At 34.5% G+C, this 72089-nt stretch overlaps 4 protein-coding genes across 4 annotated transcripts; all 4 read right to left on the bottom strand.

Annotated features, from left to right (window-relative positions):
• Positions 1–41598: 41598 nt before the first annotated feature.
• On the bottom strand, positions 41599–42341 carry LOC149140836 (disease resistance RPP13-like protein 4). The gene is made up of 2 exons (XM_089451079.1): positions 42223–42341; positions 41599–42130 (listed from the first exon to the last, which is right to left on the bottom strand). Exons 1-2 carry the CDS (start codon positions 42339–42341, stop codon positions 41599–41601), a joined length of 651 nt encoding a protein of 216 aa, XP_089307205.1.
• A 1375-nt stretch (positions 42342–43716) lies between these two features.
• On the bottom strand, positions 43717–44685 carry LOC149140835 (putative disease resistance protein At5g43730). The gene has a single exon (XM_089451078.1). It carries the CDS (start codon positions 44683–44685, stop codon positions 43717–43719), a length of 969 nt encoding a protein of 322 aa, XP_089307204.1.
• A 7739-nt stretch (positions 44686–52424) lies between these two features.
• LOC149140834 (putative disease resistance protein At5g43730) lies at positions 52425–53405 on the bottom strand. The gene has a single exon (XM_089451077.1). It carries the CDS (start codon positions 53403–53405, stop codon positions 52425–52427), a length of 981 nt encoding a protein of 326 aa, XP_089307203.1.
• Positions 53406–54858: 1453 nt separating this feature from the next.
• Positions 54859–56001, bottom strand: LOC149140833 (putative disease resistance protein At5g63020). The gene is made up of 2 exons (XM_089451076.1): positions 55368–56001; positions 54859–55232 (listed from the first exon to the last, which is right to left on the bottom strand). Exons 1-2 carry the CDS (start codon positions 55999–56001, stop codon positions 54859–54861), a joined length of 1008 nt encoding a protein of 335 aa, XP_089307202.1.
• Between the last annotated feature and the right edge of the window lie 16088 nt (positions 56002–72089).

Here is a 72089-nt window from a genome sequence, read left to right as displayed (position 1 = left end):
ATCACTAGTATTATAGGGACCCAACATGCCCCTCTATTTCAAAAAAGTGTTGTCCTCAATGCTTGAGTAGTTCTGGATACTTCTGCATAAAATTCTCACCCTCCCATGTGGAATCTTCAGCGGATAAGTTCTTCCACTTGATAAGATACTCTGAAATTGATCGATTTCATAGCTGTTGAGTTCTTGTTTCTGTGATTGCTTCCGGTTCCAATATAATTTTTCCTTCCTGGTCAAGTTCTGGCAATATTGTTTGAATTGGGAGCTTGTCGCCTATAACCTTCTTTAAACATGAAACATGGAAAACTGGTTGTAATCGAGAAGCGGCAGGAAGCTCCAATTTGTATTCCATAGTACCAATCTTTTGTAACACCTTGTACGGACCATAATACTTTGGTGATAATTTATTATCTTCTTAGCTTGCTTTAGGGACATTTTCTTATACGGTCGTAGCCGTAGGAATACCCAATCACCTACATCAAAACTTCTTTCACTGCGATGTTGATCTGCCTGTTGTTTCATTCTATTTTAGGCCAACACGAGGTTATCCTTTAAGAGTTGGAGGACTTGTTGCTGATGTTCGATGTGATGTTCCACTACCTGAACCTTAGAATTTTCTCTTAAATATGATGTGATGGATTGTGGTTGATACCCATAAAGTGCCATAAATGGGGTCATTTTTGTTGCTGTATGGAAGGAAGTGTTATACCACCATTCAACCAGAGGCAACCATTTGACCCATTGTGTATGTTTATCAGATACAAAGCAACGAAAATATCCTTCCAAACATTTGTTTACTATCTTAGTTTGCCCATCAGATTGAGGATGATAAGATGAGCTAGGAGCTAATTGAGTACCAAGACTAGAAAATAATTATATCCAAAAATTTCCAGTGAAAATGGGATCTCTGTCACTTACAATAATCTTGGAGTTTCCATGTAGCTTTTGAACTATTTCCATAAATGTAGTAGAAATTTTACTTGCTTTAAATGGATGTGATAATGCACAAAAGTGTGCATACTTGGTAAGTCTATCAACTACCACCATGATGACACTCTTTCCCTTAGACTTGGGTAAACCTATGATAAAATCCACTGAAACCTCCTCCCAATGTTGGCTTGGAATGGATAAAGGTTGTAAAAGACCCGGTGTCTTAATTGTTTCAACTTTTTTTTGTTCGCAAACCAAACATTCCGCCACAAACTTTTGAATATCTAATTTAAGGCCATCCCAAAAAAATTCCTTCTTAACCCTGTGGTAAGTTTTTAAAAATCCTGAGTGCCCTCCTAAGGGAGAAGTGTGCAATTCCATAAGAATCTTTATTTTTAGCTGGGAATTCTTACAGAGGTATAAGAGATCTTTGTACCATAATGAATCATTTTGCCAACTAAATGTATTAGAAGTACTGGAATCTTGTTGTAGCTTTCGAATAAGTGCCCACACTTCTTCGTCATTCTTCCATTCGTCCCTTGCTTTGTTTATCCAATATGGTTGGATAATAGAAATGGCACACAACAATGCTTCCACATCCTCATCCTTTCTTGAGAGTGCATCTGCCACCACATTTTGCTTCCCCTTTTTGTAGATGATTTCAAAGTCATAACCCAACATCTTTGTGACCCACTTTTGTTGCTCTTCAGAGGATAATCTTTGTTCTAAAAAGCATTTAAGGCTATCATGATCCGTTTTTACCTTGAAGTGTCTTCCCATTAGGTAGGGTCGCCATTTCTTAAGTGCATGGAGTATTGCCAACATTTCCTTCTCATAAATAGCTTTGCTTAAAAACTTTCCCTTGATTGGACGACTTTCAAAAGCAATGGGTCTTCCATCTTGTATTAGAACAGCACCAATTCCATTTTCTGAACCATCACATTCCACAATAAAGGTTTTTGTGAAGTCCGGTGTAGCTAAGACCGGTGCTTGGCACATTTCCTCTTTAAGATGTTCAAAGGCCTTTGTTGCTTCCGGAGTCCATGAAAATGAATCTTTCTTCAATAATATTGTTAGAGGTGCTGCTATTCTCCCATAATTCTTAACAAACTTGTGATAATACCATGTCAACCCAAGAAATCCTCGCAGATGCTTTATGGATGTCGGGATTTTCCATTCCTTAATGGCTTTAATTTTGCTAGGGTCTACCTTAACTCCTTCATGAGATACAATATGACCCAAATATTCCACCTCCTGGACTCCAAAGAAACATTTGGATCTTTTTTCATATAATTTTTTCTCCTCCAATAGTTGTAGCACCCTGTCAACATGTTCAACATGATCCTTCCAAGACTTTCTGTAGATTAGTATATCATCATAAAATACTAACACAAATTTTCTAAGGAATGCTTTGAAAATTGAATTCATCAAACCTTGAAATGTTGAAGGTGCATTGGTAAGGCCAAAAGGCATGACCAAAAATTCATAATGACCCTCATGAGTTCTAAATGCCATTTTTGGAATGTCTTCAATCTTCATTCTGATTTGATGATATCCCGAACGAAGATCCAACTTGGTGAAGTAAATTGATCCATGCAATTCATCCAGTAATTCATCAATGATAGGAATGGGGAACTTATCTTTAATAGTGAGCTTGTTGAGCTCCCTATAATCTGGACACATGCGCCATGATCCATCCTTCTTGTGCACCAATACTACTGGAGCTGAGAAAGAACTTTGACTCGGTTTAATTATACCAGCCTGTAGCATTTATGCAACCATACGTTCAATTTCACTTTTTTGGACATATGGATATCTGTACGGCCTGATGTTTGGAGGAACACTTCCTGGAATCAGATGAATAGCATGATCGTGATCACGCATAGATGGGAGACCTTTGGGAGTCTCAAATACCTTGGAATGATTGTCCAGGAATTTTTGGAGATCTGGGGAAATAGATGATTCCAATGTGGAAACATCTAGCGAACATAATTGTGCAATTACACCTCTTTGCTCCTTTTCTAGAAGCTTTGTCATGCCATTAGAGCTCATTATCTTTCTTGGTTTCCCTGCAATACCCCTTAATTCAACTTCCTTTCCTTCCATAGAAAATTTGATGAAAAGTTCTTGAAAATTAAAAGCTATTGTACCCAAGGATTGTAGCCATTGGACTCCTAGTACAACATTAGCACCTGCCATTGGAATGGAAAGCATTGGGCTAGTCAATACATATTCTCCCATGGATAGCTTGATATTATGACACTTTCCAGAGAAATTTATTGTTCCTCCATTTGCAATCATCACTTGACACTCTGGTGCTAGATATAGGAAGCATTTCAATTCTTTTGCTACCCTACAATGAATAAAATTGTGGGTGCTTCCTGAATCAATCAACACTATTACCTTTTTCTTCTTGATTTGTCCTTCTATCTTGATGGTTTGAGGAGTGGTAATTCCCGCCAATGCATTACAAGATATGGTTGGATTTATTTGTTCTTCATCTAGGCTTTGTTCCTGGAGTATATCCTCTTCTTTTGACCTTTCTTGCTCCTTTTCTTCTTCCTCTTCACAATCTATGTAGAATAATTTCTTCTCAGCACACTTATGACCTTTTGTGTATTTGCTATCACAACTGTAACAAAGCCCTTTTGCTCTTTTTTCTTCCAATTTTTGTGGTGTCAACCTTGTAGGATGTGGAAGACTAGGGGCAACAACACTTTCGTCTTTATAGTTGTGAGTGGTATGCTTTCTAGTTGCCATAATTTTGCTTTCCATTTTTCTTGCTAACCTGAATGCATTCTCTAATGAATCAGGTTCCCAAAGGCGAACATCATGTTGGATATTATCCTTTAAAGACCCTATGAACACATCAATCCTATGCTCCTCTGGAATATCTTTTACCCTTATGCTCAATTTTTGGAACTCCTCAATGTGCTCCATTATTGAACCCTTTTGTTTGAGACTTATCAATTGGCTAAAAAAAGTGTTGCTTTTTGTATCCTCATAATGTGCTATCAATTCTTCTGTAAAAATTTCCCAAGTGATAAATTGTTTACGAGAACAAAGCCATTGATACCATACAAACTCATTTTGTTCCAAATATACAGTTGCCATACGTACCTTTTGTGCATTTTGCACATTATTGAGATCGAAGAATTGCTCCATCTGTAATATCCATGTGGTGGGATCCTTGCCATCAAACTTCCTCATATTGATTTTTGGAATATTGTGATTCTTCGATCCAACATTAACATCTATGGAATCATGATTAACATTTCTTTTGTTCTCATCTTGAGTTTCCTTTACTACCTTTTCACCATTAGTAAGTATTTCTTGTAGAAAATTTGTAAAATCTGTCTTCAAATTTGTGTTCAAATCTATCTTAAAATTATCCATATTAGCTTCGATGCCATTCATCTTAGCTTCCACGCCATTTATCTTAGCTTCTGTTAACTTTTGTGAGCGTGACATTTGTTGCACTTGTTCTTGTAATTTTGATATATCATGTAGCATTTCTTCCTCTTCTTCATGAGTCATGCTAGAGCTTTCAGGTTCCTTTCTAGGTGTTTGCATTTTCTTTCCTCAGGGCATCAGTTACTGATAATAATGCTCTACTATGCCCTTTGAATTCCTTCAAAATAAATTTTCAAACCAAGCTTAAGCCAAAATTTAAAAAAATATACACACCTTTTTTCACTTTGTAGGAGCTCGATATTGCCTCTGATGTATCTCTGTACTTTCCAATCATCTAGTTTTGAATTTGTGACCTGTAGTAGCTCTCTGTATTGTCTTTCCAATGCCACCAGTCTGATCCAAATTGGATTCTCCAAGAAAGAGTTACGCACAATCTCCCAAGATGACCTGATTATAGACCTTTTCAAAAGAGCGAAATTGTATGAAGTGCCACCTGTACAATTTTCTATCTCTGGTTCTAAAAAAGATATAGAAGAAACTGCAGTATGTTCTCTTTCTATACCTTCTTACGAAATTTCAATCTGATATCCAGAGAGAAGGTTATGACGATTTTTGCCAGGTCACCTGTTTTGAATGTAATTCAGGAGTCTGCAAAAAGACCAACTTCCTCAGATCATATCTCTGCAAATATCATGTGAAAAGCTCTGAAATTTGGACCCAAGGTTCAACGCAATTTCTTCTCAAATGGGTTTTTTTAGTGACTTCTGAAACGTCAGAGAAAAAAAAGTTATAGCAAAAATGCCACGATGACCTGTTTGGAGCAGCGAAACCCTAGAATCCAAAGCTCTGATACCAAATGTTATGAAACCAGCTCAAGAAAAGATAGAAGAGATAGATCAACGCCTTAGAATTCAGCCTCTTCAAGGGGGCAACCTCCATTTACATTACATAAATGAACAATTATTGGATGATTCAAATGACAAAACCTACTTTCTATATATAGGAGTCTAAGGAGTCACAATATAATCTAGCCGACCTAACAATAGTAATATAAAGCCACAAAAATAACAATAGAGGGATTCTATGGGGCACAGAAATAACAATATGGGAGTAATAGGGGCACAACAATATAAATAAGGGGTATAACTACAATAGTAATGGGGTAATCACTAGTATTATAGGGACCCAACAGATAATAAAGAATGAAATTCCTTAATGTATTGATGGACTTATTTGGTCTTCTGGATGTTTTCCACTATTTATTGTATGATAGTGCTTATTTGATAGGTAGAGATTGTTTTAAGAAGATTATTTATTGTGTGCTTAAAACATACTCTCTTTGAAGGGCGTGGAAAGTGGAAGAGTAAATATAAAGCTAGCTATCCTTTAGAAAATAAAAAATTGTGCACGTTTAAAGCCTACTAACACTAGCTTTATTTCAAGTCATAAAATATAATTAATGTTTTTTCTTTTCCATGTGCTCATCCCTACCAGTGAGGAATAAAATTATTTTCACATTTTAAACTTTTTTATTTCAAATATAAAGCTAGATATCCTTTAGAAAATAAAAAAATTATGCATTTTTAAAGTCTACTAACAGTAGCTTTATTTTAAGTTAAAATATAGTCAAATGTTTTTTCTTTTCCATGTTTCCATGTGCTCACCCTCCATCTATAGGAGAATGAGATTGCAGTACCTTGGGAGCCCCAATCAAAAATTGACTCACAAACAGTGAACAAGAACAAGTGAGATTAGAACCTCTTCAACCAATGATTGGCTCACCAATAGTGAACAAGAACAAGTGGGATTAGAACCTCTTGAACTACACATCATTGACAAAATTCAATGTTTTTTTGGTCTAAATCTAATTTTTGTAGGGTTATTTAAAATCTTTTCAATATTTTTCCTATAGAATTACTATGCTCGAGACCCATTATTAATTGAGTAATATGTGGCTACTGAAAATAGAGTTTGCAATAACTCATGTCAAAACTAGTTCTAATGGCTTTTAGCCTTTGACAGTAATGCATAGTGAGTGATTGGTTGCTTCCCGTATTATTCTTCATGACCACTGTCCAACTTTTGGCAAGGAATCTATTATAGAATTATTGTTCTTGAGACCTGTTATCAATTGAGCAATATGTGACTACTGAAAATAGAGTTTGCAATAACTCATGTCCAAACTAGTTCTAATGGCTTTTAGCTTTTGACAGTAATGCATAGTGAGTGATTGGTTTCTTCATCTTTTCTTCATCATGACCACTACCCATCATGTCCAAACTAGTTGTAATGGATTTTAGCCTTTGATAGTAATGCATAGCGAGTGATTGGTTTCTTCCTCTATTCTTCGTCATGACCACTACCCAACTTTTGGCAGGGAATCTATTTGCACAAGATTAGCTTCTATTCTTTTTCATGACCACCACCCAACTTCTGGTAGGGAATTTGTCTGCACAATATTCAGATGAACATATGCATGGCCCTTGGGGGTCATTAGTAGGGTTTAGTTTCATCTCTCACTGAAGGTATATTGGTTTCATCAATAGGCTCTATTTTACCCTTTTAGTGAAGGCACCTCTTGGCATGAATGGTCCCAAGGGCCTATGCATATCAGTTATTGAAACACGATATTTTTTTGGTTTTCAGTGTGTTAGTTTGAATATAAATTCACACAGGAGCCACTATCAACCAGTGCTTTGGATTGTCGACACTTGTAGAAGTGGTTTCTTGTTGTTTGGAGTGACTCTCTTATGCATTAGTAGTTCAAGCACCATAATTCATCACTTTTTTATCTTTAATCAAGGAACTCAGCCCCTCTACTGGTAGGGAATACTACTATGACAGTAACTGTTTGTTACAGTGTGGGTTCTATTTATATTTTAGAAATTTATTTTATTTGTGAGCTAACATTATTTTTTCCTTACAATCCTTATGTATTCCCGACATTGCTTCTTTTGTGTCAAATTAAAACACAAGCATCCAACTCATAATGTTTAGATTTTATTCTACAAACAACTAGCAAAAAAGATCTCACTCAAGGTATATTGATTAAACCTATAATAGAGAATAATTATTCAACTTATAATTTATAATAGTGAGCAATGAAACTAAAATTAAAATTCTTTTTGAAATTTAATAAAAAAAATATTTACAAATACATAAAGAAGATCATGATCTGATGTAGGTTTCTTACGCTAACCAAACTTCACAATGACATAAGGAGCTCATGACCTGATATATGTTTCTTACTTCAACCAAACTCCTTTGTATCCACCAATAAATATTTAAACAATTTTAAGAATGGTGGTGTTGCAGTGGCTTTGTGAGGAGGAGAAGGATCACAATCAAGAAATGGGGCATTTTCCTTCACCTCATTATTGATATGTCAATTTCCCTAACACCTACATAATCAATGATATGCCAATTTCCCTAACACCTGCATAATCAATGATATGCCAATTTCCCTAACACCTACATAATATATATCTTGAGGACACCACGACCATTGGTACTACTTCATGTTGTGGTTATGTGCACTTACGAGTTTTGGTTAGTTGAGCAGATCATGCATAGATTTTGTTCACAATGAAATAATTTATTATCTCAACTTATTCCCCCACATAAAAAAGCAAAAATCACTTTATACCATGTTAACTAAATATTTTTATACCATGTTAACTAGATATAAGATTTTTATACTATGTTCACTAAATATAATAATGTAACATGTGCAATTTAGGATATATAGGACTATTTAAAATACATAATGAGAGTTTTATGCTATGTTAACTAAATATAATAATGTAACATGTGAAATTTAGGATATATAGAACTATTTTAAATACATAATGAGTGTTTTATATGATGTTAACTACATATAATAATGTAACATGTAAAATTTAGGATATATAGGACTAGTGTATTGTATTGTCTAATTGGATCATTAAACAACGCAAGAAAACAAGAGAACCCTTTAAGAAAAAAAAGGTGAAGTCCCTCACTCAGAAAGTCAGTCCCTTTAAGAAAGAAAATGTGGAATTGGGAATGAAGAATTGAAAAGTATTTGTTGTTGTCAAAATATAGTAAGATAATGATTTGCTAGTAAATTGAATTATGTTATGTTTTCTTATATGAAACAATAAGATTTTTTAAAATAAATTGTAAATAAATAAAATAAATTGTTAAATTTATAGTGTAAAATTTATGGATTTCAAATATTGGTGTACAAACCCTTCTTCCAAATTCCTTATAACAACCAAATAACTCAATTAACTTAGTACATAAATTTATATTAAACAACAAAATAGCTCAAGAAAACTTAGTACATGAAAAAATATACTTTTTAATATACAAAATATTGAATTGCAAGTGTAAAATAATATCTTGAATGTGCGATACACAAGATGCACAAATTGTACATCATTATTTGTACAAGATAACATTTGCATGATCTAGGGTTGAACACAAGATGCATAAATTGTACATCAAATAAATAAATAAAGGAAATTGTTAAATCTATTTAATTATAACAAAAAAACAGTAAATAGTGTAAATTTTATATTAAAATTTTTATGGATTTCAAATATTTGTTAAATATATTTCATTAAAACAAAAAAAATAGTAAATAGCATAAAATTTATATTATAGATTTTATGGATTTCAGGTATTGGTGTAGAGACTTTTGTTTCAAAATTTCTTATGACAACCAAATTACTCAATTAACTGAGTACAAAAATTTATATTAAACAACCAAATAAATAAATTAACTTTGTACATGAGCACATATATTTTGCAATGTGAAAAATATTGAACTGCACGTGTAAAAAAATTTCAAAATGTCTTGAACATGAGATACACACAATACAAAAATTGTACATCATTCTTTGTACAAGATAACATTTGCATGACCTAGTGTGGATGTGTCTTGTATATGGAAGTCACATAGATTATAATGTTGATATAATGTGGAAGTGTCTTGTATATGGAAGTCACATACATTATAAAGTTTTTAGAATCTCTTGAACATGAGATATACATGATGCACAAATTGTACATCATTCTTTGTACAAGATAGTATTTGCATGATCTAGTGTGAAAGTGTCTTTTATATGGAATTCATGGATATTATAGATAACACCAAATCTGTCTTCCAAATACTTTTCATATGTTATTCGATAAGGATGGATAGAGTTGCAGTAATAAATTTTCCTTTAGAATACATTCATTTTGAAAATTTGTTGTTGTTTGAATGATGCATTGTCTTTTAAGGGAACACTAATATTTTTTCAATTGTTGACATGTATAATAATGAAGTTTATCACTATTACTTATGCCAAATGTCTCTTTTGGAAAATTACAAATGTTACTAATTGCAACAAATGAATTGGCAGGTATGTTTTTTATGGTTAACATTCCCTCAACCTCATTAATATTTCAATATAATTAAATTGTTAGATATTACAATATAATATGCTACAAGAACATGAAATAATTAAATAGAATCTATATTCTATATTTTGTGAAACCACCTTTGTTGTTAAAGCAATCAATTTGTTGAGTCTTATGAATGTTTATTTATAGGTGCACAATAATTTGTTTTATTTTTCTCTTCATTTAACAAGATTTCAAATAGCACTAATGGTGTATGTTTTTTCTATTGAAATGAAACATGAAATAAATCTAGAGAAAAAGTAAACTTGTAGTTGAAAAATGCATTATTATGAATAGTATGTGGTCTAAAATTTGTTTTTGTAAATGCACAAAAGTATGTATCACTGAGTTTTTACGTATTGTTGCTTTCCTTTCTTCTAATTTCCCATATTCGATCTCTAATGCATATTTCACACCTGTCTACTTTACAAATGTTACAAGTGCAACAATTGTTCCAATTGCAAAGATAGATCTGGTGGTTAGTTTCCTAATTGTTGTGGTTGGAAGGAATTTATATTCTTTACAAACAACTAGTATTGTTTCCAATGTACTTGTAAAATGAAAGACCAATATGAAATTGTAATCTCCATGATCATACTCTATTTTTGGGGAGATTTTAAAATTTGTGATGCAAACTCCTTCACCAACAAGTTTGGTTTAAATATGTGTGATTAGGTTGTGGGGCATATTTACTATGATTGTCATCTCTTCTTTTGTGTCAACTAAGTCGACATGCAATAGGTTCACTCCATGTGCTCCACGTGCTCAATCACTTGTTTTTTTATATGTGACGAACACAACTCCATGAAAAAAATCTTCCTACTTTTAAGATTTTGAGCTCTTGTATTGTTATTTGATTAAATTCCCTATGTTTTTCCTATATTTGAAGATCTTCTTTGTGTTTGTGTATACAACAATATTTAGTGGGTGCAAGTAAGCATAATTTCTTCTTAATCAAGTTTGTAAGAGTAGACATAGAGAACATTTACCTCTTTTTAGGTTTCCATAGTATATATTTTGTCTAAATGTCCTCATGTTGCCTTTTCATATTGTTTGTCTATATAAAAACTGCTAAAACCTCTTACGTTTGCAAGAGAAATGTATTGCAATCAATAGTAAATATCAATTAAAGATGAAAATATATAGTAACAAAAATATGCATGGGATGAATTTAGTTCGAGTTTTATGTTTTAAAACATTGTTTAAAACCTAAAACTACAAGAATGGTATTGAATCTGTTTTTACATACCTAGATTGTTCCAAGTAAACGTGAGATACAGGAAAATTTATATTTTGTTGTGATAAAAATATTTAGCAAAGTGTATACAATGATTTTATTAGAGAGGTAGAAAATCATAAATTATGCTATGATCAAAGCAATATGATTTTGCGACATTGATTTCACATTTTTCAATAAGTAAATTTGTCGAGATATGACTTATTATTCTTTTTTATCGTGGACATAATCTAGTTGTTATTTCTTGTAACTTTTCTATTTCCATATATTCTTCCAGAGTTCTACTGTGCGGTATTTCTAATTGAATATCAATGTTGAAATCACTAATAACTATAAAACAAAATCAACATGTGTAGTATATGACTTTTCTTTTTGAATAATTTATATTACTATAGATACTTATTCAAATGGTCCTACATAAATGTCAATTAAGAAAATTGGTTGTTGAAAGTAAAGGTCAATTAATGTGAGTTCAGTTTTGTTGTCACAAAATGTTTTTGTTTCTTTGATTGATTTTGTTCTATACAAGTAAGGATGCCATGTGTGGGATTTTCTATGACAAAGTTGAATGATAGAAATTGTTTATTTTTTGGTGGAATATGCTAGTGAGATTCTTGAAAAGATATGATGATAATGTCCATTAAGTATGTGGCATGGAAAATGTCACTAATATGTACAATTTAAGTTGTGTGTATTTATGGTTGCAATTGATAAAACATTGGTAGGAATTGTTTATTTTATGGTGGAATGTGAAAGTGAGTTTCTTGAAAATATATGATCATAATTTCCATTAAGTTGGTGTCATTCATTACTTCACTAATATGTGCATGTAAATTGTGTATTTATGGTTGCAATTGGTAAAACATTTGTGTTTTCAGATTTTTTTTGGCAAATCCTAGTTTCCAAGGAGCATTCTTTCTAGTTGTGTCATATCATTTCATATCTTGTTATTTATATGAAATTTTTGGGGTGGTTAGGGTGCTACATTGTTAATCAAGTATAATAAGTCAATGGTTTTAACATGTGATAATGCAATATATGCTAACCCAAGTTTTGTAAAACCATGTGATAGTGCAGTATATGCTATCCCATGTTTTGTCACACCAGTTGGGTCAAATGCAAGTGCATTTGATGTTATTTTTTTCATTTGGTATATTAGTTGTGCACAACTTAATTGTATTATAAATTATTTTGGTATTGTGATCTGTAACTTGTGAGACATTACTAATGGTTTTTTGATTCGAAATATTGATGTCCAAGTTGGAAAGATATTTATTTCATATAGCTCACTGAATTTGTTTCTTTGGTGTTTTCCACTGTTTGTTTATGAAAATTATATCCAAACAATGTTAGTTCCATTGTCATTACAAGAGTACATCCTTATTTTCTACCTTGATGGCATTCATCTCCAAAATTTCTTGTTGGATATAGAAGTCCAAGAAAACATGACAAGGAAGATGAGAGGGAGTTGACAACGAGATTAGGTTGTCCTATAACGTCATAAAGTGCATCCACATGGATGAACATGGAATGGGAATTAATTTCATAAAGTAGACTATAGTGGTAGAGAAATAGGGTGCATCAAATATTTTTGGAGTGTCCCAAAGGAAAATATACAATTCTTGTCTCCTCTAAAATACAATATACATTTACTGTCGTGATAGTAACCACAAGATTCTTATAACTAGTGGTATAGTGTTTGGTCATGAATGAATATGTGGCAAATAAATCTAAAGCTTTCGACTCACTGGCATAAAATAGATCATGGGGCCGAATCAAAATTTCATGGTACATGTCAAGGATCTTCGGTAAAATGGCATTAGTAGCCAAAGGCTACCTTCCAAATAATTTAAGGAGAGTAGGGAATATTTAGAGGAGGCCAACTCAAGAAACCATAAGCAAGAAAAGGGGGAAAGAATCTAACAAATATGGTTAGAGTATGCATCAAAATCCCCATCCTTGAATGAAATGGTGGTTTACACAGGGCTCATGAGAGAATATGGGATGGAGGATAAATTGGCATGGTCAAAAAATGAGAGAAGGGTTTTATTTGCTAAAGGAATATGAGATGGAGATCATGTCTAAGTTCAGGGAGGCTTTTATCTTTTTTGACAAGGATGGAGTTGGATGTATCACAACAAAGGAGCTTGGGACAATAATGCATCTTTGGGCCGAAACCCTAATGTATATTGGAAGTGGTACAAATGTTTTATATTCAATAATCAAGTCCTAAATACAATCAACCACAAAAGGGTAGTTATAATCTCCCTGTAAATGAAACATATTAAATACACCATTCCAATTTGATTTTGCTAAGGAGAATCAAAGAAATAGATGAATCTGGTCATCCATCGCCTCCATATAGAGAAACTAACAAGCATGCCCACTCTGTCCTTTACGACACAAATTATCCCATGCCAAGGTGAAGCTGGAAAAATACATTTACTAATATTCTTAGACAGAGCCAAAATATGAAGCCAATAAATAGAGGTGCTCTGAAGGACTACTCGAACTAGAGCCAACTTGCCTCCTAGGGAGAGCCACTTGTGTGCCCATGATAAAAGTTTACAGTGGATTTTATCTATAAGTCACCTCCAATCCTTAATTCCATAACAATTAGGTTAGAGCATAAATCTAAGATATTTAAAATATTCATCCAATGTAGTGGAGATAACACCAAAAATATGATAAATATCCAATCCCAATTCATCATCTCGGTAAGAAGAAATCATAAAAAGAGGTAAATCTACCAAATAGTAACACACCATCGACAACAATCAAAGGACTAACTATGACTTCTCTACCTACATGCCTATAGCCAAAATTACATTTTATCCATCTACCTCCACACCTGCAACCAAAATTACCACCCTTGTGAATTTTGTGACTAATTCTTCCCCAATCCAATATTTTATCCTCAACGTCTTCTTCTCACAAAGTTGTCATAGATATTTTGAAGTAGGCATATTGTCTACTAACGAATATTTTGTAATTTTCCTCCACCATCCTTGTAGAAATTATGGTGTAGAGTTGCAACTACTCATGAAGTTTTAATCAAAATCACAAGACACAAACCTACTCTACTGCTCTTCAGAAGTTAATTCACAATTTAGAACAAAAATTTCATACATGCAATAAGAAATAATACACATGCACACATAATTTTTCCTGGGGAAAGAAACATGCTAAAAACCCCAATGCCTGCTTACATTAATATGATGAATATAAATGTATTGCAATTTATTTTCTCAACTGAGCACAACCTACAAGTGAATAACCTGTCTCTATGCTCACTAAGAAGCTCTAACCCAGACTTAGTAAATTTCTACCTCTGCTTGAGCCCATATTTCCTTGCATAGTTCCTTGAGAAATTAGGCCACTATTATTTAGGAATTTTTACAAAATGGATTGTGAAATTCTCAAGGTTGATCATCTCACTACATGCAACACCTGTACACTCAAGGCTAGTCTACAATTGATGTTACACTGCCTTGGAATCTCCACCACAGCTGGGGAACTTGAATTCTCCATGCATTAGCTATTTTGGGTTGATTGATTAGTTAATTGGATGATCATTGAGTTTGAATGAAGTCCCACTGCACAATTGGCCTTCCACTAGTTCCTCAAGTAGTTGAAATTCATTTGACTGAAAACAACTTGAGATAAATGACTTTGACTACAAATTAGCAATCATACATGCTTAACTAAACTCTCACTCCTCCAACTTGAATTTACTGAGTAAACTGAGTGACATAATCCATGTCACACAAGTTAACAGCATCCAAGTTGTCCGTTGATGTGGAAATGCAAATTTTCTCAATTTAATCAAGGAAAAATCAAATTGAGAATTTATTGCTGCATTTTTCAAGAGTCCATCTCTACAAGAAAGGGATTATCGACCACCCGTATCCTGCACCTATGAAATTCAAACTTCCCTCTTGGCAAATCTTTTTTCAAAACATCAACATCTTAATCATCTATGAGAATGGAGTGTAGAAACATCATCTCCCTCTAGACAGATTCTCGTAAATGGTGATATTGTATATCTATATGATTGGATCAATCATGAAATATAGGATTGTTAGAGAGATTGATGCAACTCTGACTATCACAATTTGATCCATCATCTGACCAAATAGTCCAACAAGTATATTTCTCATCCACATGGCCTCACATGTTGCTTGACTTGTAGCCATGTATTATGCTTTTGTCTAGCTGAGCAGCATAGTTCTTTGCTTCTTGTCGTACCAAGAAACAAATATGAACCCAACACTAAAAATTCCACTTCATGTACTCTTCTGGTATGATGGACTTCGTCCCCAATATGCATCTATGAATCCACACAGCTTCACTCCCTCTTCTCGTCTGTACCATAGTCCAAACTGGGCAGTTCGTGTGAGGTACCGTAAAACATGCTTAGTTGTCTTCCAAAATAGTTTGGTTGACCTAACCATATCTTGGCTTACTTGGTTAACTGCACATCACATATATGGCCATGTGTTCACAAGATACATGAGTGGACCCACTAGCTGCCGATAGATGGTAGCATCCACTTCACCTGAAGTGGCATCCTCCTTCCTCTAGTTGTTCGTTAGAGATGTTTTCATGGGTTTACAACTCTGCATGTAGAATCTCTGCAATATCTCATTTGCATAGTTGCCTTGAGAGACAAACAATTCCCCATAAGCTTGTCATAGTTTCAACCCAAGAAAGTAGTGCATGAGACCCGTGTCATTCATTTCAAATTCCCTTAAGAGTTCCTCCTTTACAAGATATGATCAATGGCTCATCATTAGTTAAAATACAATTATCAACATATAAGAAAATAATAAGCAATTTAACTTTTGTCCATATGTGATGAGGTTTACATCCGCTTCACTTATGGTGAAGCCCAAATTGGTGAGATAACTATCGATCTTGGTGTACTAAGCACGAGGTTCTTGTTTGAGATTGTACAATGCTCACTTGAGTCTACACACATAAGACTCTTGCTCAAACGTCTCAAAACCTTTTTTTTACTATATGTACACCTCCTCCTTAATAACCCCATTCAGAAATGTTGTGTTGACACCCATCTGGTGGATATTCCACCCCATCTGCACATCCAAACCATGAATTGATCTAATGGATGACTACCTTGCTACAAGAGAAAAGGTATCCTCATAGTCAACTCCCTCAACTTGAGAGTACCTGTTGGCCACAGATTTGGCCTTATACTTCCCTATGCTTCCGTCTGTTTCCTACTTCAACTTAAATATCCATCTCAAACGCACTATTGATTTATAGGCTGATCTTGGGACCTTTTCCCAAACACAGTTCTTTGCAATGGATTCATATTACTCCACCATTGCATCAACCCATACAAGTTGCTCTGTTTCTTCCACAAACTAAGATGGCTCAATCTCTATAAGCTTAGTCATAAGAGCCATGTAGCCAATGTACCTCTCAGGTGACCTCCTTTGCTTATGAAAATTTGAAGGATATCCCACATTCTCCCTCGTATCCTACACAAGTCTATCAACTTCCTTAGTTATTCTTCTTCCTTCTCTCGAGGTTTTGCTTTAGTGAATGTCTCCACTCTCTACTCCACAATTTGTGGTTTCTCTAAAACTTCTTAAGGTTCCTCTTTTGGAGCTAAAATCTCATCTTTTCATGGGAGCTAAAGCTCCCTCTCAAGAGAACACCACATAAATTTATCCTCATCAAAATTTACATCCCTTCGCACAACTATCATTATTAGGGATGGAAAGTACACATGTTAGTTGTGGGGAGTTTCTGTGTAACCCACAAATACCCCCAATTTTGTGGTCAACTAAAGCATATTCCTTGATTCTTTGGAGACATGACAGTAAACAGAGGCTCCAAAAATCTTGAAGTGCAACACATTTGGATTTCTTCCCGAGAAAGCCTCCTCCATTGTAATCATGCCAAGAATCCTATGAGGACTTAGGATCTGCAAACAGACTGTTGTATGTCATGCCTCAACCCACAAATGTAGAGGTAGGCCTTGGTCATGCAACATCACCCTCTTTGCTCCCAAAATTCTATGGATATTTCTCTCAACCACCCCATTATGATGTGGGTTGTGGGGTGTTGTCAAATCTTGTCGAATTCCTTCTTTCACACATAAATTTTTAAATTCATTCAACACATACTCACCTCCATTATTTCTTTTGAGAGCCTTCACCTTCTTGTTGGTTTATTTCTCAACCAGTGCCTTGAATTCTACGAACTTGGAGAATGTCTCATCTTTCTTCCACATGAAGAGATCCAAAACTTCTATGAGAAGTCATCAATAAAAGGGAAAAAAATATTTGTGTCTAGCAGTGGAGGCTATCAAGAAAGGTCCACAGACATCAAAGTGGACCCTTTCTTAGACTGCATGAGCTTTGTTGTCCTGGTCATGGAATGCGGATTTTATGTACTTCTCTAATGTACATCCTTTGCATACATCGTGATGCTCAACTGCTCCTTTAGGGAGGCTAGTGGCTATTTGTTGTATAATATTCAAGGTGTCATGATGTAAATGGCTATGTCTTATGTGCTAAAGTTCACCTACATCATGGCACTGCACTCTCTCTTCCTTAGTTCTTAATCCAACACAATATTCCACATCTAACTTATATAGATTCTTCACGAAAACCTCGATCTTCTTCACCTGTCTCGTGGTTATGTGTCTCAGGAATGTTTTTCCTTTGTTGAAGATCACGTCATAACCACAGTCTTCCAAAACTACAATAGAGATGAGATTTCTCTTTAGGCCTAGAACAAACATGACATCCTTGAGCTTGAGAGGGAAGCTTGAGTCCCTCTAAAAGGTGACTGTACCAATATTGGTCATGTTTTACCTTCCATCATCCCCTAGCTTGATGTGCATCTAGAGATACTTCTCCTCTAGGTCACTGAAAAAATCTCTACACCCTGTCATGTCGAATAATGCACCTAAGTCCAAGTACCACATGCTCCCCATCACTATGTTGGACATGCATGTGATAAGGGTAAAGTCAAGGTTGAACTATGAAGCCAAGGCTTCACCCATTGCTCCTCCTAAGGTCTTGTTTCTTACCTTTTTCTATGGGCACTTCGTGGCATAGTGCCTATATTCATGACAATGGAAGCATTTAATTTTTGACAAATCTTTCTTTTTTCTCCCTTGGTTGGATTCTCGTTTGGCTTGAGATTTCTTCCCTTTTCGATTCTTTCCCTTTCCAAACAATGAAAATATTTCCTCATCCTTGCCATTGGATTAGGTCCCATCTCTCGTATTTTGCCTTATTTCCTCCTGTACCAAATCATACAATAAGTGTTCCCAATTTGGTATTTTCTCCCTCCCATTCACTTAATCTTGATAGCTATGCCAAGTCTTGGGAAGGGGTCCGGAAGGGATATTCTTACCAAGTCATCCTTTGAAAGAGTAACACCAACTCCTACAAGCTCATCACGAACTTGTGTGGACCTCCTCAGATATTGTAGGATAAAGTAATTCTTCTAGATCTTGATATTTCAAAGTTTATTCTTAAGCACCAACTTTTTGTGGTCACTACTATTCTAGAACAGATTTCTCAGTGCCTACCACATTGCATAAGGATTTTCTTTCCAATGGAGATTGCTGATAATGTGGTCCTGTACTCCCTCCAATGTTATTATCCACACTTTGGCTACAAATTTCTTCCACTGAGCAAGGTTTTGGGCATCAGATTCTGCTCGTTTTGTAACATCTATCTTGATGTATTCTAGAAATCCATTGTCATTGAATACCTTCTCCATGCAATCCTTCCAGTCAATTAAATTAGAGTTGCCATCCAAGGCATACTCTAGCCTCAACCTGTTGAAGGTCATATTTTCAGTTCTTAAGAGATCTTTCTACACTCAACTGAAAATTCGAACCTCCTGAGAAACAAATTCGAAATTCCTTCTCTAATGTCAATCCTTCTATGATTCGATGTAGAAATTGTGGTGTGGATTTAAAATATCTTGTGAAGTTTTTTCAAAATCATAAGACACAAGCCTACTATGTTGCTCTACTGAAGTTAATTCACAATTTAGAACAAAAAATTTAGAGATGCAATAAGAAATAAAACACATGCACACAAACTTTTTCCAGAGGAAAGCAATCTTCTAATAACTCTAATACCTTCTTGCATCAATCCTATCAATATAGATGTATTACAATTGCTTTACTCAACTATCCACAACCTGTCAGTGAATGACCTATCGCTTTGCTCACTAAGAATCTCAAACCCAAATTTTGTCAATTTTTTCCTCTGCTTGAGCCCTTATTTCCTTGTGCAATTCCTTGAGAAATTAGGCCCTTACTATTTAGGTATTTTCCCAAAATGGATTGCGCAATTCCTAAGGTTGATCATGTGACTGCATGGAACACCTGTACGCTCAAGACTAGTCTACAACTAATGTTACACTGCCTTGGAATCTCCACCATAGCTGGGGAACTCGAATTATTTGCATGCACCAACTATTTTGGGCTAATGGATTAGTTAACTAGATGATCACTACATTTGATTGAAGTCCCACTGCACAAGTAGCCTTCCACTAGTTCCTCCAATAGTTAGAACTAGTTTAACTCAGAACAACTTGAGGTAATTGACTTTGATTGCTACGAATTAGCAATCACATATGCTTAACTGAACTCTAACTCTTCCAACTCGAATTTATTGAGTAAAATGGGTGACACAAACCATGTCATACAAGCTAATTGCATCCAAGTTGTCTACTGATGTGGAAATTAAAATTTTCTCAATTAAATCAAGGAAAAATCAAATTGAGAATCTCTTGCCGCATTCTTCAACAATCCTCCAGGTGAATCTAATCCATGTTGCCAATCTAGCACAACAATGTGCTAATAACAACAACCAACGAATATAAGTAGTGTTCAAAATAAATAAAACAGTCAAAAAACACATATTAAAACACAATTGATGGAGACCTAGAAAAGTACTCCAACTATGTTACCACCTTGTTACGTTCATCGAAATTTCCTCCATCACTCCTCTCATGACACGCACCTCAATTTTCGGCCTCCATCACCCTAAATACCATTAGCTGTTGTCACCCTCCATTGCTCTGCTTCTCGAAGAACCCATCAATAGCTTAAAGATGAACCGCTAATCCTTTACCTTTTTACTAGCACTTCATATTGAAAATTTTAAGACGATACATATTTTGTCATAAAAAATTGTCTTAATTCCCCTCCATGTAGTGTCGAATGAAATGACATACAAGTTGTCTCTAATCATGTCAATAGAGATCGAAGGGACAAAATAGTAATTAATGTTTGGGAAATCTTGCCACGGAAAGTTTTCACATTCTTCATAGTCGGCTACCCCCACAAACTGAAGAGCCCAACAAGTTTTTGTCTTTATATAAGATAACATGAATGGAAAGTGAAACAACAGTGTTAGTATAAGCGTGATACAGTAGTAGCCCACACGCTCGCGGACTTAGGGTGCACTGTGAGAGTCAATTTTGTAGTTGTTATAATATTTTCATAAATTGATATGTGTTTGTCTTAATTGTTAATTGCCTTAATGGTTTTCGTTGCCATTGCCTTAAATATAAAGTTGTCTTAAATTTTTGTCTTAAACTCTTTTTGTCTTAAATTTAAAATTGTCTTAAAATATATTTGTTGTTGTTTTTGTCTTAAATATAAAGTTTTGTCTTAAAATATTTTTGTGTCAAATTATTTTTGTCTTAAATTTTATATTTAAGACAATTCAATTGATATTAAATTTTAATGTAAAATAATTAAAATAAAAAATAACTTTTTAAGACAAAATTTATTTTTTCTTAAAAAATTGTCTTAAAAGTGTCCTTGGTGTAATAATTTTAGTAGAGACCCCAAATGCTAATAATAGGGGTGATACCCACAAGAGAATGTTTATTATGGGAGACACCAAATGCTAATAAAATAAACAAATCCTTCACATGAGGTTAGGGAATGCATATCTAATAGCTCACAATTCCCACTAAGTATATTATTTAAATTTTATTCTTATCTATTTATACAAAGACTTACTTATGATAAGTAAAAATTGATGATAAATATGTTATTTATCTAAATATAAAATATTTTCAAAAATCTTTGTATATCTTAAAATCATGACAAGAATATTTCAAGATTTTTAAGTTATAGTCAAATTAATATTTGAAAATATTTTTTTTAGAAAAATAAATATTATTTATTTTTTAAAATTAAAAAATATTACTTACACAGTTAAACTAATAATGATCAATTAGCAAATGGAGCAATTGTATAGTCAGATCTAGATAAAGATTATAATCACTAAAAAATATATCTCCATATTTAAAAAAACAAAAATTAAAATAAATCAATCTTATAAAAATAGAAATAAAATCCAAAAATAAATTAGATACAAAAGTTTATATATCATATATCTCCATATTTAAAAAAATAAATAAATAAATAAATTGCACTTATAATATCTCCATATTTAAAAAAATAAATAAATAAATAAATTGCACTTATAAGTTTATAAACATAGAAATAAAACCCAAAAATAAATTATATACAAAAGTTTATATATCATGGTTCCACCAACTCACAACTCAGCTGCTCCATGCAATTAGTCCAATCTGAATTTTGCAAGTTCATAGCAGTGAGTACACTATCATTATGAAGTTTATGACGAACTTTTTCAGCCCAAATCGTTTTGTAAAGGGTTCGCTGGTAGCCAAATATTGTAACAGAGGATCTTCTTGTTATCCAAGTTAATAGACGTGTCGAATCATGCGACACATGTATATGCTTTCATTAAAAAAAAAAAAACCAAAAAACATACGTGTCATTACTGTAGAAATGTAAATTCGCATGCAAGAAATGTGTCAAACTGTTCACCGTGCTAGCTGCGAAAACATGCAGAAGGGCTCCTGGGGTTTCAATTTAACTCTCCATTCAAACCCCGCCCCAAAATCCCAGTACTCCATACACCTCATTATCTGGTGCGTTTTGGAATTTGAATTTGTGAATGCTACGACTGTTTGCATTCCTTTTTCTGAATTCCATGGCGGTTTGAACCAGGGAATGCCTAAGTTATTAGTATAGTAAACTGGATTTCTCCATGCTCAGAATCATTTTAGTTTTTCTGTACAGATGGTGAAGGGAAAGGTGCATTCCTTTTTCTGAATTCCATGGCGGTTTGAACCACGGAATGCCTAAGTTATTAGTATAGTAAACTGGATTTCTCCATGCTCAGAATCATTTTAGTTTTTCTGTACAGATGGTGAAGGGAAAGGTGTTGGATAATGGATTTTTTCACAAAATTATTTCAGTTTTTCTATATGGATGGTGGAGGCAAAGCTGTGGATATTGATGCAGGTCAATGTCTTTTGTATGGAATGTATGGATGGGTAGAACTGGAAAGAAAAATAAAATAGGGTGTGTGTACATGTTTTTTATATAAAATGGATAGAATTGATATGAAATAGGTAGAATTGGAAAGAAAGATATAGTATGTGTACATGTTTAATGTTTGATTGTTTTTAAATTTATGTGTTAAATAATGTTTAATTGTTTTTACATTTATATGTTAAATATTGAAGGTTTAATAGAAGTAGTTAAAGAAACGAAGCCAATGAACTATCGTCATAATTTGTTCATAATTCTTTTTACATTTATATGTTAAATAAGGTTTAATTGTTTTTTACATTAACATGTTAAATATTCAAGAGTTAGTACAAGTAGTTAAAGAAATGAAGGCAATGAACTACCGTCATAATTTGTTCATAATTTTAAAGTTTGCAGTCGAGCTATGCCAACCCGTTTTTCAAAATAACACGTTTATAATAACACGTTTTTAGAAAAAGGCTCTAAAGGGAAGGATTAGGATTAACTTTGCAAAATAACACGTTTTTAGAAAAAAACCTCTACAAGGGAAGGATTAGGATTAAAGGATTAATTTTGCAAGCCATGTAATAGTAGTATAAATCAACCATTCTGTGAATAGCGCTCTAAGAAAAAAAACTCGTGCATGTAATTGTCATTTCAAAACTCCGTGCATCAACATCTTCACAGTTCTGAAATTGTATTATCGAAAAGAAAAAAGTAATGTATTTGTCATTTCAAAACTTGAGTGTCATATACTCTCATTGCATGTATTGGATTAGTGATTTCATTAAATTCACACACGGCTTTGTAAGTTCGCCATGTCTAGGAACCCTTGTCCTGTCCGTTGACATAATCTGGGGGTTTAAAGCAACAACATCAACTCCGTGCATCAACATCTTCACAGTTCTGAAATTGTATTATCGAAAAGAAAAGAGTAACGTAATTGTCATTTCAAAACTTGAGTGTCATATACCAGGCATGTGGTCATATACTCCCATTGCATGTATTGGATTAATGATTTCATTAAAGTCGCGCACGGCTTTGTAAGTTCGCCATGTCTAGAAACCCTTGTCCTGTCTGTTGACATAATCTGGGCGTTTAAGGCATTTTGTTGATCTTGGTTGCTTCTTTGAGTAATTTGTAATTTGTAAGAGTGGGTTATCCAAATGTTCAACCCCAAAGTTGCCGTCATGTACTCGGCATACATATATGTGAAATGCGCAGAAAGCCTAGCCAAGCCAGAAAAGCTGAAAAGTTCCCACAGCAGGGAATTGACCATAAAATCATCACATAATATTCAGTCCATTTGATCCATAAAATCATCACATAATACTCTTCGTAGACTCACCCAAATCCATTCAATCGCTCCGCAAGGCTTTTAACGGTTATGAATTTCTATTGCTATGGCCTTTTCCGTAGAAGTTTAACCACGACTTAAGACGGACAACTATAAATCAAATCAAGATTGCCCACAAGCCTGAAATCAGATTACCAGAATTGTAACTAGCTGATGCTAGTTTTTTTTGTTTTTTTATTTATTTTTTTCTATGTGGCAATGCTAGTTCTTCATATTGAAAAAGAAAGAAAATACTAAGAGAAAAGAAAGCAAATACTGAATAGACGGCATAAAACGTTAGAAAATTCAGCCTACTCAAAACATTGATGGATTTAAATTGAGAGTTTTCCTAATTACTTTAAAACCCCAACCAAGATCTACTCCTTTGTAAGAAATTAAAACTAATGCACAGCGGAACTTACTTTCCATCTTCAAAGGCTCCTCGTCTTGACTTGAGTTATTGGCTCTTGAATCCTTCCAAGAACTTGCAATCCTTTTCTCTCGCTATCCTAAATGACAGAGTATCCAGTCTTCAATGGAGGAGACAATCTTTCTGAGATGATTGCAAGCCTTGGAGACTCAGCCCTTTTATAGCAGTGCAAAACCCCAATCCTAGGGCAGCTAAAATTTAGCTAAAACAAGTCTGTCAAGAAATCTGAAATTTCAGATTTTGAAATCAATCAATCAATGAGATTCTGATTTCCTTATTCAGCTCAAATTTATTATTGTTATTTATTTTAATCAACTATAATCGGTCCATTAACAATTATAATTGATTAACATTATTCTACATGTATTTGTATCCAAATCCTTATTTTAAATACGTTTAATGCCATGACTTAATTAATCACATTATTTGGCATATAAATGTAATCTTGCTGACAGTATTTGACATTATAATCACAATGCACGTATGTCCAACTTAATATTTGTAATTAGACGTCTCTAAATTCAACAATCTCCCACATGGACAAGTGCAACCTTTTGATTATATATCCTTAACTTTATTGCATGCAACTTTTCTGTCTTTACTTGTCGTATTTCTTAAACAATTCCGTTCATCAATTATGCTAACAAAGGACTTAAGCGGCATTTGTCACATTTATTCGCAACTAAACTGACATAAATCACGCTGCCAACATAACTGAATGACATGAATCTGATTTGGACATATAGTTTAGAAATTACACGCAAGTGTGATTAGACTTGCCTATTTCTAATTGAGTCACCTTTACTTTACTGTATGAGGCCAAAAATTTAAACTTTAAAGAAAGAAATAATGAAACTGAAACTGAATGCAACTTGAATATATCATCAAAAATTGTTTACAATTGCATTACATAGAACATCAAAAACAGAACTCAAAACATATTCAGACTCCCACATTTTTCTAATTATCCTAAACAGATATCACACCCATACAAGCAACATGTTGGTGAAACTTCTTGGGTGGTAATCCTTTAGTAAGAGGATCCGCAATCATGGAGTCTGTACCTATGTGTTTTATACATAATTCATTATTCTGCACTCTCTCTTTTACAACCAAAAACTTAATGTCAATGTACTTCGACTTTGACGAACTTCAGTTGTTGGTTGTGTATAACACTGCTAAATTGTTGTCACATAATAATTTGAGTGGTTTCTGAATAGAATCCACAATTTTCAGACTTGTGACGAAGTTCTTCAGCCATACACCATGATTAGATGCTTCAAAACATGCAACAAATTCAGCTGCCATAGTGGAGGAGGCTACCAATGACTGTTTAGCGCTCTTCCATGACACAGCACCACCTGCCATCATAAAGATGTATCGTGATGTTGACTTCATGCTGTCGACACATCCTCCAAAATCAAAATCGGTATATCCAATGACCTCGAGTTGTTCCGATCTCCGATACGTGAGCATATAGTCCCTTGTTCTCTTTAGGTATCTCAACACTCGCTTGGCTGCCTTCCATTGTTCCATACCTGGGTTACTTAAATATCTCCCTAGCATTCCGGTAATGAACGCAATATCCGGACGCGTGCATACTTGTGCATACATGATGCAACCCACGGCTGAGGCATAGGGAATATCTTTCATGAGGTTTTTATCTAAGTCAGTTTGGGGACATTGTTTCAGACTAAACTTATCTCCTTTTGATATAGGGGTATCTCCTGGTTTGCTGTTTTGCATGCCAAATCTTGTTAGAATCTTATCGATATAGTTCCTCTGGGATAACCTCAGAATACCTTGAGATCTATCTCTAAGTATTTCAATCCCTAGAACAAATGATGCATCACCAAGATCTTTCATTTCAAAGTTCTTAAATAAAAAATTCTTAGTTTGATGCAACATGTTCTTATCGTTACTGGCAAGCAATATGTCATCTACATATAAAACCAAGAAAATAAATTTACTCCCACAGAACTTAAGGTATATACATTCATCTACTATGTTAGACTCAAAACCAAATGAGCTAATAACTTGGTGAAACTTATAATACCATTGCCGAGATGCTTGTTTTAGCCCATAGATAGATTTCTTAAGTCTGCAAACCATAGACCCTGCATCACCTGATACAAAGTTTTTTGGCTGCTTCATATAGATCGTTTCATCAATGTCACCATTGAGAAACACCGTCTTTACATCCATTTCATGAAGTTCTAAATCATAATGTGCTACAAGCGCCAATATAATCCTTAAAGAGTCTTTCGATGAAACTGGAGAGAAAGTCTCTTTATAATCAATGCCTTCTTTCTGTGTGAAACCTTTCGCAACAAGACGTGCCTTGTATTTTTCAACATTGCCTTTAGAATCCCGCTTAGTCTTAAATATCCATTTGCAACCAACGGGTTTCTTGTCTTTAGGCAATGGAACGATATCCCAAACGTCATTGTCATACATAGATTTCATCTCTTCATTCATGGCATTAATCCACATTTGAGAGTTAGAGCTTTCCACAGCTTGTTTGATATTAACAGGATCATTTTCAAACATGCCAATGTCAAACTCATGTTCTTGAAGATATGCATAATCCTTTGATTGTGTAGATCTTTTCTCTCTAGTAGATCTCCTAATTGGCACAGGCTCTAGATTTTCTTGAGGTTCATTTACAACTTGATCTTCAACAGGAGGAAGAACATCATTACCAACTTCTGAATCTCCCATAGGCCCTAGGCCATCAACATTTGTCATGTCAATGTGAGGGTTTGGGTTGGGTTCAGGTCCATTTGTGTTCTCTATTCCATGTTGAGTTTCTAACTGAGTTGTTTGGGATGATGAAGTTTGCACATTGTCAAAAGATGTATTTCTAAACGCAATCGGAATTTGAACAAAACTAGGACTTTGGTCCATAGTCTCATTCGCATTCGTCTCTTCTTCTTCAAAAATACTATCTTTTGTCATATCTCCCCCTACAAACTCATTATCCTCAAAAAATTTTGCACTTCTTGACTCGAAAACTATATGTTCTGTTGGATTATAGAATTTCAACCCCCTAGATCGTTCAGAATAGCCTATAAAGTAACAACTAACGGTTCTTTCGTCCAATTTCTTTTTGCTTGGCTTATAAGGCCTAGCTTCACATGGACATCCCCAAACTCTCAAATGATTCAAGCTAGGCTTGTGCCCAACCCATAACTCGTAAGGGGTCTTGTTAGCTGCTTTAGTAGGCACTCTATTAAGTATGTATGCTGCAGTCTTTAAGGCTTCTCCCCACAAATTCTCAGGTAGAGTTGTACGAGCAATCATACTTCTCACCATGTCTTTAAGGGTGCGATTTCGTCGCTTAGCAACACCATTCATTGCAGGCGAACCTGGCAACGTATACTGAGGCACAATTCCGCATTCCTCTAAGTATTTTGCAAAGGGACCTTGACGCTGTTCTCCTGATCCATCATAACGACCGTAGTATTCACCACCACGATCAGAACGAATGGACTTTATACGTTTGTTAAGTTGTAACTCAACTTCCGTTTTGAACTTTATGAACACGTCTAATGCTTTCGCCTTTTCTTTTATTAAGTAAATATGACCATATCTTGAATAATCATCTATGAATGTGATAAAGTAACGGTCACCATTTCTTGTAGCCTTTGGAAAAGGACCACAGATATCCGTATGAATCAATTCTAAGACATCATTACACCTTTTTGCATCATACTTACGTTTATTAGTTTGTTTTCCCTTTATACAATTTACACAATCACTTAAGTTTGTAAAATCTAAAGGTTGGAGAATATCATTAGACACTAGACGTTCTATCCTTTTCATAGAGATATGTCCTAATCGCTTGTGCCATAATGTTGCAGATTTCTCGCAAGTTAATTTACGTTTTCTATTATCTATATGCAGTGCCTCTGAATGTGAAGTGTCTATATCTAAAAAATAAAGAGTATCATAAGAAGACAGGATACCAGAAGCAAGAAGCTTAGAATCTTGACACAAACTGAAATTTCCATTACCAAATGAACATACATAACCATTTTTGTCCAAATAAGATATAGAAATTAGGTTCCTTCTGAAAGATGGAACCACTAAAGCATCAAAACTTAAATAAAATCCTGTCTTACATAACAATCTAAATTTTCCTATGCTTTCCACTTCTACTTTATTGTCATTTCCTACGTAAACGTAGCGCTCTGCCTCACTTGGCTTGCGATGGCTTAGGCAACCCTGCATCGACATACTGATGTTAGTCGTTGCACCTGAATCTATCCACCAAGTATATCTAGATACAGAACTTAAATTAACTTCAGAACAAACTAAAGCAAGAGACATACCTTTCTTTGCCAACCATGCATGATAGTTGGTGCAGAATTTCTTTGTATGTCCTGGCGCTTTGCAGAAAAAACAGTTCCTTTCTTCTGCTTTCGCAGAAGTATTTTCCTTCTTGCTTTTCTGCACGGCATTGTTTGCAGCTGCCTTGGTAGGTCCCTTTTCCTTGGCAGTAAACTTGCGCTTCTTGCCTTTACCCTTAGGATTAGATGTTACTACATGAGCACTTTCCCCTTTAGTCATTTTCTGTCTCTCTTCCTCCTGCACCAACTGAGCCTCAAACTCAGGTAGTGTCCACGTCTCTCTTTGACAATTATAAGTCATCTTGAATTGACTAAAGTTAGACGGGAGAGACAGAAAAATGAACTCAATGAGAACCTCATCAGAGATGTCATAGTTATGCCATTTCAAGGCACGTTGCAGTCTTGTCATCTCAATAACATGCTCTCTAACCCCTTCTTTTCCCTTGTATTTTATTGTTGCCAACTTCACAAAGAGTGTACTTACATCAGTCTTTTTACTCTTTGTGAATTTTTTTTTTTCAAGGGCCTTAAGGTATGCAATAGCACCTGTCTCTGTATCAGGTATGATGCCTCGAAAAGTCTCATGGATCGTTTGCTTCATCACCATTATGCACATGCGATCTGAATGCTCCCATCTAGCAATATCAGCCTTCTCTTGAGGAGTTACCTCACTCTCTTTATTAGGCTTGGGGCGATCAAATCTCAGTGCTATGTCCAATTGCACGATCCCTAAGACTAATTTCAGCTTTTCCTCCCACTGTTTGAAATTGTTCCCCATGAGGGGCTTAATTTGACTTAGACTTGTCATTATGTTTGGATCTGAAAAATTCAAGAACAAGGAAATAATTTAGATACGATGCGTCACAATTTGATCCTTAATCATAATTCTAAAATCTATCTAAAGGCATGTGTAAAACTATTTGCTCCATTAAAACTTTAGCCAAAAACACCATTTAGTAATGAAACACCTTTGGGTGCAATCATTACCTTCAGGCAACCCTTATGCACCAAACAACTTAGCAGGCGCCAACCCTCCTTTGGGAAAGCTAACACCCACGTCCATTTCCAGCACGTTACTTCAACTTGTCATGAGTCATCCTTGCAATCGTCTTACAGAGAGCGGTTTGTTTGCGAACATCAATGCTTGACTCATGCGAAAACAACACATGTATACCAAAAAACGTCTTTAGTTAGATTCCAAAATTATGTCTAAAACCTAATCTAGGACGTACCTATAGAATCTACTCGTTCTATATAGAATACAGTATCTTATAACACTTTTAAATTTAATATGTCAACTATATTCATCAAAAATAATTATTAGGTTTTAGTAAAACTTTAGGAGTTTCTACAATGATTACCTTTTAGAAATGCTTCAATAATTTATTTAGAGAATACTAAATAATTTTATGGTTGCCATGATTAGCATCATTGTGATAAAATCCGAATTTAGTATTATATTAATAATTAACGTTAATACAAATTTTATGCCATAATTAGCATTATTGTGATAAAATCCGAATTTGGTATTATATCAGTAATTAACGTTAATACAAATTTTTATGCCATAATTGTGATCAATTTAGAATTCAGTATTATACCCTTTAATTGGTGTTAATACCAATTTCAAATAATATCTAAATCCTAATAATTAGCCTAAATATAGCATAGTAATTATAGTAATTATCCTATAAATGTGAAGTGATCACATTATTTAAAAAAAAAATATAATGCTAAAGGTTTTATATTTCTCATTGTGATTCGATTCATAAATTTAAACCGATAATTGCTTACGACCATAATATTTCTGATTATGTTTCGATTGATCATTTTGAAGATATAATTACATGAATTCTATGAACTATGAAAAGGCAGCTCAGTGCTTAAGGATCACGTGCATAATCCCAAACAGCTTTAGTGGATATCAAATAGAATAATCTTTAATTAAAACACGGCCGAGAATGATTCATCAAATTGGCTTAATATGCCTTTCTATTAAATTCAATTTTTTCCGCATAAAATTTATGTGCAATCTTTCAAATTTTTCTAATAAAATTTATATTTGCACTTTTTTTTTTATGCTTTCTTTTGATTTCTCTAAATGTACAAATGGACCGATATTCTATCCATAAATTTGTTTTAATGGAAATACAACAAATGATTCCTTACAAACCGCTAAAGTATTTTAGCTGCAATAAAATATCTCTGTGCAGAATGAGCTAAAAGAAAAGAAAAAACTTCCATATGTGGGTTGTTTGAAGTGGCATTAATTGGTTTACGAACTTAGCTTTGCAAGTACTAAAGCCCTTAACAACTAAAATGCGAGCTCTGGAAATGAGATCATGAAAGAAATTTAACTGGATACCGCCAAAAGAGATCTGGATGAGTTTCCATGAGACTAACGAAGTTTAATTCATGCAATAGAAATGGGGGTATCCATTTAAAAATTACTGAGACTTAAAGTTAACACGCATTCAGAGTTATTCTAACCTTACACATCAACCATCCAATACATTCACACAACCATCACAAAACGTTTAAGTGTTGGTTTTAAAGCGTTTTCACGCCTCTGTATTTCCCAGTCAGTGATCAAATAATGATCTATAATGACGTTCAACGAATTTCCATCGAAGTCCCCATTAATAAGTGGCCAGGGATGGTAAGGAGCCAATGCAGACTTAGATATTTGTTATAATCATTCAAACCCAAGAAAAAGGAGTCCAAAAAAGAATAGAGTTTGCAATTTTTCAAACACAAGACATTGCTTGCAAATAAAGAATAGCATTTCCGATCAACGCCATCTCCGATCAACGCCAAAAAAAAAAAAAAAAAATTCAAGGGCTTGTACGCAACCACAGAGTCAGCCATTCTTACATAAGGGTGCTCTGATACCAATTGATGGATTTAAATTGAGAGTTTTCCTAATTACTTTAAAACCCCAACCAAGATCTACTCCTTTGTAAGAAATTAAAACTAATGCACAGCGGAACTTACTTTCCATCTTCAAAGGCTCCTCGTCTTGACTTGAGTTATTGGCTCTTGAATCCTTCCAAGAACTTGCAATCCTTTTCTCTGGCTATCCTAAATGATAGAGTATCCAGTCTTCAATGGAGCAGACAATCTTTCTGAGATGATTGCAAGCCTTGGAGACTCAGCCCTTTTATAGCAGTGCAAAACCCCAATCCTAGGGCAGCTAAAACAAGTCTCTCAAGAAATCTGAAATTTCAGATTTTGAAATCAATCAATCAATCAATCAATCAATCAGATTCTGATTTCCTTATTCAGCTCAAATTTATTATTGCTATTTATTTTAATCAACTATAATCGGTCCATTAACAATTATAATTGATTAACATTATTCTACATGTATTTGTATCCAAATCCTTATTTTAAATACGTTTAATGCCATGACTTAATTAATCACATTATTTGGCATATAAATGTAATCTTGCTGACAATATTTGACATTATAATCACAATGCACGTATGTCCAACTTAATATTTGTAATTAGACGTCTCTAAATCCAACAAACATAGGTATGATAATGAGAATTTTAGCGATTGCCCCAAAAGGTGCAAGGCCAGACGGATAAATTTTTTAAATCGGACATTATAGGTATGATAATGAGATTTTTAGCGATTGCCCCAAAAGGTGCAAGGCCAGACCGATAAATTTTTTAAATTGGAAAAGGTATTTGTAGATACATATGTCATATGCCATGACATATTTTAATTTATATAGATAAAGGTGTTGTTGTTGAACCTTGTTAAGGGTGTTGTTGTTGAATGTTGTTATCCATGAATTATATCCATTAGTGCTGGAATGACCTAGCATTTCTTTTTTTTACTCTATTATTATATATATATTAAAATAAAACACTAATTTGATATATTTCTAACAAAATACTAAAAAGAGAGAGAATAATGGGTGTTGGAAATTACTATTTAAATTAATATATATATATAGTTTTAATTTATATATAAATGATAAATGGTGCTATTTTAATTTCATATATACTCCAAATCAAAAGAGTTGGATTTCACAAAATACCTAAAATAAGGAATAAAAATTTAATTTGCCAAATTTGACGCCTAAAAAAGGCCATTAAATTACCCTTCTAAAAATATTTTCTTTTAAAAGTAGAATAATGAAATTTTGTAATGAAGATTAAGCCTCGAATGAACAAAAGCCATAAAAGATCTTTCCAAAAGGTAACTTAAACTATGGCATAGAAAAAAAGAAAACTTAAATGGAAACAACAGATTTCGTAAAAACTGATAATTGTACTTGTTAGGAAGAAATCCATTTCATTGCGTTAACAACTTCCAACATTCATGTATGAAATAATAGTCGAGTGAGAGGTAGGAGACATTGTAAACACCATTGATTATTTTGAGGAGTTACTCAACCTCTGCTCTTCTCTAGAGTCCTTGTGAACAACAAGACTTACAAGCTCACTGAAAGATAGCGGCAGAAAGCTTGAGTGGAACGTTCTTTCTCCGTGAACATAAAATATCCCACTCCTCTATTTTAATTATTAAAATAAATCACAACTCTAAAATTAAACTCTTTTTAATTTATTTTAAAAATAATTATGTTAAATAGATTCGAATAAATTTTGTTTTAAATTTAAGGCCATAATATAATCACAATGCAGGAATGTCTACATATAATGTAAATTATGTTTTTATTATTATGAATATGAGAACATTTAATTTATTGTAAATAATTATCATATAAAGTTCTTTGAATAATTGTATATAAATAGATTTTGTAATATAAGATGACTATTTTAGTTTAATGAAATGAAGAAATTAACTTTAACAGAAATGCAAATTGATAGTAATTATGCTTATATAAGAACCCTATCATAGTTGAACAAACATAATTCAAATGAGGTGAACGAACATCAAGAAAAAATTCTAATGAAGTTAAGGATCACTCAATTCATAAACAATTGTTACCCTTAACATTTTACATTGGTGTTGAAGCTCAAGAAATTTTTCTTCATATGCCAACTCAAAATTCCTACAAAATTTAACATTTTTCTCACACCCTGTGATCTTTCTTCACATAATCTATAAACATTTCAGTGGGGAAAGATAATAGTGAAATTGAGATTAAGGATCAATCATCATCACTAAATGCCTCCGAGTACTTACTTCAGTAACTTCTAACAAGTATTCTCATATTCAGACATACTTTCAATAGTTTTCCACAAATGATAAGCTTCTCCTTGTTGTGTAACTGCTCAATGCTTTGATTTTCCTTCCTACATAAACAACATTTTGAATTCTCCTAGTCACCACAAAAAGCACAGCAGTTTTCCACAAATGATAAGCTTCTCCTTGTTGTGTAACTGCTGAATGCTTTGATTTTCCTTCCCACATAAAGAGCATTTTGAATTCTCCTAATCACCACAAAAAGCACACACCCACTCTTTGCAACCCTATAATAAATTGAATTGATTTTCCTTCCCACATAAATAGCATTTTGAATTCTCCTTGTCACCAGAAAAATCACACACCCAGTGTTTACAACCCTACATTAAAGTGAATTAAAATCCTCATGCCCTTTTAACGAAATATTATGTAAACCATGGTTCAAATCCCTGTGTATCAAACTAACCCAAAAAAAATACGACTAACACAAAAAAAATATGAGTAAAAATTGTGGTGATTACCATGAAGCAAAGTCCTGCTTGTTAGATAAATACAAGAAGAACACATCAACTTTTCTCCTTTTCTGCAGAGCCTGTATCTATGGGATGTATCTTGGAATTTATAACGCAAAAGCCTGGAATCTTCTTCCCAATAATTTCCCAATAATTTGCATGAGGAAAATTGAACAATTATCCTAATTTGTATAAGAAAAAATGAACAATTATCCATAAATAGAGGTGACTTTAAATTAAGCCTACTACTTATTTGACAATTGGATTAGAATGGGTTTTCCCATTCATTAAAAAAAAAATTATCCTCAATATTTACCTTATATATAAAATAATAATAATAATAACAATTTAATTTTAAAATCAAAATCTATAAAACTATATAGATTTGAAGTTGCAATTTTATCAATTCTTCAAAAAAATATCACTCCAAAAATTTAATCCTCTAAAACCATAATAATAAATTCAAAATTTTGAAATCCAAAAACAAATTTAAACTGTTTATTTCAATTTATCAAATTTCAATAAAATTATCTTAAATATTTCATCTTTCTTCAATATTTCATCTTTCACTATAATTTTATACAATTTCATTTTACTCCTCTAAAACCCTCCTAATAAATTCAAAATTTTGATATCCAAAAATAAATATAAACTATTTATTTCAATTTATTAAATTTCAATAAAAATATTTTAAATATTTCTTTCATTAATTATAATTTTATACAAATTCATTTTTTATTTTTATTTTACATAACTATAATTTTATATAATTTTTATTTTTACGCCGTAAGGCGTTCCCTCTGGAATCAACACCCCCAGCTGCTACCGTGGACGATTATGGACCATCGATTATCTATGTTAGACGATAGAAGCATCTTCTACCGTCAGATTAACCAGCAACTATACATACCTCCACGTGGTTACTAACTCCGGCGAAGATCGATACAGTTACATGGACGCTCCTTCTGCTCTGTATCCTGCAGAGCCCGTGGCCACCATTCCTTATTTCCACGTCGCTTACACATGCCATGACCTCCTCTGCTGTTGTTTCTTTCGCTTCAATTATGAATTTCGAATATTTACAAAAGCAGGATCGTTTGTCCTCTACTTGGTGCAGCCAGTTCAAATTTTGAAATGCATGTTGATAGAATGCCTGGCCCGGTATCATACCAAAAAAGCTATAAGCTATCAGTTCAGAGCGCCTTGACCGTTTAAAAGGAATAGTATATAAGACATTCTGGCATGCCAAACATGTCCAGGCTTTCATCTTTTCTTCTGCTTCTTTACATTGTATTGGCTTCTTTTTCCCTTTTTTCTTTTCTTCTGTTGATGTTTGTTTCCTCTGTTGCATGGCCATGCATCACAGTTTTTTAATTTTCATCAGTTTTCCCGTTTTTTTTACTATAATTGCTGTGTTTCTTTTTGTTTTAATCGCAATTCTTCGTTCTTTCTTGTTCCCTGGGTGTTTGCATCGATTGCCAGGGTGATTTTATTTTGTTTCTGTTATGTAGAGCAGGAGAATTGATGAAACCCATGCTATCTATTTGAGTGGAGGGACAGGTATGGGTTTGTTTTTCAATTTATATATGTTCAAATAGTTTTTATTGATAAATATGTATAGTGAGAAGCCTCCTAGTACATAATGGTTAATAATTGTTTTCTGGTTTTAGCTGCATGGAGCCCTAATCATTAAACCGATTGTCCTGATTATTTCACTTCACAATGAAGCTGTGGGAATTGCGAGGGCTTTTATTTTCCTCGGCGGTTCTTCTTTATGAGTTTTGACCCGGTTAATAATTTTGCAACAGGTGAAAGGGAGGTTTATCAGACGAGAGACTTTGGTTTCTTACGTCTATTTTCCTTAATTGACCTCAGGTGCGGAGTTCAAATATTTCTAAAATGGTGTTTACATGGTTTGCATTGCAGTGAATATGGGAAAACGAGATTGACACGCTGGACAGGATACAGGATGCTCGTACACCTTTTGGTCTCATCATTTGGTAAGGTAAGCCACCATCCTTTAATTCCCGGTTTCCAAGACATAAAACATTCACTAATCTAGTTTATTTAACAATATTGTAACGGGTGGAGTGAGCTTGACAGACGGGACAGGCGAAGTGCCAGAGGATGCTCGTACACCCTTTGCTTCATCATTAGGTAAGGTAAGCGACGATACAGCACTCGTGAAGAATATCATGAGCCTCTGTCATTGTCATGTAGGTACACATTGTTTTGGTTGAATGCTTTCCGTTGGCTCTCTTTTTCTTTTTTCATTTTCTTACACTGGCTCGAACAGAATCAAGAACATTTAAGTAGGATTAGAAAAATAAAGCCCTGTCTACAGATATACACACATATTTGCCTCATGACCATATCGACGAATACGAGAAGCATCCTTAGTAAGTGAAGAAAGTGAAGAAAATTTGAGTAATGCAGAAGATGGGCGTTTACTTTGTTACTTGAAATCCCAACTTAAAATAAAAATACAGAACTTACCTTATCTTTCCACAGCTCAACGCAACTCTATATATTGAATTGACATGCCAATGTACTAAATCTGAATTTTATAACTCATGGAAACATCGATTATAATGCATCCAAAAACATATTCAAATTTCCACCTCCCCTGTTTAAAAGCTATTAATCTAAGAGTTTTTTGTTCTTTAATTGAGATCCATTTTCTCCTTATCATGACATTTATTTTATCGCCCAGTTTTCGTATATGGCATAAAACTGATGAACAAAGAAAATTTAATTTCACACAGTCGGATCCTAGTGATTACAATGTCAACGATGGCCTATGCTGCTTCCCTGGCTGGAATCATACTGATGTACATTTGGTATGCTCCAAAAGCATCATGCGTCCTGAACATATTTTTCATCACATGGACACTACTTCTTCTTCAAGTAATGACTAGCATCTCCCTACATTCAAAAGTAAGTTCCAATGACATAATTCACATGTAGTTATTAGTAAGTTGGTGATTCCTTATCACAAGTTGCCAATCAATTATATTCAGGAAAGTGACTGAAATCTAAATATTTGTTATATTATTACATTGCAAATAAACGTTTATTTCTTGCAAGGGAGTGTCGTTTTAAAAGTTGTTGAGATGGAAACTAATCACTGACTGTAGGCATCAAACTTATGTTGAATATGCAGGCAACAGTATATTCTACAAAGAATTCTGATGTATGTGTTTCCTTTCTCAGCAACGTCCACAGGAATGTGTGATTTCATCTATGAGGACATTAGTGAATGTGTTTTTCGTTGATGCATCCAATTGGGCGTGGACGGTATAGTTTTCTATGAGAAGCCTCTGCTACAATCTGAAGTATAGCAGATTTCAAATTCAAATAGTCATCCAAAGTATTGTAAATTTGATGAGAGATTCTTGCATAAGCTTTCACTTAAAAAGGCTTGGATGAGGGCGGGGGTAAGGAGGGGGATTATATGCACCATGATTGTATAGCACTGAAAATTTAGTCTGGTTCAATTATCCTTTCACAATGAGAAAAGCTAGGAACCATTGTGAGTCCATATTTGGAAATTTTGGTACTCTGTTCCATATTTGCTTAATTTGTTGTACTTTTACTGTAGATGTGCCCCTCACAGCCTTGTATCTTAGCTAAAAATAATCTATAAAAATCATTCTCCAAACTAAAAACAAATAAAATATATACCTCTATATAATCGTGGTACTCTGTAATCCTTATAGGCAATATAAGGCAACCGAAGTGGGGGCATCTGAAAGAGTTGCACAAAGAGATAAAACTATGTGAAGCTGCTCTACTCTATGGAGACGTGAATACCATTTCACTGGGCCAAGGCCTTGAGGTTGGTCATTCAATTGAATATTTTTCTATAACAAGATTAATACATTATGACATTGCAAATAAACATTTATTTCTTGCAAGGGAGTGTCATTTTAAAAGCTGTTGAGATGGACCCCTCTGTTTTTTTTCTTTTTCCCTAGACTCACTCTTTTTCTCCGCTATTTCTCATCCTTTTTCATAGCCATGTACAAGTGAATTTCCGTCTTCTTGTTTTTTTTTTTAAAGTTAGAGATTAAGAAATTGAAATTGTTTTTTTTTAAGTTCGAGATAAAAAAAAAATTGAAATTGTCATAAAAATCTAAAGAATTATAAAGAATTATGAACTATTTATCAAGCTCATTTCTATAATGTCAAACATTTTTGTCTAAAATTTAATGTTGTACATGCCATTATAGTAAATATTTTAAGTGAAGCCATTGCACCTTTCTCTATTACAGGCAACTCCTTTAATGTAGGTAGCCAAGCAAGAGAAAATGTTTCCAGAAGAGGAAATGCTCCTTTGTGACCAAATTCTGTTGGAAACTTACTTACTCTAGGACATTCAATGATCTCCAATTGCCTCAAACCCTTGAGTTTATGTAGATGTGGAAGTTCTTCCAAGAAATGACAACCAGCAAATTTAAGATAGCCCAAATATTGAAAGTCATAAAATTTATAATCCATTTTAACCAAGTGAAAGTATTCTAATAATACCAGTCTTCTCAATTTTGACATGTTTCTTATATCGTTGGGTAGAATTTCCATCTTCAACGTGAGGGAGTTCATTTGAGTCATCTTTCCGAGTGTGCCCTCACTAATAATTTCCCCATTATTTTGTAGTTGTAATGTTTTAAGTTGTGTTAAACTTGCCAAATTGTTGATAGAAGCTGTTTTTTTTCCATCTGGTATCCTTATCTTTCTTCCAAAGAACCTTGCAACCATAAGTTTCCAAATGCTCCAAAGAGGTAAGCCCTGAGATACAGGGAGGTAGAAATTGCAGATCTCTACATCCCTCCAAGCTTAATTTCCTTAAAGATCTCAGCATATGGATGGCGGACGGTAATTCTTGGATGGCAGAATAGGAAAGATCAAGGATCTCCAGATTTACAAGACTGGTAAAAGATGCAGGTAACCTATTGATGGGTGTGTGTCTTAAACCCAAATATATTAGCTGCTCCAAACACCCAAAACTCTTTGGCAATGATTTCAATGACGTTCCACTTAAAGAGAACGCCTTAAGGGATATCATACTCTTGACACCCTTGTTGGGATCTTTGTTAAATATGGATTTCCACTGAGAAGCAATGAGCATATTTGTGTAGACGATGTGATTAAGCCGAATGCAGCCCAAACACTCATTTTCATTCACAGCTGTCAAACCCTTACCCACACGGCAGTAGAAATTTTCTTCCTCCTCTGCGATTCGGATTGCCATATCACGCAGGGAGTCATGCACCCTGAAACAGAGTACTTGCCCATCAAAGTCTCTCATCATTGGCTCGATCAAACAACGATCTGCCCATCAAAGTCTCTCATCATTGGCTCGATCAAACAACGATCTGCTAAAATGTTGAGATAATATCTTCCCAGCTTGAATGGATCATAAGCGGGTCGATGCTCATGTTCCAACGTCTTCTTGGCAAGTAAGCCTTCCCCTATCCATACCTGAATCGCCAACTGGACATGAACGACTGTGTCTTCCAAGATGTTTGCAGCTACACATAAAAAGCAGCACAATTGCAGGTCAGCATCCTCATATCCGAGTGCATCATAACTCAACCTAACACAATTGTACACATTGTCCACGTTTGGCAGCCTTTGGACAGCCCATTCCCACTGTTGTGGATGAGTACTCCTGGCCATTGCCCTGCCAACCACTTTGATAGCGAGGGGAAGCCCTCTGCACCTTTTACACACAAGCTTGGCTTTTCCCTCTTGTATGTTTGCCGACAGATTTCCATATAAAAAGCACAATTGCAGGTCAGGATCCTCATAGCCGAGTGCATCATAACTCAACCTAACACAACTGTACACAGTGTCCACGTTTGGCAGCCTTTGGACAACCCATTCGCACTGTTGTGGATGAGTACTTCCGGCCATTGCCCTGCCAACCACTTTGATAGCGAGGGGAAGCCCTCTGCACCTTTTACACACAAGCTTGCCTTTTCCCTCTTCTATGTTTGCTGGCAGATTTCCATTATTATATGGAAAAGTGTGACAAGCAAACAACATCCAACTCTCATCTTCTGACAAATCCTCCATTGTTATTGTGTATTTATCTGCGACACCTGTTTTTAAGAGTGCAATGCAATCCCTGGAACTGACAATGACTTTTAGAGATTAAGAAATTGAAATTGTTTTTTTTAGAGATTAAGAAATTGAAATTGTTTTTTTTAAAGTTCGAGATAAAAATAAATAAATAAATAAATAAATAAATAAAAATAAATAAATTTGAAATTGTCATAAAAATCTAAAGAATTATGAACTATTTATCAAGCTCATTTCTATAATGTCAAACATTTTTGTCTAAAATTTAATGTTGTACATGCCATTATAGTAAATATTTTAAGTGAAGCCATTGCACCTTTCTCTATTACAGGCAACTCCTTTAATGTAGGTAGCCAAGCAAGAGAAAATGTTTCCAGAAGAGGAAATGCTCCTTTGTGACCAAATTCTGTTGGAAACTTACTTACTCTAGGACATTCAATGATCTCCAATTGCCTCAAACCCTTGAGTTTATGTAGATGTGGAAGTTCTTCCAAGAAATGACAACCAGCAAATTTAAGATAGCCCAAATATTGAAAGTCATAAAATTTATAATCCATTTTAACCAAGTGAAAGTATTCTAATAATACCAGTCTTCTCAATTTTGACATGTTTCTTATATTGTTGGGTAGAATTTCCAGCTTCAATGTGAGGGAGTTCATTTGAGTCATCTTTCCGAGTGTGCCCTCACTAATAATTTCCCCATTATTTTGTAGTTGTAATGTTTTAAGTTGTGTTAAACTTGCCAAATTGTTGATAGAAGCTGTTTTTTTTCCATCTGGTATCCTTATCTTTCTTCCAAAGAACCTTGCAACCATAAGTTTCCAAATGCTCCAAAGAGGTAAGCCCTGAGATACAGGGAGGTAGAAATTGCAGATCTCTACATCTCTCCAAGCTTAATTTCCTTAAAGATCTCAGCATATGGATGGCAGACGGTAATTCTTGGATGGCAGAATAGGAAAGATCAAGGATCTCCAGATTTACAAGACTGGTAAAAGATGCAGGTAACCTATTGATGGGTATGTGTCTTAAACCCAAATATATTAGCTGCTCCAAACACCCAAAACTCTTTGGCAATGATTTCAATGACGTTCCACTTAAAGAGAACGCCTTAAGGGATATCATACTCCTGACACCCTTGTTGGGATCTTTGTTAAATATGGATTTCCACTGAGAAGCAATGAGCATATTTTTGTAGACGATGTGATTAAGCTGAATGCGGCCCAAACACTCATTTTCATTCACAGCTGTCAAACCCTTACCCACACGGCAGTAGAAATTTTCTTCCTCCTCTGCGATTCGGATTGCCATATCATGCAGGGAGTCATGCACCCTGAAACAGAGTACTTGCCCATCAAAGTCTCTCATCATTGGCTCGATCAAACAACGATCTGCCCATCAAAGTCATCATTGGCTCGATCAAACAACGATCTGCTAAAATGTTGAGATAATATCTTCCCAGCTTGAATGGATCATAAGCGGGTCGATGCTCATGTTCCAACGTCTTCTTGGCAAGTAAGCCTTCCCCTATCCATACCTGAATCGCCAACTGGACATGAACGACTGTGTCTTCCAAGATGTTTGCAGCTACACATAAAAAGCACAATTGCAGGTCAGCATCCTCATAGCCGAGTGCATCATAACTCAATCTAACACAATTGTACACACTGTCCACGTTTGGCAGCCTTTGGACAGCCCATTCCCACTGTTGTGGATGAGTACTCCTGGCCATTGCCATGCCAACCACTTTGATAGCGAGGGGAAGCCCTCTGCACCTTTTACACACAAGCTTGGCTTTTCCCTCTTCTATGTTTGTTGGCAGATTTCCATATAAAAAGCACAATTGCAGGTCAGGATCCTCATAGCCGAGTGCATCATAACTCAACCTAACACAATTGAACATAGTGTCCACGTTTGGCAGCCTTTGGACACCCCATTCGCACTGTTGTGGATGATAGCGAGGGGAAGCCCTCTGCACCTTTTACACACAAGCTTGGCTTTTCCCTCTTCTATGTTTGCTGGCAGATTTCCATTATTATATGGAAAAGTGTGACAAGCAAACAACATCCAACTCTCATCTTCCGACAAATCCTCCATTGTTATTGTGTATTTATCTGCGACACTTGTTTTTAAGAGTGCAATGCAATCCCTGGAACTGACAATGACTTTTAGAGATTAAGAAATTGAAATTGTTTTTTTTAGAGATTAAGAAATTGAAATTGTTTTTTTTAAAGTTCGAGATAAAAAAAAAATAAAAATGAAATTGTCATAAAAATCTAAAGAATTATAAAGAATTATGAACTATTTATCAAGCTCATTTCTATAATGTCAAACATTTTTGTCTAAAATTTAATGTTGTACATGCCATTATAGTAAATATTTTAAGTGAAGCCATTGCACCTTTCTCTATTACAGGCAACTCCTTTAATGTAGGTAGCCAAGCAAGAGAAAATGTTTCCAGAAGAGGAAATGCTCCTTTGTGACCAAATTCTGTTGGAAACTTACTTACTCTAGGACATTCAATGATCTCCAATTCCCTCAAACCCTTGAGTTTATGTAGATGTGGAAGTTCTTCCAAGAAATGACAACCAACAAATTTAAGATAGCCCAAATATTGAAAGTCATAAAATTTATAATCCATTTTAACCAAGTGAAAGTATTCTAATAATACCAGTCTTCTCAATTTTGACATGTTTCTTATATCGTTGGGTAGAATTTCCAGCTTCAATGTGAGGGAGTTCATTTGAGTCATCTTTCCGAGTGTGCCATCACTAATAATTTCCTCATTATTTTGTAGTTGTAATGTTTTAAGTTGTGTTAAACTTGCCAAATTGTTGATAGAAGCTGTTCTTTTTCCATCTGGTATCCTTATCTTTCTTCCAAAGAACCTTGCAACCATAAGTTTCCAAATGCTCCAAAGAGGTAAGCCCTGAGATACAGGGAGGTAGAAATTGCAGATCTCTACATCCCTCCAAGCTTAATTTCCTTAAAGATCTCAGCATATGGATGGCGGACGGTAATTGTTGGATGGCAGAATAGGAAAGATCAAGGATCTCCAGATTTACAAGACTGGTAAAAGATGCAGGTAACCTATTGATGGGTATGTGTCTTAAACCCAAATATATTAGCTGCTCCAAACACCCAAAACTCTTTGGCAATGATTTCAATGACGTTCCACTTAAAGAGAACGCCTTAAGGGATATCATACTTTTGACACCCTTGTTGGGAACTTTGTTAAATATGGATTTCCACTGAGAAGCAATGAGCATATTTGTGTAGACGATGTGATTAAGCCGAATGCGGCCCAAACACTCATTTTCATTCACAGCTGTCAAACCCTTACCCACACGGCAGTAGAAATTTTCTTCCTCCTCTGCGATTCGGATTGCCATATCACGCAGGGAGTCATGCACCCTGAAACAGAGTACTTGCCCATCAAAATCTCTCATCATTGGCTCGATCAAACAACGATCTACCCATCAAAGTCTCTCATCATTGGCTCGATCAAACAACGATCTGCTAAAATGTTGAGATAATATCTTCCCAGCTTGAATGGATCATAAGCGGGTCGATGCTCATGTTCCAACGTCTTCTTGGCAAGTAAGCCTTCCCCTATCCATACCTGAATCGCCAACTGGACATGAACGACTGTGTCTTCCAAGATGTTTGCAGCTACACATAAAAAACACAATTGCAGGTCAGCATCCTCATAGCCGAGTGCATCATAACTCAACCTAACACAATTGTACACACTGTCCACGTTTGGCAGCCTTTGGACAGCCCATTCCCACTGTTGTGGATGAGTACTCCTGGCCATTGCCCTGCCAACCACTTTGATAGCGAGGGGAAGCCCTCTGCACCTTTTACACACAAGCTTGGCTTTTCCCTCTTCTATGTTTGCTGGCAGATTTCCATATAAAAAGCACAATTGCAGGTCAGCATCCTCATAGCCGAGTGCATCATAACTCAACCTAACACAATTGTACACAGTGTCCACGTTTGGCAGCCTTTGGACAACCCATTCCCACTGTTGTGGATGAGTACTTCCGGCCATTGCCCTGCCAACCACTTTGATAGCGAGGGGAAGCCCTCTGCACCTTTTACACACAAGCTTGGCTTTTCCCTCTTCTATGTTTGCTGGCAGATTTCCATTATTATATGGAAAAGTATGAAAAGCAAACAACATCCAACTCTCATCTTCCGACAAATCCTCCATTGTTATTGTGTATTTATCTGCGACACCTGTTTTTAAGAGTGCAACGCGATCCCTGGAACTGACAATGACTTTGGAGGTGGAGTGGTTCCTTACAGGGCACAGTACACCTAATTCCTCTAACAATTCTGCAGCATTCCATCCCCATACATCATCTAAGAACAGAATAAGCCCGGTGCTCTGGTGCACTGTCTGATTCAACCATCGCTTTACCTCTTCTTCGTTCATATTTTCGCCCAAATTTACATTTTTTTGTGTGGCTATTTGGGTACGGAGTGCATTTCTAAGACTTTTAAAAGAGGGACTTTGGGAAACAGTGAGCCAAAGTAATAAACCATCCTTAGAATTACTGCGTACCTTTTGGCTATTGAAGAGCGTCTTCAAAAGAAGAGTTTTTCCGGAACTTTTCGAGAATCGAAAATGCTTTATCCTGTCCCACTATAAGGGGTTCTTCGATCAATTTCATCTTTGCAGAGCTTGTTGGAACAACAGGGCCATGGGAAGTACTTGAAGAAGAAGAGCTCATTGCACCAAAATTCACCATACAACCAACTTTCCCTTTTATCCCACAATTGGAATATCTCTTTGTAATTTCTGCCATGTCTACCATAGACATTGCCATCACTTCTACATTAGTGTTCTCTCTAGTTCCTATATTTCTTATTGGACAACCAAAAATTCTTACTTTCTGAAGTGTCTTCAGATCCATATAACTCTCTGGTAATATATTTAATGTTGTACATGCCATTATAGTAAATATTTTAAGTGAAGCCATTGCACCTTTCTCTATTACAGGCAACTCCTTTAATGTAGGTAGCCAAGCAAGAGAAAATGTTTCCAGAAGAGGAAATGCTCCTTTGCGACCAAATTTTGTTGGAAACAAACTTATTCTAGGACATTCAATGATCTCCAATTGCCTCAAACCCTTGAGTTTATGTAGATGTGGAAGTTCTTCCAAGAAATGACAACCAGCAAATTTAAGATAGCCCAAATATTGAAAGTCATAAAAATTATAATCCATTTTAACCAAGTGAAAGTATTCTAATAATACCAGTCTTCTCAATTTTGACATGTTTCTTATATCGTTGGGTAGAATTTCCAGCTTTATGAGTGACAATGTGAGGGAGTTCATTTGAGTCATCTTTCCCAGTGTGCCATCACTAATAATTTCCTCATTATTTTGTAGTTGTAATGTTTTAAGTTGTGTTAAACTTGCCAATTTGTTGATAGAAGCTGTTTTTTTTTCCATCTGGTATCCTTATCTTTCTTCCAAAAAAGCCTTGCAACCATAAGTTTCCAAATGCTCCAAAGAGGTAAGCCCTGAGATACAGGGAGGTAGAAATTGCAGATCTCTACATCCCTCCAAGATTAATTTCCTTAAAGATCACAGCATATGGATGGCGGACGATTATTCTTGGATGGCAGAATAGGAAAGATCAAGGATCTCCAGATTTACAAGACTGGTAAAAGATGCAGGTAACCTATTGATGGGCATGTGTCTTAAACCCAAATATATTAGCTGCTCCAAACACCCAATACTCTTTGGCAATGATTTCAATGACGTCCCACTTAAAGAGAACGCCTTAAGGGAGATCATACTCCTGATCACCCTTGTTGGGATCTTTGTTAAATATGGATTTCCACTGAGAAGCAATGAGCATATTTGTGTAGACGATGTGATTAGGGGAAAAGAAGTCAATCTGTTCTCGCTCAACAAAAGTCGAATGCGGCCCAAACACTCATTTTCATTCACAGCTGTCAAACCCTTACCCACACGGCAGTAGTAAATTTGATGAGAGATTCTTGCATAAGCTTTCACTTAAAAAGGCTTGGATGAGGGCGGGGGTAAGGAGGGGGATTATATGCACCATGATTGTATAGCACTGAAAATTTAGTCTGGTTCAATTATCCTTTCACAATGAGAAAAGCTAGGAACCATTGTGAGTCCATATTTGGAAATTTTGGTACTCTGTTCCATATTTGCTTACTTTGTTGTACTTTTACTGTAGATGTGCCCCTCACAGCCTTGTATCTTAGCTAAAAATAATCTATAAAAATCATTCTCCAAACTAAAAACAAATAAAATATATACCTCTATATAATCGTGGTACTCTGTAATCCTTATAGGCAATATAAGGCAACCGAAGTGGGGGCATCTGAAAGAGTTGCACAAAGAGATAAAACTATGTGAAGCTGCTCTACTCTATGGAGACGTGAATACCATTTCACTGGGCCAAGGCCTTGAGGTTGGTCATTCAATTGAATATTTTTCTATAACAAGATTAATACATTATGACATTGCAAATAAACATTTATTTCTTGCAAGGGAGTGTCATTTTAAAAGCTGTTGAGATGGACCCCTCTGTTTTTTTTCTTTTTCCCTAGATTCACTCTTTTTCTCCGCTATTTCTCATCCTTTTTCATAGCCATGTACAAGTGAATTTCCGTCTTCTTGTTTTTTTTTTTTAAGTTAGAGATTAAGAAATTGAAATTGTTTTTTTTAAAGTTCGAGATAAAAACAAAACAAAACAAAAAAAAAAAAAAAAAAAAAAATTGAAATTGTCATAAAAATCTAAAGAATTATAAAGAATTGTGAACTATTTATCAAGCTCATTTCTATAATGTCAAACATTTTTGTCTAAAATTTAATGTTGTACATGCCATTATAGTAAATATTTTAAGTGAAGCCATTGCACCTTTCTCTATTACAGGCAACTCCTTTAATGTAGGTAGCCAAGCAAGAGAAAATGTTTCCAGAAGAGGAAATGCTCCTTTGTGACCAAATTCTGTTGGAAACTTACTTACTCTAGGACATTAAATGATCTCCAATTGCCTCAAACCCTTGAGTTTATGTAGATGTGGAAGTTCTTCCAAGAAATGACAACCAACGAATTTAAGATAGCCCAAATATTGAAAGTCATAAAATTTATAATCCATTTTAACCAAGTGAAAGTATTCTAATAATACCAGTCTTCTGAATTTTGACATGTTTCTTATATCGTTGGGTAGAATTTCCAGCTTCAACGTGAGGGAGTTCATTTGAGTCATCTTTCCGAGTGTGCCCTCACTAATAATTTCCCCATTATTTTGTAGTTGTAATGTTTTAAGTTGTGTTAAACTTGCCAAATTGTTGATAGAAGCTGTTTTTTTTCCATCTGGTATCCTTATCTTTCTTCCAAAGAACCTTGCAACCATAAGTTTCCAAATGCTCCAAAGAGGTAAGCCCTGAGATACAGGGGGTAGAAATTGCAGATCTCTACATCCCTCCAAGCTTAATTTCCTTAAAGATCTCAGCATATGGATGGCGGACGGTAATTCTTGGATGGCAGAATAGGAAAGATCAAGGATCTCCAGATTTACAAGACTGGTAAAAGATGCAGGTAACCTATTGATGGGTATGTGTCTTAAACCCAAATATATTAGCTGCTCCAAACACCCAAAACTCTTTGGCAATGATTTCAATGACGTTCCACTTAAAGAGAACGCCTTAAGGGATATCATACTCTTGACACCCTTGTTGGGATCTTTGTTAAATATGGATTTCCACTGAGAAGCAATGAGCATATTTGTGTAGACGATGTGATTAAGCCGAATGCAGCCCAAACACTCATTTTCATTCACAGCTGTCAAACCCTTACCCACACGGCAGTAGAAATTTTCTTCCTCCTCTGCGATTCGGATTGCCATATCACGCAGGGAGTCATGCACCTTGAAACAGAGTACTTGCCCATCAAAGTCTCTCATCATTGGCTCGATCAAACAACGATCTGCCCATCAAAGTCTCTCATCATTGGCTCGATCAAACAACGATCTGCTAAAATGTTGAGATAATATCTTCCCAGCTTGAATGGATCATAAGCGGGTCGATGCTCATGTTCCAACGTCTTCTTGGCAAGTAAGCCTTCCCCTATCCATACCTGAATCGCCAACTGGACATGAACGACTGTGTCTTCCAAGATGTTTGCAGCTACACATAAAAAGCAGCACAATTGCAGGTCAGCATCCTCATAGCCGAGTGCATCATAACTCAACCTAACACAATTGTACACATTGTCCACGTTTGGCAGCCTTTGGACAGCCCATTCCCATTGTTGTGGATGAGTACTCCTAGCCATTGCCTTGCCAACCACTTTGATAGCGAGGGGAAGCCCTCTGCACCTTTTACACACAAGCTTGGCTTTTCCCTCTTGTATGCTTGCTGGCAGATTTCCATATAAAAAGCACAATTGCAGGTCAGGATCCTCATAGCCGAGTGCATCATAACTCAACCTAACACAACTGTACACAGTGTCCACGTTTGGCAGCCTTTGGATAACCCATTCGCACTGTTGTGGATGAGTACTTCTGGCCATTGCCCTGCCAACCACTTTGATAGCGAGGGGAAGCCCTCTGCACCTTTTACACACAAGCTTGGCTTTTCCCTCTTCTATGTTTGCTGGCAGATTTCCATTATTATATGGAAAAGTGTGACAAGCAAACAACATCCAACTCTCATCTTCCGACAAATCCTCCATTGTTATTGTGTATTTATCTGCGACACCTGTTTTTAAGAGTGAAATGCAATCCCTGGAACTGACAATGACTTTTAGAGATTAAGAAATTGAAATTGTTTTTTTTAGAGATTAAGAAATTGAAATTGTTTTTTTTAAAGTTCGAGATAAAAAAAAATAAAAAAATAAATAAAAATAAATAAATTTGAAATTGTCATAAAAATCTAAAGAATTATGAACTATTTATCAAGCTCATTTCTATAATGTCAAACATTTTTGTCTAAAATTTAATGTTGTACATGCCATTATAGTAAATATTTTAAGTGAAGCCATTGCACCTTTCTCTATTACAGGCAACTCCTTTAATGTAGGTAGCCAAGCAAGAGAAAATGTTTCCAGAAGAGGTAATGCTCCTTTGTGACCAAATTCTGTTGGAAACTTACTTACTCTAGGACATTCAATGATCTCCAATTGCCTCAAACCCTTGAGTTTATGTAGATGTGGAAGTTCTTCCAAGAAATGACAACCAACAAATTTAAGATAGCCCAAATATTGAAAGTCATAAAATTTATAATCCATTTTAACCAAGTGAAAGTATTCTAATAATACCAGTCTTCTCAATTTTGACATGTTTCTTATATCATTGGGTAGAATTTCCTGTTTCAATGTGAGGGAGTTCATTTGAGTCATCTTTCCGAGTGTGCCCTCACTAATAATTTCCCCATCATTTTGTAGTTGTAATGTTTTAAGCTGTGTTAAACTTGCCAAATTGTTGATAGAAGCTGTTTTTTTTCCATCTGGTATCCTTATCTTTCTTCCAAAGAACCTTGCAACCATAAGTTTCCAAATGCTCCAAAGAGGTAAGCCCTGAGATACAGGGAGGTAGAAATTGCAGATCTCTACATCTCTCCAAGCTTAATTTCCTTAAAGATCTCAGCATATGGATGGCAGACGGTAATTCTTGGATGGCAGAATAGGAAAGATCAAGGATCTCCAGATTTACAAGACTGGTAAAAGATGCAGGTAACCTATTGATGGGTATGTGTCTTAAACCCAAATATATTAGCTGCTCCAAACACCCAAAACTCTTTGGCAATGATTTCAATGACGTTCCACTTAAAGAGAACGCCTTAAGGGATATCATACTCTTGACACCCTTGTTGGGATATTTGTTAAATATGGATTTCCACTGAGAAGCAATGAGCATATTTTTGTAGACGATGTGATTAAGCCGAATGCGGCCCAAACACTCATTTTCATTCACAGCTGTCAAACCCTTACCCACACGGCAGTAGAAATTTTCTTCCTCCTCTGCGATTCGGATTGCCATATCACGCAGGGAGTCATGCACCCTGAAACAGAGTACTTGCCCATCAAAGTCTCTCATCATTGGCTCGATGAAACAACGATCTGCCCATCAAAGTCATCATTGGCTCGATCAAACAACGATCTGCTAAAATGTTGATAATATCTTCCCAGCTTGAATGGATCATAAGCGGGTCGATGCTCATGTTCCAACGTCTTCTTGGCAAGTAAGCCTTCCCCTATCCATACCTGAATCGCCAACTGGACATGAACGACTGTGTCTTCCAAGATGTTTGCAGCTACACATAAAAAGCACAATTGCAGGTCAGCATCCTCATAGCCGAGTGCATCATAACTCAACCTAACACAATTGTACACACTGTCCACGTTTGGCAGCCTTTGGACAGCCCATTCCCACTGTTGTGGATGAGTACTCCTGGCCATTGCCATGCCAACCACTTTGATAGCGAGGGGAAGCCCTCTGCACCTTTTACACGCAAGCTTGGCTTTTCCCTCTTCTATGTTTGCTGGCAGATTTCCATATAAAAAGCACAATTGCAGGTCAGGATCCTCATAGCCGAGTGCATCATAACTCAACCTAACACAATTGAACACAGTGTCCACGTTTGGCAGCCTTTGGACAACCCATTCGCACTGTTGTGGATGATAGCGAGGGGAAGCCCTCTGCACCTTTTACACACAAGCTTGGCTTTTCCCTCTTCTATGTTTGCTGGCAGATTTCCATTATTATATGGAAAAGTGTGACAAGCAAACAACATCCAACTCTCATCTTCCGACAAATCCTCCATTGTTATTGTGTATTTATCTGCGACACCTGTTTTTAAGAGTGCAATGCAATCCCTGGAACTGACAATGACTTTTAGAGATTAAGAAATTGAAATTGTTTTTTTTAGAGATTAAGAAATTGAAATTGTTTTTTTTAAAGTTCGAGACAAAAAAAAAAAAAAAATGAAATTGTCATAAAAATCTAAAGAATTATAAAGAATTATGAACTATTTATCAAGCTCATTTCTATAATGTCAAACATTTTTGTCTAAAATTTAATGTTGTACATGCCATTATAGTAAATATTTTAAGTGAAGCCATTGCACCTTTCTCTATTACAGGCAACTCCTTTAATGTAGGTAGCCAAGCAAGAGAAAATGTTTCCAGAAGAGGAAATGCTCCTTTGTGACCAAATTCTGTTGGAAACTTACTTACTCTAGGACATTCAATGATCTCCAATTGCCTCAAACCCTTGAGTTTATGTAGATGTGGAAGTTCTTCCAAGAAATGACAACCAACAAATTTAAGATAGCCCAAATATTGAAAGTCATAAAAATTATAATCCATTTTAACCAAGTGAAAGTATTCTAATAATACCAGTCTTCTCAATTTTGACATGTTTCTTATATCGTTGGGTAGAATTTCCAGCTTCAATGTGAGGGAGTTCATTTGAGTCATCTTTCCCAGTGTGCCCTCACTAATAATTTCCCCATTATTTTGTAGTTGTAATGTTTTAAGTTGTGTTAAACTTGCCAAATTGTTGATAGAAGCTGTTCTTTTTCCATCTGGTATCCTTATCTTTCTTCCAAAGAACCTTGCAACCATAAGTTTCCAAATGCTCCAAAGAGGTAAGCCCTGAGATACAGGGAGGTAGAAATTGCAGATCTCTACATCCCTCCAAGCTTAATTTCCTTAAAGATCTCAGCATATGGATGGCGGACGGTAATTCTTGGATGGCAGAATAGGAAAGATCAAGGATCTCCAGATTTACAAGACTGGTAGAAGATGCAGGTAACCTATTGATGGGTATGTGTCTTAAACCCAAATATATTAGCTGCTCCAAACACCCAAAACTCTTTGGCAATGATTTCAATGACGTTCCACTTAAAGAGAACGCCTTAAGGGATATCATACTCCTGACACCCTTGTTGGGATCTTTGTTAAATATGGATTTCCACTGAGAAGCAATGAGCATATTTGTGTAGACGATGTGATTAAGCCGAATGCGGCCCAAACACTCATTTTCATTCACAGCTGTCAAACCCTTACCCACACGGCAGTAGAAATTTTCTTCCTCCTCTGCGATTCGGATTGCCATATCACGCAGGGAGTCATGCACCCTGAAACAGAGTACTTGCCCATCAAAGTCTCTCATCATTGGCTCGATCAAACAACGATCTGCCCATCAAAGTCTCTCATCATTGGCTCGATCAAACAACGATCTGCTAAAATGTTGAGATAATATCTTCCCAGCTTGAATGGATCATAAGCGGGTCGATGCTCATGTTCCAACGTCTTCTTGGCAAGTAAGCCTTCCCCTATCCATACCTGAATCGCCAACTGGACATGAACGACTGTGTCTTCCAAGATGTTTGCAGCTACACATAAAAAGCACAATTGCAGGTCAGCATCCTCATAGCCGAGTGCATCATAACTCAACCTAACACAATTGTACACACTGTCCACATTTGGCAGCCTTTGGACAGCCCATTCCCACTGTTGTGGATGAGTACTCCTGGCCATTGCCCTGCCAACCACTTTGATAGCGAGGGGAAGCCCTCTGCACCTTTTACACACAAGCTTGGCTTTTCCCTCTTCTATGTTTGCTGGCAGATTTCCATATAAAAAGCACAATTGCAGGTCAGCATCCTCATAGCCGAGTGCATCATAACTCAACCTAACACAATTGTACACAGTGTCCACGTTTGGCATCCTTTGGACAACCCATTCGCACTGTTGTGGATGAGTACTTCCAGCCATTGCCCTGCCAACCACTTTGAAAGCGAGGGGAAGCCCTCTGCACCTTTTACACACAAGCTTGGCTTTTCCCTCTTCTATGTTTGCTGGCAGATTTCCATTATTATATGGAAAAGTATGACAAGCAAACAACATCCAACTCTCATCTTCCGACAAATCCTCCATTGTTATTGTGTATTTATCTGCGACACCTGTTTTTAAGAGTGCAACGCGATCCCTGGAACTGACAATGACTTTGGAGGTGGAGTGGTTCCTTACAGGGCACAGTACACCTAATTCCTCTAACAATTCTGCAGCATTCCATCCCCATACATCATCTAAGAACAGAATAAGCCCGGTGCTCTGGTGCACTGTCTGATTCAACCATCGCTTTACCTCTTCTTCGTTCATATTTTCGCCCAAATTTACATTTTTTTGTGTGGCTATTTGGGTACGGAGTGCATTTCTAAGACTTTTAAAAGAGGGACTTTGGGAAACAGTGAGCCAAAGTAATAAACCATCCTTAGAATTACTGCGTACCTTTTGGCTATTGAAGAGCGTCTTCAAAAGAAGAGTTTTTCCGGAACTTTTCGAGAATCGAAAATGCTTTATCCTGTCCCACTATAAGGGGCTCTTCGATCAATTTCATCTTTGCAGAGCCTGTTGGAACAACAGGGCCATGGGAAGTACTTGAAGAAGAAGAGCTCATTGCACCAAAATTCACCATACAACCAACTTTCCCTTTTATCCCACAATTGGGAATATCTCTTTGTAATTTCTGCCATGTCTACCATAGACATTGCCATCACTTCTACATTAGTGTTCTCTCTAGTTCCTATATTTCTTATTGGACAACCAAAAATTCTTACTTTCTGAAGTGTCTTCAGATCCATATAACTCTCTGGTAATATATTTAATGTTGTACATGCCATTATAGTAAATATTTTAAGTGAAGCCATTGCACCTTTCTCTATTACAGGCAACTCCTTTAATGTAGGTAGCCAAGCAAGAGAAAATGTTTCCAGAAGAGGAAATGCTCCTTTGCGACCAAATTTTGTTGGAAACAAACTTATTCTAGGACATTCAATGATCTCCAATTGCCTCAAACCCTTGAGTTTATGTAGATGTGGAAGTTCTTCCAAGAAATGACAACCAGCAAATTTAAGATAGCCCAAATATTGAAAGTCATAAAAATTATAATCCATTTTAACCAAGTGAAAGTATTCTAATAATACCAGTCTTCTCAATTTTGACATGTTTCTTATATCGTTGGGTAGAATTTCCAGCTTTATGAGTGACAATGTGAGGGAGTTCATTTGAGTCATCTTTCCCAGTGTGCCATCACTAATAATTTCCTCATTATTTTGTAGTTGTAATGTTTTAAGTTGTGTTAAACTTGCCAATTTGTTGATAGAAGCTGTTTTTTTTTCCATCTGGTATCCTTATCTTTCTTCCAAAAAAGCCTTGCAACCATAAGTTTCCAAATGCTCCAAAGAGGTAAGCCCTGAGATACAGGGAGGTAGAAATTGCAGATCTCTACATCCCTCCAAGATTAATTTCCTTAAAGATCACAGCATATGGATGGCGGACGGTAATTCTTGGATGGCAGAATAGGAAAGATCAAGGATCTCCAGATTTACAAGACTGGTAAAAGATGCAGGTAACGTATTGATGGGCATGTGTCTTAAACCCAAATATATTAGCTGCTCCAAACACCCAATACTCTTTGGCAATGATTTCAATGACGTCCCACTTAAAGAGAACGCCTTAAGGGAGATCATACTCCTGATCACCCTTGTTGGGATCTTTGTTAAATATGGATTTCCACTGAGAAGCAATGAGCATATTTGTGTAGACGATGTGATTAGGGGAAAGAAGTCAATCTGTTCTCGCTCAACAAAAGCCGAATGCGGCCCAAACACTCATTTTCATTCACAGCTGTCAAACCATTACCCACACGGCAGTAGAAATTTTCTTCCTCCTCTGCGATTCGGATTGCCATATCACGCAGGGAGTCATGCACCCTGAAACAGAGTACTTGCCCATCAAAGTCTCTCATCATTGGCTCGATCAAACAACGATCTGCTAAAATGTTGAGATAATATCTTCCCAGCTCGAATGGATCATAAGCGGGTCGATGCTCATGTTCCAACGTCTTCTTGGCAAGTAAGCCTTCCCCTATCCATACCTGAATCGCCAACTGGACATGAACGACTGCGTCTTCCAAGATGTTTGCAGCTACACATAAAAAGCACAATTGCAGGTCAGCATCCTCATAGCCGAGTGCATCATAACTCAACCTAACAGAATTGTACACACTGTCCACGTTTGGCAGCCTTTGGACAGCCCATTCTCACTGTTGTGGATGAGTACTCCCGGCCATTGCCCTGCCAACCACTTTGATAGCGAGGGGAAGCCCTCTGCACCTTTTACACACAAGCTTGGCTTTTCCCTCTTCTATGTTTGCTGGCAGATTTCCATATAAATAGCACAATTGCAGGTCAGCATCCTCATAGCCGAGTGCATCATAACTCAACCTAACACAATTGTACACACTGTCCATGTTTGGCAGCCTTTGGACAGCCCATTCCCACTGTTGTGGATGAGTACTCCCGGCCATTGCCCTGCCAACCACTTTGATAGCGAGGGGAAGCCCTCTGCACCTTTTACACACAAGCTTGGCTTTTCCCTCTTCTATGTTTGCTGGCAGATTTCCATTATTATATGGAAAAGTGTGACAAGCAAACAACTTCCAACTCTCATCTTCCGACAAGTCCTCCATTGTTATTGTGTATTTATCTGCGACACCTATTTTTAAGAGTGCAGCGCGAACCCTGGAACTGACAATGACTTTGGAGGTGGAGTGGTTCCTTACAGGGCACAATACACCTAATTCCTCTAACAATTCTGCAGCATTGCATCCCCATACATCATCTAAGAATAGAATAAACCCGGTGCTCTGGTGCACTGTCTGATTCAACCATCGCTTTACCTCTTCTTCGTTCATATTTTCGCCCAAATTTACATTTTTTGTGTGGCTATTTGGGTACGGAGTGCATTTCTAAGACTTGTAAAAGAGGGACTTTGGGAAACAGTGAGCCAAAGTAATAAACCATCCTTAGAATTACTGCGTACCTTTTGGCTATTGAAGAGCGTCTTCAAAAGAAGAGTTTTTCCGGATCCACCCTTGCCAACAACACCAACTTTTCGAGAATCGAAAATGCTTTATCCTGTCCCACTATAAGGGGCTCTTCGATAAATTTCATCTTTACAGAGCCCGTTGGAACAACAGGGCCATGGGAAGTACTTGAAGAAGAAGAGCTCATTGCACCAAAATTCACCATACAACCAACTTTCCCTTTTATCTCACAATTGGGAATATCTCTTTGTAATTTCTTCCATGTCTACCATAGACATTGCCATCACTTCTACATTAGTGTTCTCTCTAGTTCCTATATTTCTTATTGGACAACCAAAAATTCTTACTTTCTGAAGTGTCTTCAGATCCATATAACTCTCTGGTAATATATTTAATGTTGTACGTGCCATTATATTAAATATTTTAAGTGAAGCCATTGCACCTTTCTCTATTACAGGCAACTCCTTTAATGTAGGTAGCCAAGCAAGAGAAAATGTTTCCAGAAGAGGAAATGCTCCTTTGTGACCAAATTCTGTTGGAAACAAACTTACTCTAGGACATTCAATGATCTCCAATTGCCTCAAACCCTTGAGTTTATGTAGATCCAGCATGCCAGGGTTGATTAAATTTCGAAAGTCAATTAAATAGTCAAAAGTTTTAAAGTTGTTGACTAGATTTGTAGAGTAAGTGAAATAGTCAAAAGGCGCTTTAAGTCACTGCCAGAATCAAAGCTTGTTTCCGAATGAGCACGAGCTAGCAGAGCCGCCCATGATATTTCCGGAGGCATTTATCGAGGCGGAGGAATTGCCTGGACCGCCAAAAGTGGTTGGAATCCGGGCAAAAAAATTTCAAAAAATTTCATAAATCCTTCACTTTGAAGATATCCCCGTTGGAATCTCCCTGAAACATAACATATGATAAAAAAAACATCAATAAAGAAACAAAATTGCATAAACTTTTGACTTCTTTCTTCTATGCTATTGTTTCTCATCATTGCCTTACGGCGTTTTCTTTGCAACATGTGGTGCAAATGCTAGTTATAATAATCCTTTAAAAATCCCTTTATAATTATTGTTATATTACTAATGTGATGCAATGGTCAAATAGGAAAATGTGACGTCACATCTTGCAGTAGCGACCTAGTCAAAAGCGTATATATATAGATATATTTTGATTATTTATGTACACTATGTAAGTTTTATTGTTGTAATAATAAAAATCATGGTTTAAATATACTTCTACGCATATCATTAATAATATTTTTTAAAGCCTAATTAATAAAGGACCAACTTCAAAATTGGTTTTAGCTATCTTATTTTTCAAAGGACATGTAAAATCCATATAAAAGGGAGATGTGGACGTTAGATAAACTAACACTTCTATGTGTTTCGCGACATTTGCTTAACCACCTCTCATGGATTCGTTAACTTTGGGGATGCTTCCATTTACTAACACCTACGGGTTTTTGTGTAACAACAATCATGATTCCAACAAGTGGTATCAGAGCCAAAGTTCTCAAGTTCGAATCACACCCAGCTTGCGCTAAGGGGAGATTGTTGGATATTGGATAAACCAACACTCCTCGTGTGTTTCACGACATGTGCTTAACTACATCTTGTGGATCCGTTAACTCTAGCGATGCATCTATTTACCAACACCTATGGGTTTTGGTGCGATGACAATCGTGATTCCAACAACACAAAGACATCATATTAATAATATCCTTCAAATCGTAACTAATAAATATCAAGATTCAAAATTGCTTTGAGTTATTCTAATTTTTCAACTAAGCACCTACATACTAAAACCTGAGATTAAAGTTTATTGGTTAATTTATATAAATTAAATGGTCAATAAATATACATAGGTTTAAAATATTTTCTTTATAACCAAGGTTAATTTTATTTTTTTGTTATTGATATTTTTAAAATCTTATATATCAATTCCATGTTAAAAATGAAAAAAATTAGACATCTCTCTAATAATGAAAGTGAAAATATGAGGTAATTTTTAATTTAAATTACTTTATTTTTCTCTATATAAATGAATATAAAATTACTTTATATAAAATTATATTATTTAATATGGACATTGAAATATTTTACTTATGATTGATAATAAATATTTTTTGTTATTAATCTATTTTTATTTTAAATATCACATGCAAACTGGGGTAGAATGAATTACACATCATGTAATATAAATAATATCATTTATTGTCATCTCCATGTAAATAATATAGCTTGAATGGGCCTAATGGTTAAGAGCATGTGTTGAGGTCGTTCAAAAACACAAAGGATGGTAAAGTATGTATGCCTCTATAGACTTAGCAATCAATGGATAATAATAATAATTAAGTAGTAAAAAATTATATTTCTACTTCGTATTAAAAAAGTATTTTTTTTTTTTTTACTCATCTCCATATTTTTTTATTTTTTTTTTCTGAATAAAGACTAATTCTATTAAGATAAGAAGAGTATAGTACAATCAAGCTTGCATGCAAGCGAAGCAGAAAAGCAAGGGAGCCAAAGGAGAGAGGCTCCACCTTGCTCCGAGGCGAAGAACCAGGAGGGCTATAGAGAGCACGGAATAACAAAAACTAGAATTAAGCAGAGAGAACTACCCTGAGGGGGCAGTTACTATCACACGACTTTTTTTTCCTTTTTTCTTGCTTACTTTGACCCATCCAGTGGAGTTTGGCTGAGCCGAAACAAGTTGAAGACTATTCTGCCCTGGCGGCGGAATATCCTTATCAGAGTCTGAGGACGAAGTAAAATGAGAACGTTTCTGAGATATCTGAGAGACGGAGGGGTTTGCCGGATCGTCCAAGGGAGCTTCCAGCGGAATCTCAACATTCTGCCCATCTGCTACAATTTCCTCCTCATCCGAACTGGAGGAATCTGAATCGTCCATAGGGGGGGAGGCACACAGGGATTCCAACTTTTGGACTTGGGCTTGTGCTTCAAGTTCTTTTTGTTGAGGTACTGGGAGCGGGAGCTTTGGAGGTGTCCTGTTTGATGACAATGGCAGCAACGGACGCTGTATTCTCGTAATCCAAGGTTTGAGTCCAATGGAAATCTCCATACATGAGATTAATCTGATCCGGGAGTCCTCTGCTAATATATATTTCTGCACAGATTCTACCGTAGGTGTAGAGCCCATTTGCCTTTCGAGTAGAATCTACAGCCAGGTAGCGTCCTAATGTGTCTGCAATGGCTATGAAGACAGAGACATGCCATAGATGCGCCGGAAGGTTCGGGAACCTGACCCAAATGGGAATCTTGGTGATAACAGCTATAGAAGGGTCGAAGTCTGGAAACCAAGGAGTAAGAAAAAGACCAGCGGAGCCCCAAAACCAAGGGCCTCCAGTTAAGGCCTTCTGGTAATCTTCATTTAGGTCAAAAGCCACAATGAAGAATCCTTTTGAACATAAGTATATCTGGCTTTTTTTAGTCCAATTGGTATGGATCCATTGGTATAGATCTGATGTGCGAGGCCATAGCCCATTAAATCTGCATACAAGTGCGGATTCTGCAAAAAGCTGATAGCGATCATCAATCCCAGGATGGGAGAGATTGATGGAAGGAATGTCCTCTGATTTGTCTACCAGAAAAGGCTTTGGAGCCTCAAATGGATGGCCTGTTGTCGAAGATTTAGGCAACTGAGCATGGACAACGTCTTTATATGAAAATGTCTTAGCAAAGGAGGACTGCCCAACAGCTCCCCCTCTCAAGCGAAGAGTAAGAGTAATGGATGCATTTCTCTTAATGCTATAAAAAGACAGAGGGAGAGAATCCTCAAGTTGTTTACCTTCATGGAGAAGTCGTTGAGCTGCAGAGGGTATCCCCAACTTGAGATCCAGAGCATTCTTGAGGTTCTGCACTAGATCCGACGAGTTCACCCAATGAAGCTGAGTTTTGCCAGAGATAAGCCTGATCTGGATCTGAAACGCGGCAGAAGGATCAGGGTTCTGCTTTCCTTTGCAGATCCAAGTCGAGAGTCGGCTGGAGCATTGAAAGGCCTTCTTCCCCTGAACTTGCCATAGGGGTTTGTGAGGAGAAGAGGAGAGGGTCCAAAGACCATTGAATCTGTCAATGCAATCCACCCAGAAGAGCTTCCAGATAATGCGTCCAGGTAGATCCAGGACAGGTAAAAAAAACTGAAGATCTAGAACAGAAAAATGGCTATTTTCGGGGGACAGAGAGGGCAATGGAAGGAATGAGCAGCCTTCCAGAATAGAGACTTTCTTTCCAAGAGCCTCTGCCTGAGGAAAGACGATAGAATAATCGGCGCGCTCATCCTTGGCCTCTGCGTTTGCATTCTGATGAAAGACAATAGAATAATCGGCGCGCTCATCCTTGGCCTCTGCGTTTGCATTCTGATGGAGGCGGCTGGTAAGAGATGCGGCAGCCGAGGTCCAAGATCTCGCAGATGCAATGCCGGGAGCAGAGCAAAAGAGGGCTAGGGTAGCTTTCAGAGAGTGATTGAAAACCTGTGTATCAGCGAAAAAAAAGAGAAAGGAAATGAAAGTCCCGTAATCCTGGACTGAAACGCGCGTCTCCTGCTTCGAAATGGCAAACCAGAGGCCAAACGGCGGCCGAGGGCGAGGCAGCGACAGCGGCAAAGCTAGGGTTCATCTTCGGCACGATGGAAGGTATTCGATCTTATACAAAATAAATCATTCAACAAAACATCATGTTGAATAGGTCATTGTTCTTTATTTTATCTCCCTCTCTTATATCCTCTGTTCTGTTCTGTGTACGTTCTGATTAGCGTCTACTCATCTCCATATTAAGTAGTAAAGAAATCACATTTATCCCACATATTAAAATGTATTTTAACATTATGTGACAACATCTCTCCCATACTAAGCTCTCCATAGGCTTAGGAGTGAATAAATAATCATTACTTCTCTTTTATAAAATGCAAATCAATCATTACCAATATAATTATTGCTAAAATTAAAGTAAACTAAAAATATGAAAAGATAAAATTAAATATTAAAATTAAATCAAACTAAAATATAAAAGAATGAAATAAGTTAATCAATTAATAATTTTGAGAAATCTTATATTGGTTAATTTTCAAAGATTAAGTTTTCAAATGGAATTTGATCCAAACCATATTGATTACAAAAATTTATTACTATTTATCATTACATTATGTGACAACATCTCTCACATACTAAATTCTCCATAGATTTAGCAATGAATAAATAATCATTACTTCTCTTTTATAAAATGCAAATCAATCATTACCAATATAATTATTGCTAAAATTAAAGTAAATTAAAAATATGAAAAAATTAAATTAAATATTAAAATTAAATCAAACTAAAATATAAAAGAATGAAATAAGATACTTAATTAATAATTTTGAGAAATTTTAAGCTTAGTCTAATGAGGCGGAGGAGTTGTCGGAAAGTTATGGAAATTCCAGTCATATTTAGAGAAAATCCGGCAAAGATTTTTGTAAATCCAAGTTATAGTTGTTAAACTTCAAAATTTTAGGTGTCCGAGACGTTTTTGATGGTGCTGAATCCATTTCCACCATCAGAAACACCATTCAAACACTGCCTCTACAAGATTTTTTGAAATTTTTTTGCCCGGATTCCAGCGATAGGCAATTCCTCCACCTGCCGACTCCGAAATTTTATATTGGTTAATTTTCAAAGATTAAGTTTTCAAATAGAATTTGATCCAAACCATATTGGTTATCAAAGTTTACTGTGATTTATCATTACATTATGCAAAGCATTTCTCACATACCAAACCCTCTATAAACTTAGCAGTGAATAAATAATTTTTATTTTTTTTTATAAAATGCAAATCAATCATTATCAATATAATTATTGCTAAAATTAAAGTAAACTAGAAATATGAAAAGATGAAATAAAATATTAAAAATTAAATCAAACTAAAATATTTGATGGAAAGGTTCTGCCATCTTTGTGAGAATACGAACATCGAGGATGAAAATCACTTCCTCTTAGAGTGCCCCATGTACAACCACATTAGATCTCAGTTTAAAAATCTTTGTTGCAATACTGACCTTCCTAGCCTTTTACGTCATTAGATCTCAGTTTTAAAATCTTTGTTGCAATACTGACCTTCCTAGCCTTTTACGTTGTCAAAATTACACTGACCTTCCTAGCCTTTTACGTTGTCAAAATTACAGTGAGCTCGGGAGGCTTCTCTCCAAGCTTTTTGAGCATAGGAATAAAATCTTAAATCAAACTAAATAATTCATTTCTTTAGGTATGATAGACCAAAGTTTGGTCTCAGTGGACGTTAACCACCACCACCACCATCATCATCATCATCAAAGATAATTAATTCATAATTTTGAGGAATTTTATATTGGTTAATTTTCAAAGATTAAGTTTTCAAATAGAATTTGATCGAAACCAGATTGGTTATAAAAATTTATTATGATTTATCATTACATTATGTGACAGCATCTCTCACATACTAAACTCTCCATAGATTTAACAGTGAAAAAATAATTGTTAGTTCTCTTTTATCAGATGCAAATTAAGTATTACCAATATAATTATTACTAAAATTAAAGTAAACTAAAAATATGAAAAGACAAAATAAAATATTAAAATTAAATCAAACCAAAATATAAAAAAATGAAATAAGATAATTACTTAATAATTTTGAGGAACTTTATATTGGTTAATTTTCAAAAATTAAGTTTTCAAATGGAATTTGATCCAAACCATATTGATTATAAAATTTTACTATGATTTATCATTACGTTATGTGACCGCATCTCTCACATACTAAACTCTCCATAGATTTAGCATTGAATAAATAATTGTTAATTCTCTTTTATAAAATGCAAATCAATCATTGCTAATATAATTATTACTAAAATTAAAGTAAATTAAAAATATGAAAAGATGAAATAAAATATTAAAATTAAATCAAACTAAAATATAAAAAATGAAATAAGATAATTAATTAATAATTTTGAGGAACTTTATATTGGTTAATTTTTAAAAATTAAGTTTTCAAATGGAATTTGATCCAAACCAGATTGATTATAAAATTTTACTATGATTTATCATTACTTTATGTGACAGCATCTCTCAAATACTAAACTCTCTATAGATTTAGCAGTGAATAAATAATTGTTAATTCTCTTTTATAAAATGCAAATCAATCATTACTAATATAAAACTAAAAATATGAAAAGATGAAATAAAATATTAAAAATAAATCAACCTAAAATATAAAAGAATGAAATAAGATAATTAATTAATAATTTTGAGGAATTTTATATTGATTAATTTTCAAAAATTAAGTTTTCAAATGGAATTTGATTACAAAAAATTACTACGATTTATCACTACATATGTGACCAGGTCTCTCACATTCTAAACTTTTCATAGACTTAGCAGTGAATAAATAATTAGTTTTTTTTTTATAAAATGCAAATCTATCATTACCAATATAATTATTGCTAAAATTAAAGTAAACTAGAAATACCAATATAATTATTACTAAAATTAAAAGAAATACCAATATAATTATTACTAAGATTAAAATAAAGTAGAAATATGAAAAGATGAAATAAAATATTAAAATTAAATCCAACTAAATGAAAAGATGAAATAAAATATTAAAATTAAATCAAACTAAAATATAAAAAAATGAAATAAAATAGTTAATTAATAATTTTGGAGAATTTTATATTGATTAATTTTTAAAAATTAAATTTTCAAATGAAATTTGATCCAAACCATATTGATTACAAAAGTTTATTACTATTTATGATTTAGTTTTAGAGATGTTGGAATTTTGTTAAAAAAGTTTATGCCCTTTTCCAACTGACCCAAATACTCCTAAAACTGATCTAGTTTTATAGATGTTGGAATTTTGTAAAAAAAAAAAGAAAAAGAATTATGCCCTTTTCCAACTGACCCAAATACTCCAAAAACTAATCAAAGTTCTAGATCAATAAAATACTGATTTTTTTCGATTTTCAAATTTTGGCAGAGAAAATATTGCTAGATACTCCATGCTGTTTCTATTTTCAATTGAGCTTCATAAATATCGATTTTACATTGAATGTCAGAAATTGATTTTTCAGCTGGATTTCATTACTGGAGGACGTTTTGATTGTTTAAAAATTAGCTATCAAACTTGTGATTTCAATACATTGCTGCCAGATTTTAGAGAAATTTGACCGAAAAAACCCATCAAAAAAACTTCCAAAAAATCTCACTAAAGACAACTCCGATTCCTACTCCAATTCCTATTATGATTTATGTTGGCTGCAAAAGGTCAAAGCCCTTCGCTAATTGTCCGGCTTCATAGGAAACTGTGTTACAGGCAGAGGGACCCTCAGTTGGAGTGAATATTTAACATGGCCATCGCTATCCAAATGTCCAGCGATGTTGACCTTTCTTGTTCCGATAAATATACCAGTGCGGTGGGACCCACGATGATGAAGGTAGGTATAGGAATTGCGGTAGTCTAACTTTTGAATTTCTTTTAAGCATATTATAAATCTAACTAAATTGAGTTTTCATGGAAATACTTTTAAGGTTTTAATTTGGTTGAAATTTGAGCAGTATATTTGAGAATTACAAGTTTGATTTCTGTAATTGGTGTATTTTGGATGTTTTATGGTTTTTTTTTAAGGTATTGAATCTCTTTGTATACTAAAAAAATAATATTTTAAATAATAGTACTATGAATTCTAAAACCATGTAGATATGTTAAATTTTAGATTTTTGTCATTCATATTCATAATGAGATTTTTGTGATTCATATTGATCATGAGATTGTATCACATTATTGAGATTTGGTCCAGGTTTCTAACCATAATGTGGTTGACAAAGCTCAAAAATCAATCTTTCCAAATGATTAAAATTATTTTTTCTAAAAACTCCCAACAAAGTGAAAAAATCCATCTTTCCAAATGTTTAAAATTGTTTTTTCTAATAACTCCTAACAAGGTGAAAAAATCAATTTTTCGGAATGCTTAAAATTCTTTTTTCTAATAATTCCTAACAAGGTGAAAAAATCAATCTTTCCAAATGTTTAAAATTCTTTTTTCTAGTAACTCCTAACAGCGAATTCATAACGGGTAACTCTAGACCCCTTTGCTATTTAAACATTTGGAAATATTGATTTTTTCACCTTTATCCCAAGGATCAACTACATTAGATGTTTCGAATGTCAACCAAATCTCAATAACGTGATTAATCCAAAAAACAATCTCATTACCACAAATTTTAAGTGATCTATAACTTGTCCTTCCAGATGAAGTCAATCCGTAATAATGAGAAAAAGAAGAGAGAAAAAGGGGAGAATTTTTTTTTTTTTCATGACCTGTAGTGCTTAGCTTAATAGTTTCATAATATTGTTCTCCAGGATGAAGCCACTTTGTAATTCTGAGAGATTCAGGGGGAGAAATCTTGATTGTTCATCGCATGTAGTGCTTACCTTAATAGTTTCAAAATTATGTAGTATGGATATATCTACAATATTTTATGAGATTTTTAAGGATGTTGCGTTAATTTCACAAAAAAATCGTTGTTTTTTTAAGTCATCACGCTTTTTGCATTGTCTTTTTTGTAGTTGGCAAATTTTGTTTTTTAAAATATGCATAAATATAGATTTTTTAATCTGAATAAACTTTTATTATTTCAATATATAAAAGGTATATTCATTATTTTTTTTACATTGAATTTTTTTAAGATAGTTGTATCTAATCTAGTGTGAATCAAAATTTAGTAAATTTTACTAGTCAAGGTTGTCTAACTTTTTATTTTTATATTGGCATCATTAAGTTCTTGCAGACATTGAAATGTATTGGGGATATTTATTAAAATAAACACTGAAGAAAGAAGTTTTTCACATACACTCACATTTGTGTGGAAAAGGGCTTCCAGATCACATCGAGATGAACAACAAACATAACATTTTTAGTGGACACAAAGTCTAGATTATGAAAACATGACTTTTAGATGCAAGAACTTCTAGATCGCATCCAATTGAACAACAAACATTCTTAGTGGACACAAAGTCTAGATTATGAAAAACAAACATTTTTAGTGGACACAAAGTCTGATTATGAAAACACAAACTTTAGATGTAGTGTATGTAACCAAACAGGGCACTTACAAGATAGTTTTCCACTAGCCAAAATACTAGCAGATAAGAGGAAAGGGCAATAGTTCAAAACAAAAAAATGACAATCCTAGGAGGCCATTTTTTTTTTAATAATGAAAAAGAAGTGGATCAAAAAGATACCATGGTAAAGAAAATGAGGAAATGACTTAAAGAACACTGAGATGGAGTCACACCAATTCATGCAATACACTAAGTAGCAACAACGAAGAGTGAGATGACAATAAGGACTAAAAGATCTCATGTATCAAAGAGCTTTAAATCAGAAAGTGAACTCTCACCCCTACAATAAATACAACAGATAAAACAATAGCTATTATCCAAAGTGCGAAAGGAGTTTGAGACAATAAATATAGTGAATGATTTCTACAACTATACAAGCGTGTAGACATTCTAGTTAGTTTTTCTTTTACTTAATTACTAGGACTTTAGAGCCACTCTTGTGACAAATCCAAGTGATCATTTATCTATGAACATATCTCATCATATATCTATAAATACAATTTCATTTTAATTGATAATAAAATTAAGTTTTTCCCACAAAAAATTGAACAACCAAAAATCACAATTATCAAATTTCCAATAATTAAACAACACCATAAAAATTTTGGCAGCTTCTCTATTTTTATGAAATATAAAAATATAGACAGTGGGATCCTACGTTCATTACGGCAGGTAGGCCAGCCGGCCTACGCAGAGTCATCTATCCATCCGTATCAATCGACTTTGAATCAAAATTTTATTCAAAGCAAGCGACTTACCAGTTCTCACATGGAATCCGGCAGGGCCATGATTGCCCACATGCTCTCTACTGATGGATGCAGGCCCAACGAAAAAACGAAAATGAAAGAAACTAATAGACAGCAGACTGCGGGACCTGCTCGATGACAAATGATTTGCAGGCGTTGACAGGACTCGCATCGACAGGGGTATTGAAATATTTATTGAAAGGGTGGTGGCGCCCACTCTACTCACTGTCCTGCGCCTTGTTTTCTTCTTACTGCACGCTTTGTCTGCTCGACCTGCATACTCTCTCCATTGTCTTCACAACGCGCTTTTCAAATATGTCTAAACACGGCTGTGTCTTATTCTTTTGACTGGTTTGGATAAGGATAGCGCGGTTCAGGGATGGAATTTGATTCGGAAATTTCTTTCAAATTTTTTTTTGGTCAAATATAGTAAACAAAATTTTCAAGTTTATTAACATTTTTTTGTGGGTTAAAAGTGATGGAAATGGGTATTACACTTGGTATTTAAATTAGAAATCTTTAATATGGTTTATCAGTGAATATAGTTATTACTTGTTTGTGAATTTGAATGTAGAGATATTATTTAATAGGTTGTATAATTAGCGTTTTTTGTAGTTTAGTTTAATTATTGAACTTTAAAAAATATGAACAAAGTTCCTAGGTTAAAACAAGGATTAAAGATATTTGGAAGCATAAAAGAACATGTAGATGACATAACAATATAACTCAAAATTGAGAAATGAAAAGATTAAAAAAACAAGCAATAACATAAAAGTTTAATTTTTCATTGATACCACATGTCGTTGTAACTTTTGATTACCATTTAAGGATAGAACCTAGGATATTTTACTTGAAAATATGGAACTTTAACCCAAACACTAAAAAACACTTACTAAAAGTCGAATACACTTACTAAAAGTGGAATTAAACACCTGATTTTGTTATTTTACATCAACAACAAGGAATCAATTAGAGATTAATTGAGCGACAAGTCCACTATCAAAGTTATACCATTTTTACACTAAAAAACTTCCATGTTATTAGACATATATAAATAGTTAAACGTGATTTTATATTTTATGTTGAACTCATCATTTCTTAAAGTTCCAAAATCCTTTAAAATGGCACACTTACATGGCATGCATAGTTGGCACACTTGTCAGCCTCAAAGCTTTTCTTTCATGGAATATGAAAGAACATTTTATGGGGGAATTCATCTAGCAACACTTTGATTCTCTCCAAAAGGTTTTCAAAGTGATTATCTTTGGATAAGTTCTCGTGAGAAGGTGTTGAATTATGATAATTGAACCTCCAAGGGATGATTATATGAGTTGCTTGGGAAGCTTTTTCCAGTAGCAAGTCTTGCAACATGCCAGGCAATTCAACCTAATTGTTAGTCACAGTTCTCAATCCCCATGGATATCTTATAACCAATTTTTCATTGAGGCTATACATAACCCCTCCCTCTCTTGACACCCCTAAATGTAATACATGGTTAGGAGTGTGTACCCTTGGTTAATTATCAGTAAATTTCAGACATATACCTAGGTGATAGGGGAGGGCATGCTAGATTCTCGAACATCCTAGTTATAGACTTTGAGGTGATAGGGTTGGAGGCAAGTAGTGAAAGATTACTTGGCTAGATTTAAAGAAAACCCCAAGTCATGTTTATAGGGGGAATGATAAGTTACACTTGACTATGTGAAATACTAGGTGAAATAGTCAAAGAGGTACATCTACAATGGCGGTTTTTGGTCTGCCCATGCTTTTGGTAGATCATGGTATTAGAGCCCATGGATTGCATATAATGAAGCCTCTAAAAGGCTTGGGGATACTCCATTATAATGAAACCTCTAAAAGGCTATGGGATACTCCATTGTAATGAAGTCTCTAAAACGCTTAGGGATAATCCATTGTAATGAGTCCTCTAAGAGGCTTAGAGATACTCCATTCTAATGCGTCTGGAGGTGTGTGGTGAAGGATAATAATGATCACTGATATAAATAAATATGTGAATTAATAAAATAATGATATAATTTATAGTTTATTGTTCATGGAGGGTAGAACAGAAGGTGGTAGAGTGTAAAAGTTACTAGTTCAAAATTTCGTGGGTAAAATCCAAGCATGTTAAGTGCTAGTGTGACCGAGGCTAAGTGCGACCCTTTGGCGATTTTGATGGTTTAGATGCCCCTGGGTCAAGTTTCTCAAGTCAAAGGTTAAACCTGCAGTCATATAAAATTGAGACAACTTACAAACAAAATAATCATATATTTATATAAAATATATTAAAAAATAAGATAATTGTTAAACATATTAAATATTAAAATAAATAACATCGATTTGGATATATACCAAAACAATATTAAAATGAATAACATTGATTTGGATATATACCAAAATAAGTGACATTTATGTATAGTATAATTCAAACAACAATAATTAAATATGATAGAATTTTAAATTTTCTATAATTTGTCTATCAATACATAATGGTTATCATATATTTATGTAAGTATATTAAAAATGAATATTTATTTATATTATATTTAATTGTTAAATGTAATAAATATCAAAATGAGTAACATCGATATAGATGTATACCAAAATAAATAACATTGATATAGATATATATATTGATTTACTATAATAATAATTAAATAGGATATACATTAAAATTATCTATAATTCACCAAAAAATGAAGGTTTGTTGGTGATTGAATGTTTTGTTAAAAACACTTTGTATAAATGTAATTGGTTTAATATTAATGAGTGAGTCTGTAATTACTTATCTTGTCTCATATAGATTCTAGACTATTATGTTGGGCCAGCATCAATGTAGTTACTTATTTCCCAAATCTATAATTATTTTATCAATATATAATATTTATTCATATATTTATAAGAAATATATTAAAATGACTAAAAAATAAAAATATAAAATAATAATAACTAAAATTGAAATAAAATTCTATTTTCAATTATTATAATAATTTGAATATATATATATATATATATATATATATAAACAAAAATTTTAAAAAATAATTCTATAGAAGATTGAAATAAATAGATCCTTAAAAAAAAACTCAACCAGATGACAACCTTACCTTAATGGAAAGCATTGAAGAACAACCTACCCCTACCTCTATATATGAAGCTATCTCTCTACTAGTTAGGATAGGTTCATTTTCTGTAACATCAAGTTCAATAGGATATAATTAAATATTTTGAGCAAGTTCAATAAGATATAATTAAATATTTTGAGCCATTTTTTACTAAAGTTGTAACTATCTATATGAAAACTGTATAATAAATTATTATATATGTTTAAATTGTCATATTTCTCTTCACCACATGAATTATTTCCCTCTTTTCCCTTTGACTTGGTCAGTGATTCCAGAAGCAAACAAAGGTTGTGCTACTTTCTTCGATTATTTCAATGTGAACAAGAGCCTATCATTAATGAGTAAGACTTAAACAAGTGCAAATTACGATTGCGTCATGGAAATATTTAACAATTATTTTGTAGTTATTAAATGATAAAGAATAGTTTATGAGTTTAATCTCATGTTTTTATTTTTAAGAATGATGAAGAATATTTATTAAATATTTACCATCTGTTTAATATTTATTATTCAAAATCTATAACATATAAACTTAATTTTGAAATATGATACAAATAAAATGATAAAAGAAAATGATTAATATTTAGTTTTGAGTTTAATCTCATTTTCTTTATTTCTAATAATATTAACATTAGAAATTTTATGAAAGTCCACATACTAATACGACATCATATATTTTAAAACCACATTAAGAAAGAGTATATCCACTTAATTATAATGCATTTATGGTAATATTTAAGTATTTATATGATGCTAATAATAATATATTTAAAGTCAAATCTTGAATAAGATGAAATTAATTTACAAAAATTTTAGTTTATATAATAAGAAATTGTTTTAGTGGTTAAATAAATTAGGGTAATTTAATTTGATCAAATGGTTTTTTATTGGAATTGGCTATACGATCTCAAGTAAGATCATGAATTTTTGTTATTTAAAATACATTTTTGAATGTATAAATGGATTCAACATTTGGGAAAACTTTGGGGCACTCTAATTTTATAAATTAAACAATTTAACTTAAACTTTTGAAAATATCTATTGGATTCATATTGTATATAAGTTAGACTATCCCTAAATGAATGTATGAGACTTTTCTTTTGTGTATGAGATTCATTTCGTATATAAGTTAGACTATGTCTAAATGAATGTATGAGACATTTTTTTGTGTACGGGAGGAGATCTAATATATATAATAATCGAGTGGAGTATATCCAATAGCTATCCAATAGGCCAATGGGCTATAATTGAGCTAGACATCAAATTAATGTAAGAGAACCTCTTATTTATAAAATGAAGGACCCATTTTCATGCAATAATTTGACAATTAAATTTTATGAAGATATACGTACTTTATTTCCTTTAAAAACCTATAATCTCTTATGAGGAAATGCATATTTCTTATTTATAAATGAAGGACCCATTTTCATCCAATAATTTGACTATTAAAATTTATGAAGATGTACATACTTTATTGCCTTTAAAAATACCTCTAATATCTTATGAGGAAATGCATATTCCTACCCAAATTTATTAAATTTATACTTATCATTTTGAAATTATTTTTCACTTTATTTACAAATAGTTATCTAATATTCCAAAAGCAAATTGCTTTAATTGTTATTTACAATTTCATTACAATTATACTTATCATTTTTAAATTAATTTCTCAATTTATTACAAATAACTATCTCCTATTCCAAATGTAATTTACTTTAATTGTTATATACACTTAAAAAAAATCTATTAGTCGTTAAGGATTACATTAGTAGCAAAACTATTCCTACCAATGGCCTGGTACATGGGAAACTAGACCATTGACCAAACAAAAGTGCATCACACCAAAAGGAAACTATTAGTCCAATAATTTTGAAAGATAAATCTAAATTAACATATTATTGTAAATAGATGTCCCTAGAATTAGTAGCCATACA

This window comes from Pinus tabuliformis, chromosome X (assembly GCF_031772625.1).
Source record: "Pinus tabuliformis cultivar Carrire ecotype Pingquan chromosome X, CPIR1, whole genome shotgun sequence".
In the NCBI taxonomy this organism is placed as follows: Eukaryota; Viridiplantae; Streptophyta; class Pinopsida; order Pinales; family Pinaceae; genus Pinus; species Pinus tabuliformis.
This window is presented reverse-complemented; position numbering and strand designations above follow the sequence as displayed.

Bases quoted from the DNA above. Each gene is read 5' to 3' on its own strand.
- LOC149140836 (XM_089451079.1), bottom strand. From the start codon at position 42,341: ATGGAGGATTTGTCGGAAGATGAGAGTTGGATGTTGTTTGCTTGTCAC. The intron at 42,131-42,222 runs GTGCAGAGGGCT...CAATTGTGTTAG, and splicing joins GCCAAGCTTGTGTGTAAAAG to GTTGAGTTATGATGCACTCG.
- LOC149140833 (XM_089451076.1), bottom strand. From the start codon at position 56,001: ATGAACGAAGAAGAGGTAAAGCGATGGTTGAATCAGACAGTGCACCAG. The intron at 55,233-55,367 runs GTACTCATCCAC...TTTTATGTGTAG, and splicing joins TGGCAGGGCAATGGCCGGGA to CTGCAAACATCTTGGAAGAC.
- LOC149140834 (XM_089451077.1), bottom strand. From the start codon at position 53,405: ATGAACGAAGAAGAGGTAAAGCGATGGTTGAATCAGACAGTGCACCAG.
- LOC149140835 (XM_089451078.1), bottom strand. From the start codon at position 44,685: ATGAACGAAGAAGAGGTAAAGCGATGGTTGAATCAGACAGTGCACCAG.